Source organism: Pipistrellus hanaki (assembly GCF_964339955.1).
Source record: "Pipistrellus hanaki genome assembly, chromosome: X".
NCBI classification, from domain to species: domain Eukaryota; kingdom Metazoa; phylum Chordata; class Mammalia; order Chiroptera; family Vespertilionidae; genus Pipistrellus; species Pipistrellus hanaki.
This window is the reverse complement of record NC_140524.1, coordinates 17,769,492-17,841,580: the sequence shown is the minus strand read 5'-3', so window position 1 is coordinate 17,841,580 and position 72,089 is coordinate 17,769,492.

Here is a 72,089-nt window from a genome sequence, read left to right as displayed (position 1 = left end):
AATGGGGCCTACTGGCCAAAGTGAGGGACTGGGAGCAGGAGGTTGGCTGCTGGCCCCAAGAAGGAGCCAGCTCTTAGCCCCCTTGAAAAAGGGCCCACATCTGCCACCACCCATCCCCAGTTCCTCATCCCAGCCAGGGGCCCAGCCCCCATCAGATGATAAAAGCCTGCCAGCCGTGGTGGGAAGGAACCTTGGGAGGTTAGCCAGTCAATGGAGGTTGTCTGTGGGAGGGCATGTCATAGAGTTTGGTCATTCCAGTTGTTCCAGACATTCTGATTCTTCAGTCTTAAATTATATATATATATATATATTTTTTTTTCAAAAGAGGCAGACATAGTGAGAGGGAAATAGAAATATCAGTGATGCCAGAGAATCATTGATTGGCTGCCTCCTACATGCCTCCTACTGGGGATTGAGCCCACAACACAGGCATGAACCTTTGACAAGAAACAAATCTGGGAACCTTTAGTCCACTGAGTCAAACTGGCTATGGATGTTTTGATTTTTGAACAAATCACTTCTCAAACAGCCTTCTGAAACAAATTAAGTTCGAAAATTGAGGTTCTATTCTATTGAAGTTTTTATTTTATTACAATTTCCATCGATTTTACTTAATGTGTTTTTCTGCCCCAGGATCCCATGCAGGATACCATATTAAATTTTAGTCATCATGTCATGCCTCATTGTGATCATCATGGTTGTACAGTTTTCTAGATTACTTGTTTTAAATAACCTTAATCTTTTGGTGTTTGTTTTTTAGATTAAATCCTCAGATGTTATTGGTGCTAAAGTTGAAAGTTTGCACCCATTTACCAAGCTCTTTCTATTTCCTCCAGCCCCCAGCTGCTGGAAAACACTTTTCTATTTTGTGTTGCAACACATTTGACTCTTTCTATTTTGAATATTCCACATAAGTGATACGATGCAGTATGGGGGATGTGTATGTGTGTCTGCATAACATTGTCTTTATCCACTCATCTATTGATGAACACTTACATTGCTTACCCTGGCTATTATGAATAATACAGCCCATTGCCTATTATTTTGGATGCTTTACCTAAAACCCCAAAGAACTAAGTACCCATTTTTAAGGATCAATAAAGACATGAATTATCACATTTCCTCAAAACATTTGGCTCTTCCAGGCAACTTTCCCAGGTTGCATGTGGGGAACATATTTTTACTGGATATACTTCACTGGTTTTATATTTATAAAACCGTGTTAAACCATATAAAAACATATTTTTACCTGATACACATCACTACCATCTTCATATATATTTATTTTTCTTCTGTAGAACCTTAAACCAAGTCAGCACCAACAATCCTATGAAACACTCCATGACAGTGCTGAATTAATCTCCTGGCTTTGTCACAGGGGTGTCATGGAAGTTTATCTCTAGAAAGCTCAGGGAGGATTCTGTGTGTGTGTGTGTGTGTGTGTGTGTGTGTGTGTGTGTGTGTGTGAGGGGGGGGGGGAACAGCAGAAACTTTTGCAAAGCAGTGTCTACAATGGGAAAAGTGTGCTGGAGACACTCTTATGAGACAAAACTTGCAAAATTGCAGAATCCTCTGTTCAGCTTGGATGGAGCGAGTTTTCAGGGAAGAGCAGACAGCCTTGATTTTTCATCAGCCCTGCCCTATGAGGCCCCTGAGTCTCAGTGTCCCTAGGTAATCACTACAAGCACCTCTGGGAGAATGCTGCCCTAAAGTTTTGCCAGCTGCCAGACAGTCCAGTTTCTCCCCGAATGAATAGGGGTTTCCAGAAACTGACCCAGAACTGGTATCTAGGGTTTATTTATCTTCTACAATTGAAACTTTGTAGCCTGGAGCAGAGTCAAGCCTTCTGCTTGCTCCATGGTGGCAGCCTTTTCTATTAGGGTTTATACATCTTCTGTAATTAAAACTTTGTAGCCTTATGCGGAGGCCTGGGCCTGCCAGGGTGTGCGGAAAGCTTGACTTCCTCTATCGCCAGTGGCAACCCTAGCTTTCCGCTCTGTGGCTGCCGACATTTCTGTTTAGATTTATGTATATTTTATCATTGAAACTTTATAGCCCTGAGCAGAGGCTTAGGCCGGCAAGGGCAGGGGGAAAGTTTGGCTTCCTCCATTGCTTAGGAAACCCAAGCCTCCCTCCTGTTCTCTGTAGCCATAGCAATGTGTAAGGTTTGAGGCGCAGGAAACTGGCCACCAAGGAGTTTTAAAGTAAAGTTTATTCCCCAGTAATGAGCGGGACTCATTATGGAGGTAGAGGACTCAGAATTGAAGGAGTTGGGAAGGGGGGATGAACAGCCAGGCTGCCACCTGGACATGGAGGATCAGCAGCAAGTGGCTGGTCTGGGGGTCTTTTTAAGGGGAGGAACAGGAGAGGGTTGGACCCAGGGCAGAACAGGAAGGGGTGGGCTCCAGGACACTTTGGCATGTGCTGATTGATGGCTCAATATCTTGGAGATGTCTCTGTGACAGATGCCAGTAATGTCATAACTCCGCCCACCAGTTGGGAAAAGGGAGAACCTTATACAATGTTGGTTGGGTTTATTTGAATATTCGCTCCTGATTGGCTTTGGGCGTGGCTTATGGGCATGGCTTGTTGGTGTAGCAGAGTGATGGTTAATTTGTTTATTATTCTTTTAGTAGATACAATGTCCTATTTATTATTTTTAACAAATTTTAGACTTTCTTCCCCTCTTAGAAGTCATTAGATTTCCCACTATGCTTTTGTATTCAAGGTTTATATCATTCTATTTGCCCTGTTTTCTTTCATCTTGACAAGTCATCAGAGTTTAATATTAAGGAAGGACTGAGGAAACCTGCAACCTCTGAGGAAGGAGCCCAAGCCCCTTCTGATCCTACTGTTAGGTCAGAGCAGCACCAGACTGGGCCCCTAATGTAAATCTTGAAATCCTTTAAAGCGACTTGTTGCAGGTCAGTAGAGGAAGGAGTCCAGGTGCCTCTTAGGTTTCAAAATGGGGCCTCTGAAAAGGAACAGAAGGGACCTTTGACCACAGATATAGTGATCTTCAGTCCCACTCCACCTCTAATATCAACCTCAAAAAGTTTGAGGCAAGATCCCTGGATGTGTTATCTCTGTTGGAAGTACAGAGGAACCAGATGGAAAGCTTCCTCTGCAAGGTGTGGCTTCAAGTCCACAGGTGAGGGTTCTCATCCAGCCAGGCTTCTAGTTGAGGATTCTGAGGAGAGACTGAGGGACCTCTCTGAGGGATAGTGCCACAGCCCAGCTCTACCCGTGATGATTGCTCTGCGAAGTCCCAAGCAATTTCCAGATGTGTGGTATATCTGGACCCCCATCTTGGGAACCTGAGAGATATAAGCCATTTTCTGAAGTGTATGACCTCAGTTCCACAGAGGGAGGAGTCCTGAGCATCTCCTTGCACCAAGGTGATAATTGAAAAGGCGTACATAGAGGATCTCTCACAGCAGACAGAAAGACCTCACAGAAACCTACATCTACTATTAGTCCTGAAAGGATCAGTGCATGAACATAAGGTAAAGAGAACCCTCTGCATTCCCTTAACTTATTTTTCTGGCATTTCAGTGAGATGGTAACATTGACCTGAGGTTACCATCCTCAAATAAACAAGTGAGAAGGGACTATCAGCAGTCAATATGATGACTTTGAGTAGCACAGTACACACAGGACTTCACAGAACTGAGCGTTTCTCTGCTATCTGCCCTGGGAAGGGGAGGAAAAAAATATATATATATAGAATATTGAGGATGCCTAATATAACATTTTTTAAATTGTGAATTTAATTTGAATTTCTCTATTGGCTAATGATGTGGAGGAATTTTTCATGTGTTTGTTCAACATCCATATGTCAGGTTTGTTGAATTATATGTTGATTAGAGGCCTGGGGCTTGAAATCTTGCATGGGTGGGACCCCCCTGGGATGGGTAGAAAAGGTAAAGGAGAATGAAAGTGACAAATTCCCAGTTGTAAAATAAGTAAGTCATGGGTATATAATGTACAGCACAGGGAATCTATATATATAAAAACACAGTGACCGTTACAGCAGAATGACTAGGATGACCAGAACAATCAGTGGCTATGACATACATTGCAGCAGGCAGCCAGCCTGATCCAGGGCAGATTACCCCTAACACCCTGATCAAGGTGGGGCCAGTTGACCAACCATCTTGGATGGCATAAATTTGGGGTCTGGGGACCTGGAGGTGCCACAGCAGTCCCAGCAGGCCACGCAAAGCACCTAGGTGTCTGGCCCCAGTCGTAACAGCTGCAGGAATAGGGACCACAGGGCACAGGGGACTGTGGCTCACAGGAGCCAGGAGGTGCAAGGCCTGACCTGGGCACTTACCCCACTCACGTGGCCCAGCAATGCCAGCAGGTGGGCCATAGTATGCAGCAAGGTACTGGGCTGCCAACTGGGGGAGAGGAGGGGACTGTGAGCCAGGAGGGTAGGCCCTGTACCAAACAGAGCCCCGAGTGGTGTGGGCAGGAATGGAGCTGGAAACCCTGGTTGAGTGGGTAGGGCTGCATCTCTGTGCCTTTTCGGCCTTGGTCTTGAAATTCTGTGGGAAACCAGTGTACTGTCTACCAGAGTGTCAGAGGTCAGCCCTACTTCAAGAGAGAGGACGTGGTGGAACATGGCAAGGTCACAGGAGGGATGGGAAATGTTGTTGCCATCTTCCGGAAACACAGCTGACAATGTCTTCAGGAACTATGAACAGATAACCTCTGGGCTCGGTTCTACAGAAGAGGAAGCTTAGACTCAAAGAAGGGAGCCTTCCACAACACCTCACCCACTTCTCATACTTAACCCTATGCAGCATTGTTTTCATTGAAAGTAGAGGATCCAAAATGGTTTTAGATCGTTGCTATTTTAGGCAGGAAATAATTTAGCACAGGGAATTGCTCCTTGGAAATCATCAGAAAGCTGGAGGAGTGGGTATTAGGCTGGCCCTCCAGGAAAGAATCCCTGACCAGCAGGAGGAGCTGCCCCCTCAATCACAACTAAATTCTAGGACACTCTGACACAAGTTTGACCTGGGGATTGGGAAACTGCTGCCCCTGCAAGTGCCCTCCAGCTCTCACAAAACAGGTCACTGGGTACTGCCTCTGCCACAATTGCCTGTGCACAGCCTCAGCCTGGATTCCACTGCAGAAAACCTCCAAATATTTGCAAACATGATCACCAGCAGCAAACAGCCCAAAAAGTGCGAAGATGCCTCTATCCCACTTCTGTCTTCAAAAATTGTACAAGCACATCCGCAATCATCAGAAATTAATTCACATCCAGATACCTATCTGCAAAGGAGTTTGGGCAATTTCAGACTTTTATTTAGGAGTGAGATCTTAACAACATTGCTCATATGCCTGGTATTGTTAAAAATGGGTCCCGGCTGGTTGAGCATTGATCTATATACCAGGAGGTAACAATGTGATCCCTGGTCAGGTTTTGGGCTGGATCCTCAGTAGGGCATCAATGATTCTTTCTCATCACTGGTGTTTCTACCTATGTCTCCCTCTCCCTCTGAAATCTATAAATGTTTATTAAATGGGGTCATGCTGTATATGTGTTATGAGTTTTTCACTTCATAGACCACTAATGTCTTTCCTGTTAAAACCACACTTATAGAACGTCATTTACTTATCATTCATTTTAATTGATCTCTGAGAGAAGAAGGCAGAGAGAGAGAATCATTACTCCATTGTTTCCTGCACTCTCTGGGCTGGGTATTGAATCTGCAACCCTGACTTGCAATCAATCCACCACTTTCTAGTGTATGGGATGATTCTATGCTGGTACCCTGTTTCAAAATTCCAGCCTCCAGAACTGTGAGAAAAATACATTTCTGTCTTTTACATCACACAAATTTATGATATTTTGTTATGGCTGTCTGAGCTGACTAATCCTATATAATAGAAGTCCAATAACTAAATTGCAGAATGACTGGAATGACCAGAACAACTCCAGCTGGTCCCGATCCTGATAGGCCCCCATCAGGGTGGGCCGACTGGACCACACCAGTGCACAAATTCATGCGTTGGGCCTCTAGTATAGTTAATTATAGTTAATTAAAGTTAATTATAGTTAATTATAAAAACCCAGTGACCAGAATGGCAGTATGACCAGAATGACTGGTGGCTATGATGTGTACTGCAGCACCCAACCAGCCATATCTGGACCCTGATCAGTATCCCAGCCCAGCCCTGATCTGCCCACAACATCCAGATCAGGGGCGGGGCCAGCTGCCAACCACCCTTGGCCCCTCTCCTGAGCAACCCTGCCCATGGCCCCTCTTCTGGCTGGCCATGCCCCCAATTGTGCCCTACCCCAATTGGTGTGGGGCCAGTCAGCCAACCACCCGGGCCCCAATCTGCCAGGCCTGATGGGCTCCCATTGGGGCTGGCCAGCCACTCATCACCTGTGCATGAATTTGTGTGCACTGGGCCTTTAGTATCATAATAATTTTGTATGGTGACAGATGATTACTAGATTTATAATGGTTATTTGTGGTAGGTACTATGAGGATCTACAATATCATCCCATATAATAAAAGCCTAATATGCTAAGTGCCCAACCAGTCAGCTGTTCAACCAATCAAAATGTAATATACTAATGATTTGCTATGGCCACTCAACTGTTTTTTATGATGTGCACTGACAACCAGGGAGGAGATGCTCCAACCAATTGGTTAGCTGGCTGCTGGGTTCTGGCCTATTGGGACTGAGCAAAATGGGCTGGACATGCCCTGGAACCCTCCTGCAGTCCCTCCCCAGCTGGCAAACCACCTGCATCCCTCCCCAGCCTGATCATGCACCAGTGGTGTCTCTCAGCCTGGCCTGTACCCTCTCACAATCTGGGACCCTTCAGGGAATGTTGGAGAGCCGTTTTGGCCTGATCCCGCTGGTTCAAGGGACCCCACTGGTGCACGAATTTGTGCACTGGGGCTCTAGTAAGGTATATAAAACATTGAATCACTATGCTGTACAACTGAAATTAATATAATGTTGTATGTCAACTATACATAAACAAAATATGCATATTATTGTCTTTCTCAGACCATCTCACTCTCAGATTTTATTTATCAGGTCCTTTTACTCTCTTTCTTCTTCTCTAACTTTGAGGAATTTCCTCTCATTTCATTTTCCAAGTTTAAGTCCCATACCTAATTTTGTCTTGTTCTTCTCTTTGTCTCCTCTCCCTCTACTCCCATTCTCCTGCTTTTCAACTGTTTACATCACTGGCACCTTCTTCTCTTTCAAAACTTATGTTCAACTATCTTTTTTTTTTCTCTCCAAAATAATACAAAATATCCTCTAATTCATCCACTAACTCACAGGGGCAAACTTATGAAAAGATAAACTGTATTTTTTTAATTCTACTTTCACAGTGCATACCTTCTCATCACCCTTTGGAAATCTTACTCCTATCCACATAACTCTACTTAAACTGCTCTAGAGAAGTCAGCAAACATTTTCTAATTTTCAAATATAACATTATTTACTCTCTCCTCACTTATCTGGATTTGTTTGGGACTTTTTTTTGCTTTAGCTTTGTCTATTCCTTTTTCTATTAGTTCTTGCACTGCCTTTTAATTACACATTTTCTTTTCCTCTTTACAAATTATGCAACTTATGATACAAAACAGCATACATATGTAAACTGTATTATATATAATTTATGCATAAGTATATAGTCTATAAATATATCATATTTTATAAAATATACAACTCTCAGAGGTTTCATGTGAGACTACAATGTGTGTATAATTCATACATGGCATATAAAGTTAACATTTAATAAATTAACAATATATTCTTTATGCTATATGATTTATACATATGCATGTATATATGCATGTGTAAATACTTAATCCACAAAACTATATTGATGCATACTTTTTTTCCTCTCTCAATTTTACAGATAGAAAAACTGAGTCACAGAGAGGATGGCTCGCTTGCCCAAGATCACAGAGTTGGTTAATGTCTGAGGTAGGATTCAAACTGGTGTATTCTGTGTAAAGAGCTTGTAACTAATCTATTATACAATGTCTTTCAGTTTCCAGATAGAGAATATATTTTTAAAAAGTAGATATTCTTCTATTTCAGTCAGAGACAATGAATTCCAAACTGAAGCCAACTTCTTCTGGAGTAACACAGGCCTTCACTACAGCCCTATTTATGCTGAGACTCTCATGAATATTACAGGTTTAAATCTCATTAAAGTACAAATGTTGATGTTATTTGATAGCTTGTTTTCCTTCCTTCTGATCAGATTATCACTGGCTGTGATAACTTTTCCCACACATACCCTTTTTTCTTTCTTGATAATACCACACTAATTCAAGCCCAGGTTTCCTTTAGCCTCATCTACATCAGCCTCATATGTGGGCTCTTCTTGCTTTAATCCATTTTACATAACTACCATTATTATCTTTCCAAGAAGCATTCCAATTGTGTCATCCCCTTCCTCAAAAACATTTAATGGCTTCATATTGCCTATGAAAGTAAAAACAAATCACTTAACAGATGTTAAAGATCCTTTGGAGTATGGCTCATAGCTACCTTACTTTTCCCTAACATTATGATTCAGCTGTTGGAAGTATTCTTTGTCCTTTGTACTCTCTTCATGCAATTTCCATTTTCTCCTTTCAAGATCCTGCCTAACTGAAAACTTCTGTCAAATACCTGTCTCATCATAGAAAGTGATCAATTTTGGAGATTTTTACTGTGTCTTGAGCACTTATAATAGAATCTGGCACATAGTATATTTTTAAAATGTAAATGAACGGTTATTGAATTATTTACACATAGTGATTGCTGTAAAGGAAGCAGCATTAACTAAGAAGAATTAATTCTAGTGAAAGTATTAATGATCAATCAATATTTTAAGTGATAGCTATACTTAACTCAAATATTTAAGCTTTTTATAGGAAATCATATATACTAGTCTGGATATTTCTTGGTGACATTACTTAATAGAGAAAAACAAACAATAGTATTAAAGTTTTTTTTTTTTTTTATCAACAAATATGTCAAGGTACATAGAGCTTTTTTTCCTGTACACACAACCAAATTGGATTATCTGATGCTTTTTTAGCAAATGAAATCTCAGAATTGTCTTAGGCTGAAGAACATCAGTTCATATAATTCTAGCAGTCTATTGTTGGTCAAAGCTACTCAGTGTTATCACTAAAGATCACAGTAAAGCTTATTTTATTCTAATTCTGACTGAAAAAAGAGACATGTCTTGTGTAATGGCCTCCAATTACCAACAATACTTAAAAACCTCACTTCTTACAAGCAATACATTTTCTATTGTTTTAATAGTTTATAAACAAATGTACATATATAATTTTCATAAATGCATTATCTGCGATTATATTCCCATATACTGTGTGCAATCATTTTTGTTCTTATATTTTTATTATTAAATTTTATTAAATGTATTGGGGTAAAATTATGTATAAATTTCAAGTGTACAATTCTACAATTTTATACATTATCTGCATATTCCATTGTATTTTCACCACCCAATTTCAAGTCTCCTTCTATCACCATTTATTTTACACCTTTACTCATCCTTTCCTCGGTTTGTGTCTACGGAGCATTTTGTTTTTTTGTTTGTTATGTCCTGTTTTATATCCCACATATGAGTAAAAGCATATGGTTTTGTATTTTTCCATGTAACTTATTTCACTTAGCATGATATTCACAAGATCTATCCATGTTTCTCTCTCATCAATATTTTTATCTCTCTCTCTCCCTTACTCTCTCTCTCTCTAAAAATCAATAAAAACACATCTAAACAAGTCATATAGAAAAGTAGGAAAGTGTTAACTTTGCTTGAAAATGGATAATTAGATTTTGTGATTATTTCACAATGTATACATATACCAAAATATTGGGTTGTACACTTTAAATACATGTAATATTATTTGACCACTAGAGGCCTGGTGCATGAAATTCATGCACTGGGAGGATGCCCCTCAGCCCAGCCTGCACCTTCTCCAATCTGGGACCATTGGGGGATGTCTGACTGCCAGTTTAGGCCCAAATGGGCAGTTGGATATACCTCTCACAATCCGGGACTGCTGGCTCCCAACCAGTCGCCTCCCTGCCAGCCTGATTGCCCCTAATCTCTTCTGCCTGCCAATCTGAGCACTCCCTAGCCACTCCCCTGCCAGCCTGACTAATACCTAACTGCTCCCCTGCCAGCCCGTTCAACTTCAACTGCCCTCCCCTATAAGCCTGGTCCCTCCCAACTGGCATCCCCTGCTGGCCTGATCACCCCCAACTGCCCTCCGCTGCAGGCCTGATATTGCCCCCAACTGCCATCCTTTGCTGGCCAATTTTGTTCTGATTGGTCGGTTTCTATGCCAGTCAGCCTCAAAAGCTCCACCTGCTAAGCAGCCATTGGATCCTCACAGTTGACCCTGATTTGGTTCTGATTGGTCAGTATCTATGCCAGTCATCATCTCCCGGCCTATCTCCAGGTCTGATCATAGAGACTGGGCTGAGCAGCAGCAGCCCCAGGCTGCTGGCAGCAGCTGAACTGCTGACCTCTGGGAGAGAGAGAGGGGTTTGGCTGCTGGTGAGGGAGAGAGGTCTGCTTCTCTCTCCCAGCCTTGCCAGCAGCCACTGGCACTGCTTATCAGCCCTACCTCTTTCTTTCTCTGAGAGGTCAGCAGTTCAGCCCGCTTGCCTGCTACGTGCGCAGCCTGGAGAATGGTCAAGCCTCCCGGTTGTTGTGGATGTGATGGACCCAGGGTTTTTATATATTAGGATGGTACCTTAAAAAAATAGCATAAGAATTCATTACAATCCACCTCTGAAGTTTGAGTGATAAATAAAACAGTTCATGGTTAATTTAATTTATTTTAGACTTGTTTAAGCAATTGTGGTACTGTAATCCTGAGACCAGTTATAAAGGTGAATATTCCATTGAATATATTGTTCCACAGCCCACCATTATGTACTGTGAGAAGTAAAATAAGTGCCTTGGTCACTATCAAAGATGTGTGGAATTCAGAAAGGATAAGGAGTGGCATGTGAGACCTTGTAGTCTGGCTTTAATATATACAGAGCAATATGTGCCCCATTTATACTTTTGTGATCTATGAGGCAAGATATTCCAAGAGATATTTAGCCCAAATAAGCCAAACTTGGATAGGAATTGTTTGTATTGACTAGACCAGATGGTCAGACCATTGGCTATAGCCCAAAGAGCTATAAAAACGTACCCATGAGACCAATTGTTGTCCAAGACATCCAGTGGTAAGATGACTGCCGAAAGTTCAGCCAACTGAACTGACCCTTGGGTCCTGTCCTTTACCAAAAATACACTGATTAAGGCATAAAAAGCAGAAGCTCTCAAATAAGTTCTTTTAATTTTGTTAGTGATAAAATCATTGCTTAAGTGAATGGGCTTCTTTAGATATGGGCCCTGTAGATACCAATATGCCTCCACGTATCCAAGAGTTCTAAGAGAAAGATAAACTTTTCTTGTACTTTGGCATCTGGGAAGAGAATGGGCATATGAGAACTTACCCTATCCAGTAGATAGGGTATGCAGAGTAATCATCCTGTAGCAATGAGGCCCAATAGCCATGCTGAGCTTTCAGAATGTTGCCTCCATGATTCAGGTATAGGACCTGAGATTGCCTTTACTTTTAACAAAGTCCAGTATATGGCCATCAATAGCCATACTAATGGCATACAACATTGGGCTGTAGAGGGCAGTTTCTTGAACCAGAAGACCATTGGCAACTAATGGCCATCATGAATCGTCCAGGGACTCCAAGAGGTATGAGAGAAAGTTGTTAAAGATTCTACAATAAAGGAGTTTCTAAAAAGCCGTATCAGGACTGATTGTTCTAGAGTAATTTAGACAGATTTTAGAGCCCTATGTTACAAGGAGTCTTATTCAAGGTAAGCCAGCCTGCAAGTAACATATCTAATGGAATTAAATAAAATTTATTAGGAATGTCGCTTCCATAATCCAAAAAAACTGCAAAAGATAGTGGGCTTCTTTTTACAATGTGGGTACTAAGGAGGTTAAAAGCTGTTTCCTGGCATACTCAGGATTAGAGCAGCCCTCAGATTAACAAATCATTGTCAGAAATTTAACTTAGGCAGTGGGGCCTTTTTTTGTGCGTAGGGGTACTAGATATTCCCTTTGTGAGCTCATTTGTTTTTAGGCCCTGCATATGTGTATCATATGAATCTCCTCAATGGAGGATGTCATCAGTGTGACGTCATACCTGTGCACCTGGAAAAATCTAGATGTGGTGAAGATACTGGCTGCAAAGAAATGTGAGATAACAGGACTGGATAGGTACCCTACTGAGTACCCAGGTAAAAGTGTATTATGTCTCTTTAAATGTGTGGGTTAACTGTAGCTATTGTATGTTGAAATAGGTACTGAGTAGAACATGTCAGTCAAATACTTTGTTATGAATGCTATTTATTTACCATTTTCTTATTGCGTAGAATCAGCAATTTCAAAAATATTACATATGGATTCCTAATGAGTGTGACCATCACATTCATCATCTGAAAATTCACACTGGGGCACCAATCATGGTTTTCAGATTTATGAGGAAGTCTAAATTGGCTGGTAAATTCAGAAGAAGTAGGGATAATTATACCTTCTCAAACTAGGTCTTATATAATGGATGTCTAACAGTGAAGGTCCTGTTTTCATTTAAATTGGGTCCTTTTTCAACAAGAGTGAAAGGTGTTATTTGATACATAGGTACGAAGGTCACAGGGTAACATTTTCTCAAGCTGGTTATAAGGGCAAAAGATTTATTTTACTACTCATTGAATCAGATTGTCATTATGCACTACAAAATATTTTAGGATAACAAGTGCTTTGGCTATTGGAAATTGAGGCAATACAATAGTTCTAATAGTTAAGTTTAGACTTATTTGTTTCTATTTTTATGATCAGAAATTCTTTATTAGTTTGTCCAAATATTGGCTGTCCAGGGAAGAGAATGGAATGAGGCTTAAAGCTGTCAAAAGTCTAACATCTAAAATGGAAATCAGATTCATTATTACACACTGCCAACCTCACATAACACCCTGTTTCCCATCTCCCCTACCTTTCTTCCTTGCCAGTATGATAAAGTGTTAAGGAAAAAAATTATCTTCAGTCTTCACCTTGTCCTTATTCTCAGTGTCTGGCTATCTATGGAATGGCTGTTCTTGCGCCCAAACTTGTATAATTCTATGTCCCTCCCTTTTCACATACCTGCCCCCTCCTTTGCTCCTGCCCCATTACAGAGATACAAATACATTTCCTTTATACATATGCTAGTATTTATTCAAGGACGCCAATTAGGTTTTGATACACACATAATGATCAATTCTTAAGAATTTTCTCTAGAGAGGCAACACCTACTTAAAGGTCTTCCTCTTCAGCTAAAACCTGGGCATCACTTATGGTAGTACTCCCTCTTCATCAACATCTCCTCCTCCTTCTCCTTCTTCATCTACTTGTCCTTGTCCTTCTCCTCCTTCTCCTTCTCCTTCTCCTTCTCCTTCTCCTTCTCCTTCTCCTTCTCCTTCTCCTTCTCCTTCTCCTTCTCCTTCTTCTTCTCCTTCTCCTCCTTCTCCTTCTTCATCATCATCATCTTCTCCTTCTCCTTCTCCATCTACTACTTCTTCTTCTTCTTCTTCCCCTTCCTCTACTTCTCCTCCTCCGACTTCTTCCTCTTCTCCTTCTCCTTCTTCATCTTCATCATCTTCTTCTTCATCATCATCTCCTTCTCCTGATCCTTCTCTTTCATCATCTCTATCATCTCCATCATCTTCATAGTCTCCATCATCTTCATCTTCATCATCTTCTTCTTCATAAATTTCTCCTTCTCTGTCTTCATCTTCTCCTTCTTCATCATCGTCTTCTTCATCATCGTCTTCTTCATCATCGTCTTCTTCATCATCGTCATAATCTTCTCCTTCTCCTTCTTCTTCATCTTCTTCTCCTCCATCTTCTTCTCCTCCATCTTCTTCTCCTTCATCTTCATCATCTGCTTCTTCATCATAATCTTCTTCTCCTTCTTCTTCTTCTTGTTCTTCATCTCCTCCTTCTTCCCCTTCTTCTTCTTCTCCTTCTTCTTCTTCTTCTTCTTCTTCTTCTTCTTCTTCTTCTTCTTCTCCTTCTTCTTCTTCTTCTTCTTCTTCTTCTTCTTCTTCTTCTTCTTCTTCTTCTTCTTCTTCTCCATCTCCTCCTTCTCCTTCTCCTTCTCCTTCATCATTAATTTCCTCATCGTTCTCATCCTCATTGTCCCCTTCATTCTCGTCATCCTCACTTGGCTGATCTATTTTGGGTCTCTTACCTTTCCTGTAGTAAAATACAAATACCTGCCTCTTTCTTTTTCTCTCATTTTGTTCGTTCGATTGAAGGACTGGATTTTCATTTCCCAATATATTCATTATCTAGTGGGGAAACAAAAGAAACCCATGAAGAAATTGGTTTGGGGAAAGAAATTGGGAAATGAGTGGAAAGTGAGATTATAATAGAATGGCAGTGGATTGATTGAGGAGGTGTTTGTGCTACACAAGGGCAGGGTCAGAGTCTGTGGTGGGGAATCAATAGGGAAGAAGAGGAGTCATATGAATAGGGTATTCTCACCTTATCCTTGTCTTTGCCATCAACTTCAGAAACTGATACCGTTTTATCTTCACTACTTGAAGATTGTTGGCCCATCCTTGCGGTTGGAGTCTGTAATACAGTATCTAAACTAAGCTTTGGCTTTGTTGTAGAGACTGTGCCCTAATTCAGGGCTCCTGACCTCTATATATACTCTCCAGGACAATGAGGAGCCACACCCTTCAACTCTAATTGGCCAAGTTAGTGGTTGCCACGGTGTAGCCTGACATCACAAAGCCTCAGCTTGACCATCCATGGGGTGGGTGGGGGGGAAGAGGATGCAGAGGACTCAGATGCTCTAGATAGAGAAAGGGGAGTTTCCTCAATATCGCCTAAAATATTTCCCAAACTGACCTCTTACTTCTTCATTTCCTCTAGTTCAATTATTGTCCAGCACATGGCAGGGAGAGGGTGTTTCAAGCCATTTCTCATACCCCCCTCTATCCATTCAGTGGTAATTCTACTCCTCCCCAGCTATTATCATTACCTAGTATTTTGTATGTTGTTTTAATAGGTGTTTTATTTTAGAATAGTTTTAGATTTACAGAGAAATCTTGATGATAATACCCATATTCGCCATATCCAATTTTCCATATTATTAACCTGTCAACCGGGGAGTTCCCTTTTTAATTAAGCAACCTGTAATGGGCGCATACTCTTTCACTACTCTTTCACTAGGACGTGTCAGTAGTGAAAGAGTACGCACCCATTACATAAAAAAATAATAATAATATGAAATTAGGCCCGGAGGACGTAATTTCATATTATTATTATTTTTTTATTTATACTTAATTAAAATAAATGGTATATATATGTTTTCATTTATTTATATATAAAGCACAAAGGAAAATGAAAAATTACAAAAAAATAGAAAAGAATACCAACAAAAAATGGAAACATAGAATTAAAAAATTATAAATTTTACAAACAATTATAAAGTTTACAAAAAATATATACCATCCCTCTCAGGGCACAACATATATTTCCAGGATGTATTCATACGTCCTACCCGTCCCCGATGTTGTTTACGTTTGACCTATTTATAGGTCCTGCTCAGTTAACAGGTTAATAGCTTACATTGGTATGGTGTGATTTTTACATGTGGTGAACTATCAGTGAAAAGGTTACATTCAAACCTCAGGTCTCAAAAATCTCCAATATCGAACAATTTGTTTCTAGACCAAGTTGTTCAAGGAAAAAAATGCATTAGTTGTTGAATAAAACTTCAGTTCTTGTCTTTATAACTCTTTCATGCTAATACCTCTACATGACACAAAGCATCTCTAGTGCAACAAACAAAGAAAAGAATATTTTTGTTGCTGGCAACCTCAATGGTTAACACAATTTTAAAACATAAGGAAGCCATCAAGAATGCTAATTTAGTCAAGTTTGTGAAAGTGCTCACTAAACAACAATATCAAACAATTGGACGCTTAGAATAATTGTTGTTGATTTGGATAAATGAAAAGCTGTTAGCCAGTGATAGCATTTAGGAAGCAATGATATGTTAAAAGGTGAAGATGGTGCCTTCTGACTTTTTGGAGGATACCCCAGAAAGCAATGCTAAATGTGATTCATTTATGGCTATCAGGAGGTAGTTCCATAAATTTAAGAAAATAAGCATTTCTTTTTAGATTAAACAGTACTTTAAATTTGTACTACATATATAAAAAAAAGTTAAAACATGGAGTTATTTGTGTGTCTGGGATTGATTCATTCAATTTACATTTATATATAACTGAAGAAATTATTTGGATTTCTTCTCTTATATTCTGACTAGCAGCCTGGTGCATGAAACCAGTACATGGGTGGTTTCCCTAGGCCTGGCTTGCAATCAGGGCCAATTGTGGCCTGGCATATCTGGGTTTGATGGTCAGGGGAGGGCCTGGAGGAGGGATGTGGCACAGGAGCTTAGCCACCAGTCCTGGGAATGGAGCTGGCCTTTGGCCACATCCATTGCCACCCACCTAAATTTTCCCTTCTCAGCCTGGGGCCAGGAGGCCCTGGTGCAGTAAGGAAAGAAAGTGATAGTGGCTGAGCCAGACGTGGAAGGAACAGATGCCTATGCCACTGAGAGTGCCCCACCATCAATGGTTCCCTGCCTACCCTCCTCCTCCTTCCCTTACTGTTGAGCTGTCACCTCAAAAGACAAGTGGCAGGCCTATTGGGGCTGCTGGTCGGGATTTGGGACCAGGATCAGGAGGTTGGCTGCCAGCCCCAAGGAGGGAGCAAACAGTTGGATTCCTGGGAGAGGGGCCACGTCCTCCACAACCCATCCCCAGTTCCCTGTCCCAGCCAGGGGGCCTGCCCCCATCAGGTGATTGAAGCCTGCCAGCTGTGGGGAGGAATTGTGGAAGATTAGCAGGCCAGTGGAGATTGTCTGTGGGAGTGCACTGACCACCAGGGGGCAGCCCGTGCATTGAGGGTCTGCCTCCTGGTGGTCAGTGAACTTCATAAAGATCCCTCATTCCAGTCTTTCCAGACATTCTGATTCTTCAATCTTAAAGGTCGCTTAGACTTCAATACATATAGAATAATTTCAAAAGAGGAAGGCACAGTGAGAGGGAGATAGAAACATCAGCGATGCCAGACAATCACTGATTGGCTGTCTTCTGCACTCCCCCTTCTGGGGATCAAGTCCACAGCCCAGGCATGTACCTTTGACAAGAAACAAACCTGGGAACCTTGAGTCCACTGAGTCGAACTGGCTATGGATGATTCGTTTTTTGAACAAATCACTTCTAAAACAGCCTTTTGAAACAAATTAAATTCAGGAAGTGAAGTTCTACAGTATTGAGGTCTTAATTTTATTATGATTTCTATCATTTTTGTTTAATGTGCTTTTTTTCTGCCCCAAGATTCCTTCCAGGATACCATATTGAATTTTAGTTAGTCATCATGTCATGCCTCATTGGGATATGCGTGGTTGTAAAGTATTCTAGAATTCTTGTTTTAGACAACCTTAATTTTTTGTTTGTTTGTTTGTGTTTTACATTAAATAATCAGATGTTATTGATGTTATAAGTGAAGATTTGCACCCTTTACCAAGCTGTGCCTTTTCCTAGACCCCTCAGCTCCTGGAAAACACTTTTCCACTCTGTGTTCTCTGTGTTGCAATGAGTTTGACTTTTTACTTTTTAATAATTCACACATAAGTGATATGACCCAGTGTGAGGGTTATGTATGTGTGTGTGCATAACATCTTCTTTATCCATTCATCTATTAATAAATACTTACATTACTTACCTTGGCTATTGTGAATAATCCAGCACATTGCCTACTATTTTGGATATCTTATTTAAAACCCCAAAGAACTATATACCCATTTCTATGTTTCAATAAAAACATGAATTATCACACTTCCCTCCAACATTTGGCTCTTTCAGGCAACTTTCCCAGGTTGCATGTGGGGTACATATTTTTACTGGATACACTTTACTAGTTTTCTACACTACCATCTTCATATTTATGTATTTTTCTTCTGCAGAACCTCAAACCAAGTCATTACCTTCAATATTATGGAACACTCCATTACAGTGGTGAATTAATCCCCTGGTATTGTCACAGGGGTGCCATGGATGTTTCTCTCTAGAAACCTGAGAGTCAGGATTGTGTGTGTGTGTGTGTGTGTGTGTGTGTGTGTGTGTGTGTGTGTGTGTAAGATGATAACTGCATTTCTCCATGAGAGACTGACTACCCAATGGACTTGTATATTGAACAGACTATCCAACCAAACTCTATATAGAAAGGGGACAAACATCTGCTTAAGAAAACACAAATGTTCACAAGGTAAAAGTCATTCCCTTAAGCACAGTGTCAGTCACATCTTATTTTGGAACTGGACACATGATTCAATCTGAGACTAACAAATAGTTCCAGGTTGAGACACATGATTGAGGACAGCTTTCAGGATGCTTCATGTCACTCTATGGTAATTTTTTAAAACTGACTTATGAGGGTCAAATCTTTAATAGATGCTTGGTAAGTCTCACTAATGCAGTACAAAGAATAGCAGTTGCAAGCACAAGCTTGCCACCAGGCAATGGCTCAAAAATGTATGCCTACCAGCATAAAGCAGTCAGTTAGGCAGCCAAAGCAAATAAGAAATTGTAGTATGGACAGTACCTTTATGTCCTCCTCACATGGCCATTCGTTGTGATCACTCCACAGACACAGGAAGGATCCTACACCTAAAATTTCTTCAGGATGCCAAGACTGATGACCCAGGCACCAGGAGAGTATGAAAAAGTTTGTTACTCACATAATGAGGCTTATGGGAAGGCTCTCAAGCAGATTCAAGAATGTATGCATACAAATGAAACTAATGTAAAATAATATTGATTGTTACCTGTAATTTAAAATCATTATAAAGAAGGGAAAGATGGGGGAGAGACAGAGAGAGAAAGAGAGGGGGAGAGAGAGATAGGAGACTTGGCTTTTGTTATAGTAAAAGGATAAATCAAGAATGGCTATTCCATATAGGTTAGGGTTTGCATATTCTGAACCTCCTGCTGGCCCTACAGAAAAGTGTACCTGAGCTTTCTTATCAGATATAGGTCAGTAGGAAAGAGGAAGTGGTGGGACTCTTTTATAGAATAATGTTTTGTAAATGCAAGATATTCTAGCACAATTTAGTAATCTCATATCCCATATAGCCAACCTTCTCCCATTGTTTTTGCTTATAATGATTTTCATAGATAAACATTTATGAAATTATGATCAATTATGTTTTTAAAGTAGCTTAGAATTATTTTCATTCAGCATAGAAACTGGGTAGAAAGAGAAAAGACTGCTAGCATAAACAAGCCTGACACTCTGCCTACAAGAGTACAGACTTAGTTATACTATTTGCTGAATTATGTGGGGTTACTTACATTTTTCCTATTCCAGATGATCACTATATCATACAAATATTTTCATAATTATAATAATAGAAACTAACATTTATTGACCACTGACTGTATATAGAAATTATAAAAATATCCATGTCCCTATTTAATCTTCATCACATCCCTATGAATGTAAGTGAGAGAACAATATTTTCTGGCAGCTTTGCTAGGACTCCTGTGATTATCTCCATTCCAATACAGAAAAAAGAAAAGAGTATGGTATAGGGCACATTGCAACTTTTGTTGGCTAGACTCATTATAGAGAGGTATGCATTGCTCCTGCTCACATTTAATTGGAAAAAAAACTCACATAGCCACATATGCAGGCACACTCACCCCAGACAGGTATAATCTAAAGGTTATTAGTGCTAACACCATTAAGAATGATTGTAACACTTGTTGTGTGGCTTATTTGATTATAACATTATCCTGTGCACTATAAGGTTGAGGGTTCTATTCAAGGTCAGAACAAGTGCCTCAGTTATGGTTTTGATCCTGGGTCAGACTGCATAAGGAATTCAACTGATCAATATTTATCTCTCACATCGATGTTTCTCTATTTCTCTCTCTTCCCCTGGCTCTTTCTCTCTCTCTCTCTTTTTTTTAATCAATAAACACACATTCTCGTGTCAGGATTAAGCAAAAATATTTTGGTCCATATTTGAATTTCCTTCTGGAATTTCTCTTCAGTTCCATTGAAATATGTGTCTATCCTCAATCAATAACGTTTTGTCTTGATTACTGTAGCACTATCGCAAACAGTGTAATTCTTTCAATTGTATTTTAGTTTTAAAAATTGGTTTAGAAACCTAACAAAATAAGTACAAGGTCTATGTGAGGAAGACTATAATATTGTAATTAATGAAATCAAATAAATCTCCCATGTGCATGAAAGACTCAATGTTGTTAAGAAAATTACTCTCCTCAACTTGATCAATATAGATTACATGCAATCATAATAAAAATATCAGCAGGTTATTTTCTGGATATCAACAAACTGAATAAGAAGTTTATGTAGAGAAGCAATGTTTATGTGGAGAGAATATAGATTTTGTTTATCTATTCACCCATTCAGGGATATTTGACTGTTTCCCCTATTGTCAAATATGTATGGAGCTATAACAGAAAATCATGTACAGATTTGTGTCTAAACATGAGTTTTCATTTCTGGCAGGCATTTGATTGATGAGTCCAATGATAAATATATATGCATATAAGAAAGTACTATCATTTCCCGCAGTGAGTGCTCAGTTTTATATACATAGTGGCAATGCATGAGTGTTCATATTGTACCTCATCTTTGCTAGCACTTACTTCAGTATTATTGTTTAAATCTGGTATCAAAAGTAAGTTGCACTGTAGAATGAATTTAATTGACATTTTTTTAAATTTAATCAATCTATATTGTTCAGATTATTACAATTGTTCCTCTTTTTACCACCCATAGCTCCCCTCTACCTGGTTCCCACCCCACCCTCTGCACTTACTTCACCCCCCCCCACTGTCCTCATCCATAGGTGTACACTTTTTGCCCAGTCTCTTCCCGCATCTCCCACACCCGTTACCCCTGAGAAGTATCCGTTCACTCGCTTTCTATGTTCCTGATCCTATTATATTCACCAGTTTATTCTGTTCGTCAGATTTTTTATTCACTTGATTTTTAGATTCACTTGTTGCTAGACATGTATTTGTTGTTCATAATTTTTATCTTTACCATTTCTTCTTCCTCCTCTTCTTAAAGAACATTTCATATAACACTGGTTTGCTGGTGATGAACTCCTTTCGCTTTCTTTCATCTGTGAAGCTCTTATCTGGCCTCCAATTCTGAATGATAGCTTTGCTGGGTATAGTAATCTTGGTTGTAGGTTTTGCTATTCATCACTTTGAATATTTCTTGCCACTCCAGTCTGGCCTGCATAGTTTCTGTTGAAAAATCAGCTGATAATCCTATGGGTGCTTTCTCGTAGGTAATTAACTGTTTTTCTCTTGCTGCTTTTAATATTCTCTCTTTATCTTTTGCTCTTGGCATTTAATTATACTGTGTCTTGGTGTGGTCCTCTTTGGATTCCTTTTGTTTGGGGTTCTGTACACTTCCTGAACTGTTAAGTCTATTTCTTTCACTCATTATTTCTTGAAATATGTTTTCAGTAGCTTGTTCTCTATCTTCTTCTGGGGACCCCCATAATTCTGATGTTGGTACACTTGAGGTTGCCCCAGAGGCTCCCTACACTATCCTCAAATTTGTGGATTCTTTTTGCTTTTTGCTTTTCCAGCTGAGTGTTTTGTGTTTTTTGTTTCTTTGTATTTCAAATACTTGACTTGATTCTTGTGATCTTCTAGTCTGCTCTTAGGTCTCTGTATAATTTTTTTTATTTCAGTCAGTGTATGTTAAATTTCTAGTTTGTCCTTTTTTATATCCTCAAGGGTCTTGCTAAATTTATCAGCCTTTTCTCGGAAATTCTTGAAAAACCTTACAACTGTGGTTTTGAATTCCAGTTGTTAGTTTTCCTCCATTTATTGCATTTGTAATTTGTTTGTCTGCACATTTTTGTTGCTTCCCTGAGTTGGTAGAGTAGCTTTGTGTGCTAGGTGTCATCTAGGACACAGTGGCTCAGCCTCCCCAGTTACCTGATGTGGACACTATTGTTGCACCCCATTTTGGACTGTGTTCTCAGCCTTGTTGCAGTTAAGTTTTGATTGTTTTGGTAGTACTGGGAGAAATTGACCTCCAGGCGAATTGGCTATGGTGATCAGCTTTGTCTATGCTGAGAGAACTGTGCTGGAGACACTCTTATGAGACAAAACTTGCAAAATTTCAAAAACCTCTGTTCAGCTTGAATGGAGTGGGCTTTCAGGGCAGAGCTGACAGCCTTGGTTTCCCATCAGCCCTGCCCCTATGAGGCCCCTGAGTCTCAGTGTCTTTATGTATCACTGAAATCACCTCTGGGAGAATGCCACCCTCAAGTTTTGCCAGCTGCCAGACAGTCCAGTTTCTCCCCAAATGAATAGGGGTTCCTAGAAACTGGCCCTGGACTGGAGTTCAACACAGTCAAGAGTTTCCTTCTCCCTCCCACTTTAGAAAACCATCCAAACACTCAGCCTCCCATGCATTCAGCAGTCAGTCCACTCTGTGTACACACCTCTGGACCTCTGCAGCTCAAAAGACTCAGTGTGCTTTCTCTTTCTCCGACAGTCCAGATTTCCCCTTAATGAGAATGGTTTCCCAGTATCTTGCCTGAGACTGGAGTTCAGTGCAGTGGAGAGCTTCTTTCTCCTTCACAATTTAGAAAGCCAGCCACCCATGCACACAGCAGCCATCCTCTCCATGCATGCAATTCTCAGTATCTCTGCTTCCTACAGCTCTTCTGAGTCTCAATGTTCTTTCCTCTTTTCTTCCAGTTGTAGAATTTCCACTCAGCCTGCTTTCCTGTGTTTCTGGATGGAGTCCGTTTTGTCTTTTAGTTGTAGTTTTGATATTGTTGTGTGAAGTAGCAGTTTAGGTGTTTACCTATGTTCCCATCTTGGTTTCTCCTTAATTGACTTTTCTCTAATTATTAATTGTGTAGAAAAATTATTTCAAGGAATTATTAACATGCATATGTTAATTTTAGTGATATATGTTCTTCACATTTTTAAAATTGTCTAGCTCCATTTTTGAAACATTTGTGAGAATTCTTTGTATTTTACATACAGATCTTTAGTTAATTTGCAAAGATTTTTCTCTAGTCCAGAACTTTAACTTGTCTGTTCTTAATTATATCTTCCTCAGAGAAATATTTTAAGGAATATATTAGAACCTAGAGGCCCGTTGCACAAAATTCGTGCATAAGGGGGTGTCCCTCAGCTCAGCCTGCACCCTCTCCAATCTGGGATCCCCAGTAGGATCAGGCCAAAATGGGCAGTCTGACACCCCTCTCATAATCCAGGACTTGGGGCTCACAATTGCTCAACTGCCTGCCTTCCTAATTGCCCCTAACTGCTTCTGCCTGCCAGTCTGATCACCCAGTAACCACTCCCCTGTCAACCTGATTGATGCCTAACTGCTCCCTTGCCAGCTTGTTTGCCCCTAACTGCCCTCCACTGGAGGCCTGGTCCCCAACAACTGCTGTCCCCTGCAGACCTGGGTCCCTCCCAACTGCCCTTCCCTGTAGGCCTGGTCGCCCCCAACTTCCTTCCTCTGCCAGCCTGGTCACCCCTAACTGCCCTTCCCTGCAGGCCTGGTTCCTCCAAACTGCTGTCCCTTGTAGGCCTGGTCCCTCCAAACTGCCCTCCCTTGCTGAACAACTTATGGTGGCCATCTGTGTCCACATGGGGGCAGCAACTTTGACCACATGGGGGCAGCTATCTTGTGTGTTGGAGTGATGGTCAATCTGCATATTACTCTTTTATTAGATTGGATAGAGGCCTGATACATGGGTGGGGGCTAGCTGGTTTGCTCTGAAGGGTGTACCGGGTCAGGGTGGGGTTCCCTTGCAGCATGGGGTGGCCTGGCAAGGGGCTTGTGGTGGTTTGTAGGCCTGCCATGTCCCCTGGCAACCCAAGCAGAGGCCCTGGTATCTAGGGTTTATTTATCTTCTACAATTGAAACTTTGTAGCCTGGAGCAGAGTCAAGCCTTCTGCTTGCTCCATGGTGGCAGCCTTTTCTATTAGGGTTTATACATCTTCTGTAATTAAAACTTTGTAGCCTTATGCGGAGGCCTGGGCCTGCCAGGGTGTGCGGAAAGCTTGACTTCCTCTATAGCCAGTGGCAACCCTAGCCTCCCGCTCTTTCCAGCTATGTGGCTGCCGACATTTCTGTCTAGTTTTATGTATATTCTATCATTGAAACTTTTTAGCCCTGAGTGGAGGCTTAGGCCGGCAAGGGCAGGGGGAAAGTTTGGCTTCCTCCATTGCTTAGGAAACCCAAGCCTCCCTCCTGTTCTCTGTGGCCATAGCAATGTGTAAGGTTTGAGGCGCAGGAAACTGGCCACCAAGGAGTTTTAAAGTAAAGTTTATTCCCCAGTAATGAGCAGGACTCATTACGGAGATAGAGGACTCAGAATTGAAGGAGTTGGGAGGGGGGGATGGACCCAGCCGGGCTGCCACCTGGACATGTAGGATCAGCAGCAAGTGGCTGGTCTGGGGGTCTTTTTAAGGGGAGGAACAGGAGAGGGTTGGACCCAGGGCAGAACAGGAAGGGGTGGGCTCCAGGACACTTTGACACGTGCTGATTGATGGCTCAATGTCTTGGAGATGTCTCTGTGACAGATGCCAGTAATGTCATAACTCCGCCCACCAGTTGGGAGGAGGGAGAATCTTACATTCCAGACTCTTTGATTATATTTAAAAAATTGTAAGTCTGGGCAGGATTCAGGGGCTTTGCAGATTCTTGCATTGGCTTTGGGCTTCCTCCCCTGTCTCCCCGGTCTCTTGGTGATAGAGGGCGGCGAAATCGTCTAACTCCTTCTTGCTGACCAGGGGACGAAGAGAGTCGGGCGTGTCAGAGGCCAGGGTCAGGCAGAGGTGGGTTGAAGGGCAGCCGAGTGTAGGGATGGCGCAGGAGCTGGTTTACAGTCACCTGAGACATTTCAGAGATCCAGGAGTGGATGAATTTGAGGAGGCAGGGAGCCCCCAACGTGACAGGGAGGAAGGTGGCCTGGCAGGCCCGGGGGTGGGATGAAGGGAGCAACCAGGCGAGCTCTGACTCTCCATACAAGGTTAGTTGGGGAACTATCGGTTGCTGGTCTGGTAGCATATCTGCAGGGGCAAGCTGGGTTCTGGAGTTTTGGGTTCCCAGAGGGGTATGCCAGCCAGGGGAGGCTGACACTCACCGTGTCCTTGGGTTCCTGGAGGAGTCATTAGTGGGATGGCAGCCAGCAAAGATCTTTGGAGAGACACACATAAAAAGCAGTGCGAGACATTGGGCAGGGTGCGGGTCTCATTAAGGAATAGTAAAGTGTGCTGGATAAGTTGGAGCCAAGAAGACAGTACTTCTACCCGGGGGGAATCAGGCAGCTTCCCTTTAAGGGACTGTTCAGCCTGTAGGATGCTATTGGAGACCTGGATTTGGGCCTCCTGGGCCATGACATACTCCCAGGAGATATAGATGGTCCCTGAAGGGGTCGAGATCCAACCACTCCAATACAGTTTTCCCATAACGCTCGCAACCCATCGCTGGTTCCAGGGGTCCCAGACCCTGATGTTGAAGGTCCCGTCCTTCCAAAAAAGGGGCCAGACCTGACCTCATTGTAGGCATCATGGATGACACAACCTGACCAGCGGGAACCCCCATAGGTCTTGACATGTCGATTACACCTGTCTGGGTTCCACTGGTCATAAGGAAAGCAGGCATATGGTCGGCCACTGTTGGACATGGAGGTTGACAGCAATCAGGATCTCTGCCTGGCATCCAACCAGAGGACAGTCCTGAGATCCTACATTTATAGAAGTGATGGTGCTCCGGGGTCCTCTTGAGTCTGGAGAGGTGATGCCATGATGGATCGCCAAGTAGTTTGACTGCGGTGGGGGGAACTGAGTCCCTGGGCTGGAGGGGTGGTCCTCGGAAGGCTTGGTCAGCTGGTTCTGGCCTGGGCAGAAACCTGTCAGCATGTTCCCGGAGCAGCTGCCTGGGGTGAGGCAGCTGCACACGTGGAGCAGGAAGAGAGGCACTTGGGGCATCTGAAAACCTTGTGGCAGAAGTGCTTTGCTGTGGTTTGGGTGGAGGCAGCAGGAAAGAGAGTGGCTGGGTTCAGGGCTGTGTACTGGATTAGGGAACCATCAGGACTCTGGAGGAACAGGAGATGGAGTTCCTGCATGTGAGAGGGGGCAAGGAGAGATCAGGGTCGGTGTGAGCAAGGAGAGATCAGGGTCGGTGTGACAGAAGATCCTGTGGTCTATGATGGAGAATACCTGTAAGGGTAGCTGGAGGCAGATCTTCTGGACCTCCTTGATGAGAACAGCAGCTGCAGCCAGAGCCCATAGGCAGGGCTGCAGTCCCCAAACCATAGGATCAAGCTGTCAGTGCAGGTAGGCTATGGGGGTGAAGGCTGGCCCTAGGGGCTGGGTGAGGACACCAATGATGGAAAAATGTTACCAGTGGAGGCCAGCTGTATGACTTTGAGACTTATAGTGCTGGGAAGGTCTCTGGGTAAGGCCTGGCCAAACAGATGACTGTCTCTGAATCCCTGAGGCAGGATTGTCCAGGTGAGTGGGTCCTGTAAAAATTCTTGTAAACAGTTAACTTTAGAACTCCTTTCCTTTTTTCCCATTACTGTATGCTATTGAAGACATTTAGAAAAAGCAGGAGGAGGGAACAGGTGCTGAGGACAGAGCATTTTTGCCAGTTCATACCCAGGAAAGAGATCATGGCTGAAACGATGGCCAGGAAAAAGAGAGTGCAAAGACAGGTATCCCACGCCATATCCACCAGGAAGGAGACCTGCATACCCTTACTGTCAGTTCCAGCGCAGGGCAATGGCGGAGCAACCCCAGTGGTGGAGCGGCAGCTATGCTTGGCACAGAAGTGCCCGGGCTACGAAGCCTCGGGGTGCGGCGGGAAGGGGACCTGCGAGGCTGCAGGGCAGCCGCGGTGGGGAGGGGAAGGGGTCCGGGGTGGCTGGGTCCAAAGCAGAAAGGACAGAACAGAAGTTGGAATATAAGAGGCAGAGGCAGGAAGCTGAGAGCCTGGCACCTGCAACCCTGGGAGACTTCCTGGCTGAATTTACTGAGGTCAGGAGAGGATGTTTAAGTCCTATGTCACATTACAGAAGTAGCCAGATTCGTGAAGTACCCTAAGGTACCAGATTTTGGTTGCCCTATTTGAAACCTAAGGTCAGGTCAATAGCAGAGGCCAAGGACCAGCGTCCCAACGGAGTCAAAGCTATGGACCTGGGACCCAAGGGATGGCAGGAGGCGTACCTCCCAACCCCCCTGGGGTCCGGATCAGGCCAAAAGGCCGAAGAGCCAAGGGAGGGGGAGAACGTCTTCTCCCCAAAACCATGATTGAGCCACCCTACGAGGCCCGGAGGGCCATCTCTGACATGGCCGCAGTTTACAGGCAGAGACGCAGGAAAAATGATAACCCTAGGAATCAATAGGGTCAGGCTTACCCGCTGACTTTGAGGCTGCTGAAGTGGAGAGAAGCCTGAGGGTTCCTGAGCCACGGGGGGTACCCCAGACCAGGAAATATCCTACAGAGTACTCACCTTGTGCCCCGGTTTCGCACCAAGATGTAAGGTTTGAGGCGCAGGAAACTGGCCACCAAGGAGTTTTAAAGTAAAGTTTATTCCCCAGTAATGAGCGGGACTCATTACGGAGGTAGAGGACTCAGAATTGAACGAGTTGGGAGGGGGGGATGGACCCAGCCGGGCTGCCACCTGGACATGTAGGATCAGCAGCAAGTGGCTGGTCTGGGGGTCTTTTTAAGGGGAGGAACAGGAGAGGGTTGGACCCAGGGCAGAACAGGAAGGGGTGGGCTCCAGGACACTTTGGCACGTGCTGATTGATGGCTCAATGTCTTGGAGATGTCTCTGTGACAGATGCCAGTAATGTCATAACTCCGCCCACCAGTTGGGAGGAGGGAGAACCTTATACAATGTTGGTTGGGTTTATTTGAATATTCGCTCCTGATTGGCTTTGGGCGTGGCTTATGGGCATGGCTTGTTGGTGTAGCAGAGTGATGGTTAATTTGTTTATTACTCTTTTAGTAGATACAATGTCCTATTTATTATTTTTAACAAATTTTAGACTTTCTTCCCTTCTTAGGAGTCATTAGATTTCCCACTATGCTTTTGTATTTAAGGTTTATATCATTCTATTTGCCCTGTTTTCTTTTATCTTGACAAGTCATCAGAGTTTAATATTAAGGAAGGACTGAGGAAACCTGCAACCTCTGAGGAAGGAGCCCAAGCCCCTTCTGATCCTACTGTTAGGTCAGAGCAGCACCAGACTGGCCCCAAATGTAAATCTTGAAATCCTTTAAAGGGACTTGTTGCAGGTCAGTGGAGGAAGAAGTCCAGGGTCCTCTTAGGTTTCAAAATGGGGCCTCTGAAAAGGAACAGAAGGGACCTTTGACCACAGATATAGTGATCTTCAGTCCCACTCCACCTCTAATATCAACCTCAAAAAGTCTGAGGCAAGAACCCTGGATGTGTTATCTCTGTTGGAAGTACAGAGGAACCAGATGGAAAGCTTCCTCTGCAAGGTGTGGCTTCAAGTCCACAGGTGAGGGTTCTCATCCAGCCAGGCTTCAAGTTGAGGATTCTGAGGAGATACTGAGGGACCTCTCTGAGGTATAGTGCCATAGCCCAGCCCTACCCCTGATAATTGCTCTGGGAAGTCCCAAGCAATTTCCAGATGTGTGGTATATCTGGACCCCCATCTTGGGAACCTGAGAGAGATAAGCCATTTTCTGAAGTGTATGACCTCAGATCCACAGAGGGAGGAGTCCTGAGCATCTCCTTGCACCAAGGTGATAATTGAAAAGGCATACATAGAGGATCTCTCACAGCAGACAAAAAGACCTCACAGAAACCTACATCTACTATTAGTCCTGAGAGGATCAGTGCATGAACATAAGGTAAAGAGAACCCTCTGCATTCCTTTAACTTATTTTTCTGGCATTTCAGTGAGATGTAACATTGACCTGAGGTTACCATTCTCAAATAAACAAGTGAGAGGGGACTATCAGCAGTCAATATGATGATTTTGAGGAGAACAGGACTTCACAGAACTGAGAGTTTCTCTGCTATCTTCCCTCGGAAGGAAAAAAAAAAAAAAAATATATATATATATATATATATATATATATATATATATATATATAATATTGAGGATACCTAATATAACATTTTTTAAATCGTGAATTTAATTTGAATTTCTCTATTGGCTAATGATGTGGAGGGATTTTTCATGTGTTGGTTCAACATCCATATGTCAGCTTTGTTCAATTATGTATTGACTAGAGGCCTCGTGCATGTAATCTTGCATGGGTGGGACCTCTCTGGATAGTGTGCAGGGTTTGGGGCAAAACCCTAAGTCCAATGATGCCTGCAGCTCCTACCTATCACTGCTGCTCATCCAATCTCCATTGCTACTGCTGAAGGCTTGTACCCAATCAGTCAAGATCTGGAGAGGCTAGTGCTGCTGCATCTGGTGCCCTCCTGAGGGGAGTAGCCTTTGGGATCAGGCTGAAACAGGCTCTCCCATATTCCCTGAGAGGCCCCGGGGGCCTACAGGTTAGGCCAAGGGACCCCACCAGTGCATGATCAGGCAGGACATGGACCGCAGGAGGGCTCTAGGAGTGTCTGGTCCCAATTGCCCAGTTTTGATCAGCCAGACCCCAGCAGCAAGCTAACCTACTATTTGGAGCATCTGCTCCATTGTGGTCAGTGCATGCCATAGTAAGTGGTTGAGTGGCATTAGCATAGCATTAGTATAATATATTCACTTTGATTGGTTGAATAGTAGACTGGTCATCAGATGACGGACACTTAGCATATCATGCTTTTATTATATACAAGTGGCCTGGTACTTGAAATTTGTGTAAAAGGGAATTAATTAGATGAAATATTTAAATATTGCTATTAAATAGTAGTGTCAGAGATGAAAGAAAATTAGTAAAATATATATGAAAATCTTCCTCCTGTCAGAGTCCTGGGCATGCCAGAGTTCCCAAAATGAAGTCCCTGCCCACCCACTCACATCTTGAAATCGTACATGACTCAGATCCGCCTGGCCCCACCCCCATTGGGTGAGATCCAGACCCAACTGACCCCACCCTGTCAAGCCCCACCGGGGAGGAGGTGCAACCTCAGGTCTCCTGGCCTGGCACCAGGCAGGGGGCATAGGCTCAGGTCCCCATCAAGTACCACTGGGTCATGGACACAGTCTGAGGTCTCCCAACCCAGATCCCCTGCACTGGCTAGAAGATGGAGGGTGTGGTCTCTGATCTTCCAGCCTGGGGAAAAAGACATGGCTTGAGGTTCCCTGTCAATCCCCACCAGGCATGGGGTGCAGCCTGAGGTCCCCTGGCCTATTTTCAGGGCAGGGGCCTGCCTTGAGGTCCCCATCAAACCCTGCTGGGCAGAGAGCACAGCCTGAGATTCTCCATCAAGCATCGCTGAGCAGGTGGAGTGGCCTAAAGTCCCCCAGACTGGGGTGAAAGGCATGGCCTGTGGTCCCCTGCCTAGCCCCACTGAGTGGGGGGCACGGACTGAGGCCGCCTATCCAGCCACACTGGGTGAGGGGCATGGACAGACATCCCCAGTCAAAACCTAATGGGCAAGGGGCACAGTCTATTGTCCCCTACCCTGGCCTGGCACCATGCAGTCTCAGGTCCCTGCTGATCACTCATTATGGATTACTACAGGAACCCCACCTCTGCTGTGGGCACAGCCATCTTTTGACGATGTGAGGATAAATTTGCATATTGCATCTTTATTATATAGAAATGTGCTTTGCTCATTTGAAAAATTAGGTTGTTTTTCTAATTTTTCCCTTTGATGACTATATTTTTATATACTATCCTGTTTCCCTGAAAATAAGACAGTGTCTTATATTAATTTTTGCTCCCAAAGATGTGCTAGGTCTTATTTTCAGGGGATGTCTTATTTTTCCATGAAGAAGAATACGGTACACATTTATTGTTAAATGAAAATAAAGGAAATTTATTACCTGTATATGGTGCAGCAGTATGGTAGTTGTCAACACAAACCAGACAAACTGTGAACCCCACAGTATCAAGAATTTACTCATTTATTCAATGACAATCATGTCATCATCTTCTGGAACATCATCATAACAACCCAATTCCTGAGTTTCCTGGTGAATTTCTTGTGACTCCATTTCTTTTAGAATCAGTGGACCAAATCTCTCATGTTTAGCAATAGCATTGTCTTTAAATGAATACTTCTTATCAAGGTAGCCTGCTTTTAGTGCATTTGCAATGCAACTGTCAGTGATTTTCTCCCATGAATTCTTCACCCAAGTCACAACTTCTTGCAGTTTAGGTTTCACAAAGTTTCCACGCTGATTTCTCTCCATTCTATTTTCAATGTAGTCATTAATTTCCATGCACAAATTGTCTTTTAATGACTTCTAATTGCAATATCAAGAGTCTGGAGATAGGCCATCATTCCTGCGGGAATCATTATCTGATCTATTTTTCTTTTGTGAAGAAATGTCTTCATGTCTTTAGTGTGGTGAGTGCTGGCTGCATCCCAGACTAGCAGACCTCTTTGGCTCCCTCGAATAACAAGTGGCAGCATTAAATCGACCCACTTCCTTATAACTGCTTGTGTGGCCCAGGCTTTTTTAGTTTCAAGAATAAAAATGCCCAAAACACGTTCAATCTTTTCCCTCTTGCCCTTAGAAATAATTAAAGGTGGAATTTTAGTGCCATCCAGACGAATTACCAAAATACACGAAACAGGTACACTTTCGTAAGCAGTGGAGGGAGTGTACACTAAGGAGGCACCCCACTGTTCAATTGTTGTTTGAGATGATTGGCCCATAAGCACTGCAGTTTCATCCATAGCAATCATGTTGGAAAGATTGTATTTAGAGAAGTCAGCATCATCAATAAAGGACTTGAATGCAAGTGCTCGCTTAATAACTTGAGTATCTTCCAACCTAAACAATGTTGTAGATCTTCTTAAAGACAGTTCACTTTGCTGAAGGAAATTATCCAGCCAGTGTTGTGATGCTTTGAAGTCTTCGGGGGCTATGTCAAACTGTGGTGCCATTGCAAGGGCAAATTCTTGAATCTGAGCCCTATTCACAACCAAAGCCTTTGCTCTCCTGTCAACAACCCATTCACAGATCAGGTCTTCCAGCTCGGAAAATAATGGTTGCTGACCTGATCCACACTTGTGCTTTTTAGCATTTCCCTTGTCCACTTGTTCAATGAGGTTACCATACTCTGCTCACCATTTTCGGACCAATAGGATACTGAAAATCTTCTCTTTGCAGAAAACAGTAAGATTTTGGCCCCAAGAGTCTTCCACGATTCCTTTCTTGTACTCCACGGAGTAGCTTTTTCTTTTTGTGCTCATTTCTAGGCGTAAAAAAAAGGAATTGGGGTATCAAGTTGGAGGGAGGGCTATCACTTAAAATGACACAGGGGGGATCAGAGTGGGGATCAAAATGGCACAGGAGAATCAGAGGGGGGATTACCATTTTAGTAACCCCTTTTGATCCTCCTGGGTCATTTTAAGTGATCCCCCCCACCCCTATGCCACTGAACACCTTCACCAGACATCCCCTCTACCCCTTTATCAGACATTTACTCCCTGGAGCCTGCCTGGGGACTGTCACTGTGCTTGCTGGGGCCTGGATCTGGGCTGGAGCAGGGTCTGTCACTGACTGAGAACCTTCAGTCATCATGAGGGCAGCCATGAGCATCAGGTAGTGTCACCAGAGACAGACCAGCACTCACCACCTTCGCCATGCCCCATCCCCTCTCATCCTCCTTTTCTTCTACAGGCATCTGCGAAAGTCTCCTCCTCTCTCCCACCCTGCGCTCACCACTCACTCTGACCTCTGCTCTGCCTCCACACAGCAGTGATGTCAGGACTCCAGGTAAAGTCACTGGTTGCTAGACACCAGTTGGGGAGGCCCTAGCGACCAGTTTATGGTAAATTAATTTTCATTCTGAGCAGAGCCTAGGGGGCCCTTATTTTCTGGGGATTCCTTATATTTCACTCAGAAGGAAACCTGTAAGTCGGTTTTATTTTCGAAGTATGTTTTATTTTCGGGGAAACATGGTAGATACAGGAGTTTGTTGTTTTTGTTGTTGTTGTTGTTGGATATTTGATTTGCAAATATTTCATCCAGTCTGTTTCATTAGTACACATTTGTAAAAATGTTCAACATCATATGTCATTAGTGAATTTCAAGTTAAAACAGCATTGAGGTACTACTACATAGTTATTCAAATTGAGAAAATTCAAAACAATAAACATCAGATGCTGATGAAGATATATAGCAAAGGAACTCTCAGTAATTGCTGGTGAGAAGGCAAATTAATATAGCTACTTTTGTAGATAGTTCAGCAGTTTCTTCCAAAACTAAGCATAATCAAATATAGAAAAAGGAAAACTTTACCACTGAGATAAGAATCTTTAACCTAAACAATAGCCTGAATATATAAATGTCCATTATCTGTGCATTGCATTTTAATTTGGGGGCAAAAATGAGTTTAAGGTTTATTTTAATGGTTGTGTGGAAATAAAATTTTACTTTAGAGTAATTATTTATGTATGATGATTTCCAACAGTCATTTTATCTTTTGTTTTCTGATAGCTCTGTACCTCCTTTGGTTCTTTTCTTTTGTGTTTCTATTTGTTGTTTTTGTTTGGTAGTATTCCATACTCTTTTCTCTCCTTTCTCTTTCTTTAAGGTATATATCCTGGTTTGGGGATTTTTGTGTGTGGTTATCTTTAGGTTTATAAAAATTAAACTTGAAAATGTACTGTAGGCTTTTTTTTTTTTTTTTTTTTTTTTTTTTTGTGTGTGTGTGTGTGTGTGTGTGTGTGTGTGCGCGCATCCATTCTTCATTCTCTTTTGCCAGTTCAGAGCATTGTTATATTTTGGTTGTCACAAAGTATCCCTGTTTATGCTGTGTTTTGGTGATCTTAAAGTGTTGTGACCTTATGATCTTTGTTTCAAGTAGAATAACTCCCTTCAGTATTTCCTGAAATAGAAATTTTCTAGTGATAAAATTCCTCAGCTTTTGTATGTCTTGGAATATCTTTTTTTTTTCTTTCATATTTAAAGGATAATTTTGCTGGATATATTATTTTTGGCTGGTGATTTTTTTCTTTCAGACATTAGAATATTTGGTTCTGCCCTAGCCAGTTTGGCCCAGTGGATGGAGTGTCGGCCTGCAGACTGAAGGGTCCCAGGTTCGATTCTGGCCAAGGGCATATGCCTGGGTTGCGGGCTCAATATCCAATGGGGGCGTGCAGGGTGCAGTCAATCAATGATTCTTTCTCATCATTAATGTTTCTATCTCTCTCTTCCTCTTTCTTCCTCTCTGAAATAAATAAATAAATAAATGTATTTTTTTTTAAAAAGAATATTTGGTTCTGCTCTCTTCCACCTTGTAGAGTTTCTACTGAGAAATTGGATAAAATTCTGATGGGTATTCCTTTGTAGCTCACTTCCTTCTTTTCATAGGCTTGATAATTTTTTCTTTGTTGTTAATTTTTGACAACTTTAATACCAAGTGTCTTGGGGAGGGCCTATTTTAATTGAGGTAATTAGGTTTGGGAAGTTCTCATCCACTATTTGTTTGATAGGCTCTCCATTTCCTATTCCTTCTCTTGATCCTCTGGAATACCTATAACTCTAATAATGCTTTTTCTGATGGAGTCAGATAGTTCTTATATTGTTCTTTTATTTTTCTTTCTGCTCAGGTCTCTCTCTTTTTCCCTTTCCATCATTTCTAGATTCCTATCTTTGATATTACTAATTCTTTCTTCCACTTCATTGGTTCTGTTTTCTATGCTCTCTAGTTCACTCTTAATCTTATTAAATGCATGCTTCATTTCCAGGATTTCTGGTTATTTTTAAAAGTTTCAATATCTTTAATAAAGTACTCATTTCTTTCATTTGTTTTCTGAGGGCTTTTACTAGCCTGACAGTATTTTGTTGCATCTTGTTGAAAATTTTCAGAACTGCAATCTTGAAATGTCTTCCATTTATATTACACTAGAGGCCCAGTGCATAAAATTTGTGCATGGGGAGGGGAGGAGGGTCTCCTCAGCTCAGCCTCCACCCTCTCCAATACAGAACCTCTCTAGGGATATCTGACTGCAGTTTAGGCCCGATCCTGGGAATCGGGCCTAAACTGGCACTTGAGCATTCCTCTCACAATCCTGGACTGCTGGCTCCTAACTGCTCACCTTCCTGCCTGCCGACCTGATCACCCCAACTATACCCCCCCACCCCCGCCAGCCTGGTTGCCCTACACAGCCTGCTGCTCAGTCATTTGGTCTCCCCTCACTAACCCCCTTTCTGGCCTGGTGGCCCCATACAGCCTGTTTGGTTGTCCATTCGGTTGTGACAGTCACTTAGGCTTTTATATAGATAGATATCTCCATGTATTCTAGTTTGCTTTCTAGGGATTTTTCATTTTCTTTCTGGTCATCCTCCTTGGATATTCATGATATTTACTGTTCTCCTTTGCCTACTCCTTTATGTCCCTATATTTATGGCTGATAGAAGCTTTGTCTGAAGAGGTTTTTCCACTATTTTCTGTAGATGGCACTAAATCATAAGATTTTTACCTCTCTGATCTCCCATTCTTGAACTTTGTTGGCTTCTGTAAGACAGTACTGCTGTGCTGCTTGGGTTTGGGTTTTTTTTTTTTGCCCTCCTTATAATGGTGATCACATCCCAAGTACCCCTCTTGGGGATCAGTTACAAAGGGAAACAGCAATAGCTCTTGGTTTACAGATAATATGTTCCTAGACCCAACTCCAAGGGCAACAAGAGGTGATTTTTGTAAGTTCACACAGTGGCAAGACTCTGTGTTTCCATTTCTTTGTCTGAAACACCACTGCTAGCTGATAGTGGAAAGCTGCATGGGAGAACCTTGTGCTCTGTCAGGCATCTGCTGACTCAGACAATATTTCCTTCCTCAATGCTTGTGTGTGGGTTGCTCCCACCACCTCCACACTTCTCTGTTCCTCTGGGTTTTCTCCCCTCTCCCAGCTGAGCCATGAGCTCCTGACTACAGGATTGCATTTGTAGGCCTTTTGCACTTTCCTCCCTTCTTGTCTCTCTGTTTATTGGCGGTTTCCCACCCTTAACTGTTTCAATGAGCAGGTTTCTCAGGCATGCATCTGTGTTGAGAAGTAATTTCTTTGTTGAATTATATTTTGTTAACTTATTAAAATTTCAAGGGGACAGGACAAAGTGTGCTCTCACACCAACATTATTCTGATGTCCCTTCACAATATTAATTTAAATAATATTTTCTAAATATGTATTTCATGTAGAGAAATATACTTTTCTATATTCTTTGTTTTGAAATAAAGATAAACAAAACATATTTGTTATTTGATATTGTCAGTTATAGAGAACAAAAGGAAGCACTGTGCTTTTCTTCTTTAGTGGTAGGGCAAAAAAGGGGTTGAAGAAAGTGGGCTAGAGAAATAAAGCTTTTTCAAGAAATAAGATTTTTGAGTTTATTATAAATATTTATCCAGATCAGCTGCATATGGAGATAATTTAATGAAAGTCAGTGGAGATTTCAATAACGAGCTCCATATAAAATACTAGTAATAATGTGGAAATTAAAATAATTTAAATAGTATTTTCTTAAGAAATTGTAAAAAATAAGAATCAAACACTCATTTTTATGAGTGAGCTATAAATTTAAAAGATGGTATATTTTCCTCTAGGCACTAATAAGCTTTAAAATGAATAAGGTAAAAAAAACATAAAATAAAATGAATAAGAATGTGAGGCTGATTTGTTCATATCTGGCTTCAATGCTTAGTAAAACTTAAAGGGAACTACTGGTTTATTTCATGCAGGCAGGCAACAAATTTTCAAAATTTAAGATCTTGTGGAAAACAATATTATAGCATTTAGGTTAAGAGTGAGACTTTCAGATTCAAATCTTGCCTCAATTATTTAAGAGTTCTTTGACTTAACACAAGTCATTTAACTTATCCTTTCTCAAATTTATCATCTGTAAATCAGGGATGTAGATATGTTTTATAAGGTGTAAGTAAGTTAATATGCAAAAAGTACTTAGCACCTGGAATCTGATAAATGAAATAGTAGCAACACTCCCTCCACCTCACAATCACACTACCACCCTCATATGTTTATTCTTGAATATCTCATTCTAAAATGGTCACAAATATTGAACGTTAGGAGTGACAAATGTGATATGAGTAAATAAGATTGTCTCTGACCCAGTTACTATTATATTAAATTCACCGTCAAAGAAAGGCTCAGGAATCTAAGTTATTTTCTCACAATCACAAACTTAGAAAATAACAGTCAGATTCTGAAACTGCATATGATATCCAAACTTAAGCTCCATACATCCCAGCATATTTTCTGCCTCCATCATCCCTTTCAGTTAATGGGAGCCTTATTCCTAAAACCATTTTTTATCATGATCTAAATACCAATCAGGAGTAATATACAGAGAGAAGAGAAACAGGCTTGAGATTAATGGAAGTATATTTTCATCTTTCTCCTCTTCCTTTGCTGTTTCCTGTTCCCAACACTCTAATTACTAACATACATGGGACATCTTTCCTAGTTTCATTATGGTTGTTAGCAGTTGTCCTATAGTCATGGGATACCTCCCAGATGTATCTTCTCTCCCTGAAGTGTTGACTTACATTTGTATCTGACATTGTATCCTGTTTAATGCTGTAATTAGTGTTACAAATCATGTTATCGTCTCTAGTGGTAATAGTAGCAGTAGCAGCAGCAGCAGCAGCAGCTAAAATCAAAGCATTGTACAACTGACAATTCTCTTTTCAGATGCTGAAATGCCATCTGTTTCCGAATTCAGACTCTCTTGTCTCTATGATAGTACTCACAACTGCAGAGAGGCTTTGTTTCAAATATATACACTGATATACTGTATAAAAATCAATAAAACACAGATAGAAATACAGATAATCATCATTTAAAGAATAAGGGGGAAAGTTTTATATTTATGGAAGGAGAACACATAATTGGGAATCTTGAACCTAGATTCTCATCTTGGTTCAGTCATGTACTAGGTATATGATCAAAGATGATCTTTTATCCCTTATAATGTAAAATGGTTTCTCCTAATGTAATTAGTTTTTTAATTAAAAATGGAAATCCCAATATCAGCCTTAAAATCCTAAAATTTTTTGTAAGGATCCACCAGATGAATTATAAAGAATTATACACATGTGAAGAATGACATATGATTGTTGTAAAGGTATTTATTGATGTTCTCTAAGAATGTTTTGAGAATAGAAGAAGAGTTTTCTTCTTATTATCAGTCCATGTAATGCTTTCTTCCAGGAAATTATCATGCACGTAAAAATTATATCTTTAAATCCTAAGTGGAAGTTAGGAAGAAACAGGCAACTTTGAGAACCTGGAATAAGATTGATTTTAAATCAGTACTTGCTTCCTCTCCAAAGAGAGCTTAATGCTATATTATTATTATTCAGAATAGATATTTTAATCTTTACCTGAGGATATGTTTGTATTGATTTGTTAAAGAGAGAGGAAAGGATAAAGAGAAAGAGAAACATCAATATGAGAGAGAAACATTGATTGGTTGCCTTCTGTATACTTCCTGACTGGAAAAAAAGTCCCCCAGGAGAATATGTAGTTTCTCTGGGTAATTAAAATGAAAGTTGCCAAATAGAGGAGAAAACAATAATTTTGGAGCTAATACAAAATGAAACTAAATTAGACTGCTTTAGTAGGCAGAAACATAAGGTGATAGAGCAACCATTTTCAAATAGGCAAAATGTGATTTTGGCTGGCCTTTTATTATGTTAATTATTCTTTGCTGACATATAAGGTGCATTGTCCTTTAATAAAACTCTCTAGAGTATAGTTTTCCTTGTCTAATCCATCATGGAAATCTTAAGTGTTTTATTATTAATACGTGTTTATTTTCACTCACAATATGAATAAAAAATTTTGATGTATTTAAGGCAAATTTCTGAATGTTTGAGAGTGGAGCAGAATTTTCTTTTTAATTTTATAAAAGAACATCTGCATTATAAAAAATAAAATGACAAAACATTAATAGCATTGGCAAACATCACAGAGATCAAAATCTCTGTCTTATCAGAAGTGTATCCTGTTGCAATTCAGTTCTTCCCCCATCTTTTGCATCTGTCTTAGGTTGTTTCAGATCAGTGCATTCTTATAAGTTATCACCTATTTTTTCTAAACACTCTCGATAGTCTTCAACTTCAATTTAGTGAGGCAATCAACCACAAAAGATGTATATTGGTGTGGAAAGACTAGATGAATTAGACTTGCTGATGACAGATGATTTATGTCCACTAACTATCACAGTTGCTTTAACTATGAGTTGTCAAAAACAATTAAGATAAAATTTTACTGGACTCTTTTCCTATCACAAAGACTCTTTAATACCTGCTATTAATGTTTGTCTAGAAACATTATAATTATGATCCCAAATAAATTAGATCACAAGGATATTCCATAAAATATTATTGGAATGTAAAATTTTAGTCTAAAAAGTAGTTCATATTTTTAAAAATAATTCTTGTTCTTTTATTTGACTTATCAAAAACCAAATTTTCTCTAGTAAAACTTTCAGATTGGTTTAAATTACAGGTGGAAATATAAAGCCCAGATATAATAGTAAAAATAAAACAAAGCAAAACCACAAAATGTAATGGACTAGCAACAACCATAAAAACAACCCTGTTTCCCTTCACCTAAACTTCTAGTTGAAGTTTAATTTTAAAAACTGTTTAATTTTCCCTTTTCCTTTATAAGAAATTTAATTTTTGGCATTCTCCAAAGTTTTGTCTCCTGCATTGTCCTCTCCTACTTTTTTTTTTTTTTTTTTTTTTTTACTCTCATACAGTTCTGCATCATCAACTACAATTCATACAATGTGGCTCCAAATCCTTCTATACTGACCAGTCCTCTTTCCTGATCTCCAGGCTCATTTTTACCATTCTGTTTGGATGGTTAGTATTTTGATCCAAGCAGGTAAAAAAGTAGAGTCTTGATTGTATAAAGTATGAGTGGAATTTAAATGAGCTGTTTCAAACAGATACTTCATATGAGGTTGTTACTACTTGTGCTGTTTACAGAGCTAACCAAGAACAAAGTAGACAAACCCAGGTTTCTGCCTGGTACACAGAGAATAGCATTTGAAAGGTCTAATAATATATAATACTAAAGGCCTGGTGCACAAAATTTGTGCATGGGGGATGTCCTTCAGCCCAGCCTGCACCCTCTCCAATCTGGGACTCCTCCCCTGGAGAGATGTCTGACTGCCCATTTAGGGCAGTGGGACATCCCTCTAATAATCCAGAACTGCTGGCTCCCAACTGCTCACCTGCCTGCCTTCCTGATTGCCTCTAACCACTTCTGCCTGCCAGCCTGATCACCCCCTAACCACTGCCCTGCCAGCCTGATTGATGTCTAACTGCTCCCTTGCCAGCCTGTTTGCCCCCAACATTCCTTCTCTGCCGGTCTGGTCACCCCCAACTGCCCTCCCCTGGAGGCTTGATAGCCCCCAACTGCCCTCCCTTGCAGGCCTGGCACCTCCCAACTGTCCTTCCCTGCTGGCCATCTTGTGGTGGCCATCTTGTGTCCACATGGAGACAAGATCTTTGACCACATGGGGGCAGTTATCTTGATCTTGTATGTTGGAGTGATGGTCAATCTGCATATTACTCTTTTATTAGATGGGGTAGAGGCCTGGTGCATGGGTGGGGACCAGCTGGTTTGCCCTGAAGAGTGTCCCGGATCAAGGTGGGGGTTCCCTTGGGGTGTAGGTTGGCCTGAGCGAGGGGCCAGTTGTGGTTTGCAGGCCAGCCATGCTCCCCAGTGACCCAAGTGGAGGCCCTGGTATCTGGGATATATTTATCGTCTACAATTGAAACTTTGTAGCCTAAAGCGAAGCTAAGCCTTCTGCTTGCTCTGTGGCTGCCACCATTTCTGTTTGGATTTGTTTACTTTCTATAATTTGTTTACTTTCTATAATTTGTTTACTTTCTATAATTGAAATTGTAGCCTGGAGTGGAGGCCTGGGCCAGCCAGGGTGTGTGGAAAGCTTGGATTGATATTTCAGTTCTGGATGGTGGATGACAAATGGTGGTGATGCAAGTCAGATCATTTCTGTTTTGATCCTGGGCAACCTGCAGTGATGCACAGTTGCTGTCTGCTAGTATGGCAAGGCATTGTCAGCATCTTCCATATCTGGACTCTCTCTCTTCTGTCTTCATGCCTGGAGCAGTCCTGTCAATTCCTCTCTGTTGCAGGAATTCACATGGTCTCAGAGTTATTTTCTGAAAAATACAAACATATTCTTGACTAAAATTTAATAAAGAAATCTTTTTTTATAAATTTGACTTGGGATCCTTTTCCATTTTTTGCCCAAACATTATTCTTCTGGTTTGTTTTGACACCATGTGCATTTTTCATGGGTGTTTTGCTGTTAGCATTACAAATGAAAGTTAATTTTCTAAAGTAAAAATTTTCTAGATGTAATTTACTTACAGGATGTTTTTCCTTACATGACATTCTTATACTATTCCCCATTTTTTAATTTAAATATTAGGAGGCTTTTTGAAATTTTATAATGTTGTCTTGATAGCTTTAAAATTTTAATTTTTGCGATAAAATATGGCTGCTTTAGGTTCATTACATGTTATGCAATTTTACCATGAGATGAGCTACCAATAAAAAATTTTGTTAACACTTTAGGAACAGCTTTTTGTACAGTATAATCAATTTTTCTAGAATATTCGCTTATTTCAATTAGCAAATTTAAATTACTCTGAAAACTTGGCTACTATTCTACTGTCAAACTCAGCATTCTAACAACAATCTTATTTTACCCTGTATATATTAGTGGAAAGGATTATTTGCCTTCTCAAGTAGGCCCTGAGCATTCCTGGTACTAGGCTGGATTTAGATATCAAAAACTCACTTTCCCACACCATGGGTACAAGACAACTCAAACAACTCTTGTTGCAGTGAGAGGACAGCTACTGTTGGCCAAGTTTATGTCTGTTGCTTGGGTCCTGATTTGAACTGTGCATGGGAAGTGAAGCAGCCATGGGGGCAGGAGACCCCCCTCAGAAGGGGTTAAGGTTCAGGCCCCTGCAAAGTTGGGGGATAAGGGTCTGCACCTCACCTCTGTTGACCCCCAATTGCCCCTCTTCGACTGTGTCTGTCTTAGGTTGTTCCTTCCCTGAGGAATTTTACCCATCTCTGGCTTACCAGCCATCCTCCAGGGCCAAGCAGGGTGATGTGAGGTTCACTTCTGTCTCCTTGGTATTCTATGCCCCCATAGCCTCCATGTCCAGCACCTGCCTTGGGATCCCCTCACCTGCTGATGAGGCCCTGGCACTGATCACATATCTTGGAGAACCCAGGTTTCTTCTCCAGGAAGGGCCCAACTCACCCCACTGGGCAAGAGACAGATCCATGGTGCCAGCCACCATGAGGCTTCAACCTCAGCATGAACTGAAAGTTCAGGCAATAGCTGTGGGCAATTGGATTGTGAGATGAGGGTCACTCTTGGCCAAAAGGACAAGAGGGGTCAATATAGAATGCTCAGGTGCCTTCCCAGGGGGCCCTCTACCAGTGGAAGGGATTAAATACTTTCATGTCCTTTTTAAATTGCTGCCAGACATTTAAAGGATTGGTTTGTAAGTTTGTTTGGGATAATTGTACATTATGTTGTTGTAATTCTAAAATATCAAGAGATGTGTTACCTTTGTCTCCAAGCACCAAAAATATGATTTTTTGTTGATTCCCAAGGGTGCGAGGTACTATTTTAGGTAATGGGGGTACACAAATCTGGGGAAAATTATAATGACATTGTAGAATAATATCATGTAAGGATATTCTTTGCCCTAGGCCATGGAAATTCCATTTCAAACTGGCTGCCAATTTCTTTTTGTATAGAAAAGGTCTACATTTTTTGCACCTCTCCCAGGAGCAAGTAGTGATAGTCTCTTCCTTTGGTGTCCACTCAAGCCAGAAACCTCTCTTTAATTTTACACACAAAGGAGCAATAGTTTATGTGTCATATAAACGGGAAGCTGAGTAGCCAGGTGCAAGCAGGGCAATTCCTGTGTGATTATACTTCCTTGCCCCACACATGGTCCTCCTGGATGACCAAGGTGTTTGGTATTATTGGTGATTACATTAGGTGGAGGATCAGCCCATGTAAGGGCTCCCACCCATGAAGAGTCAAGAACATAAGTCCAAGGCCCGGAGCGGCCGGCCCCGGAGCAGCCAGGCGCAGAGCAGCCAGGTCGGGTGCGGCCAGGCCCGGAGCAGCCGGGTCGGGTGCGGCCAGGCCCAGAGCAGCAGCTGCCAGGCTGGGAGCGGCCAGGTCCGGAGCTGCCGAGCCTGGAGCAGCCGGGCCCAGAGCAGCTGGGTTGGGTGCGGCCAGGCCTGGAGAAGTAGCAGCCAAGTCCAGAGCAACTAGGTCGGGAGCGGCAGTGACCAGACCCGGAGCAGCTGGTTGTGGAACAAACCAGAGAAACAGAGGCCAGGCCTGGAGCAGCCAGGCCCGGAACAGCTCGCTCCTCGCCTGCCCCTGCCCCACGGCTGCCTCTCAGACATGGCTGGAAACTTTTGCGGGAACTTGAGGGTCTGCTGAATCAAGTGATGAAGGCTTAGATCTGGATGTGTTGAGTTAGTATAGCGCTGGGGTGTTGATCTGTGAGTGCCTTGGGTGGGGCCTGGATGAGGCTGGTTGACCTATTTGGAAATGTCTTTTGTGTGAAGTGTATCATTGGGCATGTGGAGGTATTATTGATATGAGAAAATGCTAAGTAACTGATTTACTATCTGAAAAGGGATTTACTATCAGGGAAAGGGAGGGAGGAAGAGACTGAACATAAACTGTGCACCTATGGATGAGGACAATGGGGGACGGGGAGGGGGCAGAGGGTGATGTGGGAACCTGGTGGAGGGGGGAAGAAATGAAGAACCTTTGTAATAATATGAACAATAAAGATTGATTTAAAAAAAAAAAAAAAGAACATAAGTCCAAAATACTTCCCCATTTGCCCCAGGTAATATTACCATACAGCTGATGACTGTTAGCTTGGCAGGAAAGACATTCTCAGGCATTCTTGGGGTTCTGGTTACCTCACAATTTATTTATTTTTTTATTATTATTATTACTAGGTGTCCAGTGTACAAATTTGTGCACCTTGAAAGGAACTGTGGACCGTGAAGCTGCGGTGGGCACAGATTGGGTCTTGGCCTATCCTCCATGCCCCCATCCAGTCCCTCCCACCATGGTCCAGTATCCTGTCTGCCAGCAGGCCCACCCCCACTGCCACCACTTCCATGTGCTGATGGTGACAATCCCACTTGCACCTGCTGACAGTGCAGAGCAATTTGGGCCAGCACCATCATCAGGTGAGAGTGGGGCCAGTGCCATCAGTGGGTGCGAGCAGTGGCTGCTGCCCCAATCACCCACCAGGAGAAGGGGGTGATAGAGAACCCCTAAGGGCAATCGGGGCCGGCAGCCACTGCTAGCAGCCACTAACAGCACCAAGTGATCAGGGCCTGAGCTGGGTGCTGGTGCAAATGGTGGCTCCAGTGCCAGCTGCATGTGCAAGCAGGGCTAGTGCTGGCAGCACGTGCGAGCACCGGGCAGGATTGCAGCAAACAGGAGAAAAGAATTTTCAGTAACCATCAGAGGCTCACCCCAATGGCAGCGACCGTACCCTGCCTTGGTCAAGCACCACCACTCACCTGCTCCACTATCCTGCCATGGCTGACACCCACCATGTTCCACGCTCTGCTGCCTGCTACCCATGCCCACCATGTTCTGTGTGCACCCCTTGGTGGTCAGTGCATGTCATAGCGACCAGTTGTTCAGTTGTTTGGTAGTTCTGCCATTCTATTTGCATATTAGCCATTTATTATATAGGATTATTATTATTATTTTACATATGTACCCTTATCCCCCCCATTATTCCCTACTCCCCACTTCTGCCCCACCCCCCTGTTATCTGAGTCCATTGATTAGGCTCATATGCATGCACACAAGTCCCTTGGTTGGTCTCTCCCCCTTACTCCAACCAACCCCCTCCTTCCCTGAGGTTTGATGTTCTGATCCATGTTTCTCAGTCTCTGGATCTATTGTTCATCAGTCTATGTATGTCATTCATTATATTGCACAAATGAGTGAGATCATGTGATATTTATCTTTCTCTGCCTGGATTATTTCATTTAACATAATGCTTTCCAGCTCCATCCATGTTGTTGCAAATGGTAGAAACTCCGTTTTTCCTGCAGCGTAGTATTCCATTGTGTATATGTACCACAGGTTTTTTTTTTGTTTGTTTTTTATATATTTTATTGATTTTTTTACAGAGAGTAAGAGAGAGGGATAGAGAGTTAGAAACACTGATGAGAGAGAATCATTGATCATCTGCCTCTTGCACACCCCCTACCGGGATGTGCCCGCAACCAAAGTACATGCCCTTGACCGGAATCGAACCCTTAAGTCCACAGGCTGAAGCTCTATCCACTGAGCCAAACCGGTTTCGGCTGTACCACAGTTTTTTTAATCCATTCATCTGCTGATGGGCATTTAGGCTGTTTCCAAATCTTAGCTATGGTGTATTGTGCTGCTATGAAAATATGGGTGCATATATCCTTTTTGATTCATGTTTCTAGTTTCTTGGAATATGTTCCTAGAAGTGGGATCAATGGGTCAAATGGGAGTTCCATTTTAGTTATTTAAGGAAACTCCGTTCTGTTCTCCACAGTGGCTGCACCAGTATGCATTCCCACCAGCAGTGCACGAGGGTTCCTTTTCTTCACATCCTCACCAGCACTTGTCTTTTGTTGATTTGTTGATGATAGCCATTCTGACAGGTGTGAGATGGTACCACATTGTTGTTTTGATTTGCATCTCTCAGATGATTAGTGACTTTGAGCAGGGTTTCATATGTCTCTTGGCCTTCCTTCTGTCATTTTTTTAAAAAAGTTTCTATTTAGGTCCCTTGCCCATTTTTTTATTGGATCATTTATCTTCCTTTTACTAAGCTGTATGAGTTTTCTGTAAATGTTGGCAATTAAACCCTTATTGTTGATATCATTGGCAAATATGTTCTCCCATGCAGTGGGTTTTCTTATTGTTTTATTGCTGTGCAAGAGCTTTTTATTTTGATGTAGTCCCATTTGTTTATTTTTTCTTTTGCTTCCATTGCTCTAGGAGCAGTATCAGTGAAAAAGTTCTTTCATGGTATGTCTGACTGTGAATTCCTCTAGTATTTGTATGGTTTCCCATCTTATGTTTAAATCCTTGATCCATTTTGAGTTTATTTTTGTGTATGGTGTAAGTTGGTGGTCTAGTTTCATTTTTTTTTTTTTTTGCCTGTATCTGACTAATTTTCCCAACACCATTTGTTGAACAGACTGTATTGACTCCATTGTATGTTCATGCCTCCTTTGTCAAATATTAATTTAGCATAGTGGTTTGGGTAGATATCTAGATTCTCTATTCTATATTTAAAAATGATGAAAAACTGTGATCCCCACCCATCTTCTCTAGTTCTTTCTCCTCTTCATGAATGACAAAAGTTAGATTTCTCCAATGCTTTGTTAATTTCTCTTTGCTCTCTACACTTATAACCTTTGTGATTTTAGTTTTGTTATATTTAATTATCCTCAATAGGTATTATTTTCCAAATTTACATCTGTGCCTTTTATATCCCTTCTTGAACTTCACACTCATATATGAAACTGCCTACTTAACATGTATTTTTATCCAAACTGAACTCTGGTTTCTCCCCAAGAACTGCTTCTTCACCAAGTAGATGATATTCACCCAGTTGCTCAGGTCAAATCCTTGATTTCTTTCCTCACCATTACACTCATCCAGAGCACCAGCAAATCATGTGGACTCCACCATTAAGACATATCCCAATGAATATTGCCCCAAATTACAAATTTATCCAAAAGTTATCACTCCTATAATCATTTCTACTGCTACCCCACTAGTTGGAGCCATTATTATATTTTCCTATAACTATTGTAATAGCCCAAACTGGTTGATTTGTGTAAATTCAGTTTTTGCAGTGGAGCAGTTACAGGGATGACAACTTTAAAGCTAGTATTATAACTTCACCAAGGTGAAATGGAGGCCAAGTACATTGGAAGTGAAAAGGCCAAGGAACTAAGAAGCCAAGGATTATCTATGTCAACTTTGAAGTTGCCAAATTGATGACAATATATGGCTAGAAAGCAACAAGGGGATTTAGATGCTAAAATCTATATGAATATGGGGGAAATCTTTATCCCAAGTATTTTCAATTACTTTGTAATTCCAGTATAATTATAGTTTCTTCTTTCTCATAAACCTCATAATTCTCACCAGTTCATGGGTTCTTTGTATAGTCTTTCACATTTAGTTCCTGTTAATGACTTCATTCCCTATATTGTTTTTCAGTTTGAATTGCTAAGAACAAGAAACAAATTGGCTCAACCCATTCCTGTTTGTGTGGTCATTTTTTTTCCTGTATGTGGCAGACCACATCCTAATTAATCTTTGGTTCATGTTCCTGCCTATTATCTGATTAACTATAACCAAATAGCATATAAGTGATGAGAGGGCAAATATACAGGTATCATGACTACCTGAGAGTGTAACTTAAGTAGAAATTGGGTTGGTTGGTTTCATTGTATACTAAGGTTTTGAAGGCATTTTGGACATGGCACACATTATTGAAATTTCCGTGTCATTGTATCAGACACTGAGGCACTAAAACAGCAGAAACGAAGAAGACAGTATGAGGAATTCATTTTACAAATTACTTGGATAAGTGCACTGTCCTTACAACAGAACAAAACAAAATAAAAACAAGTAGAACATACATGACTTACGTTGGTGCTTGATTCATTCTAGATATTAAAAATGTGTTTTATTTCATTTCATTCATTGATCCAATTTTATTAAGCAGTCACTCTCTGCTGTGTAAGGGTATGCAATGAGTGTGAGGTCCATATAAGAAAAATTAGCAAATTCTATGAGGATGCCTCTGATACCAATACCCTACTTGTTACCCCAAAACTCTGGAAACCTTAAATAGCTCCTAACTCATCAAGAATAATCTGCAATGCTCTATAAGTGATTCTCTCATTACTTCACTTTCCCTTAATATAAAAAAAGAGAGATAAAATACTTCAGAGAAAATTAGAATGGCTAAGTCAGGAAGCAGTTCTTTGAAGATAAAAGTAGTTGCTGAGTATTAAAGTGCTAAATAAGTATCCAACAGTTGTCTAGTCAATGCATTCTACAATACTGTGCCATGAATTGAGGGCACACCATAATGCTTTAGAATTACAAAAGGTCTTTGTTGAAAGTTCAAGTGACACAATAAAATGCTTGATGGCTTTGAATTTCTAATAAAGTATTACTCTGTTATCAAGTATATATCATTTAAGAAATAAGACACATATTCAGGATAAAAAATGGGATTTAATTAGACAGATTGAATGAAGTAACGAGCCCCATCATGGTGCACATTCCAATTTTCAGAATGTGTGTGAGCTAAAAGCTTTCTACTGCTTTGTTTTATCTTGAGTTATAAATACTAGAACAAATGAGTTTGAAAGTGTAGTCTATAGCACATCAACAATGCCACAAGAATTGGCCAAATTAGTTAAGATGAAGGTTGAAAGTAGGTATAAGAATATTAATTTGGAGATGTTCTAGAAATACTTCTTGTACGGCTTGTGGTCTGGTCAGGGATTGGGAAAATAGACTGAGGAATTATATGAGGTTGCAGGTTGTTTGCTTATTTATTGATTTTCATGTTTACTATTTATTCATTATAGTAAATGTTCTGGGACAAGTTGTGTCCCCTCAAAAAAAAAAAAAAAAAAGGTATGTCTTAATCCTAAGTACCTGTGAATGCCACTATATTTGAAAGTAAAAGTATCTGCTGATGTAATTAGTTGAAATGAGGTCATACTAGAGTAGAATGGGCCTCTAACCCAATATGACTAGTGTCCATATGAGAAAATGACCATGTGAAGACACAGGAAGAATGCCATGTGATGTGAGATTGGAGTTCTGTAGCTCTAAGCCAAAGAATGAGAAGTATTGCCAACAAATCACCAGAAACTGGGAAAGAGGCATGCAATAGATTCTTCCTCGGAATTCTCAGAAGGTATCAACCCTATCAACAACTCAATTTCAAACTAGCCTTCACACTTGTGAAAAAAAATAATTATGTTGTGGTACCTTGTTATAGCAGCCCTAGGAAATGTATTGATGTATCCTTAATACATTAAGGATAAGAAAATATCCAATTAAATATATGCATATACATTTATTTTTCTTTCAAACAACTGTGTCCTCATTAGCTGTGTGGTGTAGGGCAGAAATTGGGAAACTTTTTCTGTAAAGGGTTAATATTTCAGGTTGTAGGCCATAATGTCTTAGGTGCAATTACTCAACACTGCTATTAGAGTACAAAAGTAGTCACAGAGAGTAACATATGCTTGTGGCTGTGTCCCAACAAATTTTTTTAATGGACTTTGAAATTTGAATTTTGGATAATTTTAACTGTAATTAAATATTCTTCTTCTTTTGGTTTTATTCAACCATTTAATAATGTAAAAACATTTTTAGTCTGGGGGTTGTATGTGGCCTGTGGGCAATAGTTTGCAACTTCTAGTGTAGGGAAAAGAAGATAGATAAAATTTTTAGTTAGATAGACTTGGTTCTACCACTTCCTCGCTATCTAATTTTTCATTATACTTTAATTCTCCAAGTTTTGGGTTCTGCCTTTGTAAACTAGATGTAATTATGATTTCCACAAATAAGTTTTAAAAGAATAGATTAGCTTTAAGCAGGGTGGTTTCATGGGCACATGGTCTGTGAGACTGCCCAGAGCACTGCACTTATTAGGTTCTGAATTTCTTTCAATCATTTCTTTTAATCTCATCACCTTTAGATTCTTAATAATTTTGAACAGGTGTCATATTTTCATTTTACATTGAACCCCAAAAATTTTGTAGCACAGACTAGGAGCTCAAAGGAATAGTTATTTTTACTCCTATCATTGTAATGTACATATAAGTGTAAATTAATAAAGATCTAAACTCTGTCTTTAGTTAAGGAGTCATGGCTTCTTTGGGAGAGGACAAAGATATTTTCTCACAAGACAGAAGCAGTGATTGCTTCACTTGGAACAGATGAGCAGACTGACATGGAAAATAAAGACATAGCTCCCTAACCTTATAACATGACAAATTAGTGGCCAGGAGGAAATGTTCTAGAGACTTCAAGTTGTATGGGGGGCCTAACTCTTCTCTTGTGATGAAGATTAGTGCTATGAAGTAACTTTGTAAATGTGCTGGTTCTGTAGGGGTATGTGCACAGAACATTAAACAAATCCTTGCAGTTGGGTTTTGCGGCAGCCTCTATTACGAGCAGTGACATCTGAGTATTTATCCAAACACTTGTTTAAATAGAAATGCAAGAAAATGTGCACTGCAGTGTCAGCTGAGCAGTGTAAATCTTACATTTGTAGAAATCTGGGATTCTGAGGCTGTCTTGCCAACGCAGCACAAACTATTAATTTCTTTATACATTGTAAGTGACTAAATTAGAAAACTCAGAGCTCCAAAAAAATTAGATGATCACCAACATTTTACTCCAATTTTCAGAACTGCAGCTCAGGTAAAGACAAGCACTATGTGGTTCATAAATAAAGAAGGCACACCATTTTGTTTCTTTATACCTGGGAGGACACCCTTATTAGTGAGAAAGTTTCCAGCATGTTTGGGTTTATGTCAAACAGCCTTTTGAAATAATGTGGCTGATACAAGAATTCCAATTCCAATCTCATAAACCAAAACCAGATTTCCCCAGCTACTGTGAGCTTTGGCTTTAATCATGAGGGCATATGTGGTAGGAATTGATGGGTGACCCATCCAAAAAGTTCCTACCAATGACCATTCTGCTAATTCCATACACCCATTCTGAGAAGTGGCTTTAGCTATTGAAGAGATATACTTGTTCAGAATTAGTTAAGTAAACAACACTATAATAAAATGAATTATAGTGTTTACTAAGCAGTTTATTTTATACAGCAATAACAATCATGTACAGACTTACTGCAGTATGAAACTGATGTGAACTCCCCACATTAATGTATTGGTGAAGCCCTGAGTTAATTATGTGTAAAATGTGTTTATCTTAAACTTAGATATCTGCTTTTTCTTGTTCTCTGGGTGGCTGAGCTGACCCTGAGCCACTTCTTCATTTCTTGCTGATTCCCACTGAGCTACTCAGCTCCCTGTATCAGTACATATTCAAGGGTAAGCGTCACATACCTAGCCAAGAAAGCAGATGAGAAATACAAACCTTATTAGCCAACATGTTCAGGAATTTCTGCTCTACTCCTCTTCTGACAGCCTATGATTGTTGTTTGAGCTACTATATTGTTCATTAGCACCTCCAATATACACTGTACAAGGATTGGGAGAAAAGGTGAAAATCAAATTAGTCAATTTGGCTTCTTATTAGTAGTTCTGGCAAAATACTTGGATGAGTGTTTCCAACTAATGGATAAAATGAGAAGAAATCATCCATGTTATTCCTATTCCTGATTCCCAAGTGAGTAGAAGGCTGGTTTATTTCCTCTTTCCTAAACAGTGTTCTGAGGGTTTGAATGACTTGTAAATATCCCTGCCTTAGACTGTGTCTATGGTGGGAAGCTAATCAATCAGTTGTCTGGGATCAGATAGATTTTCTAGATAAGTTTAAAATACCTAGTAAATAGATTTAACTGATCCCCCATCCCACTTAAATAATTTTTTTTAACTTTGTTTTTTGTCTTCTTTTTTTTATATTAAAATGGCATGGCTTTTGGTAGTAGGGTGGGGATGAAAATAAAAAGGTAAATCATTAAGTAAATAAACACAGTAATTTTAGATAGTAGTAAGAGCTAGGAAGAAAATAAGATAAGATTAAGAGTCCATGACTGGATAAGGACATAATGCTATTTTTAAAAAGGTGGTCAGAGAAGGTCACTTGAGATATTTAATCAGAGATCTGAGTGATAAGGAGACACTTTATGAAGTGATAGTACTTCCAAGCAGAGAAATGGCAAGTATAAAAGTTCTGAAGCTGCATGAAGACCTATAAACAAAATTAAACTTATGTGAATGAAACAGTAAACAAGAGGAAGATTGGTAATAGAATAGAGGTCTAGACAGAAATCAGAGACTACAAGGTCCTGAAGGCTCTGATAAGAATTTTGGGTTTGATTCTAAGTGTAGTAGGGATCAATTTTACATTTTAAGCAGGGAAGTGGCATGGTTTCATTTATGTTTTATCCTGTCTACTGTGTTTACAATAGATAGTGAAGCATCCATCTTATATAAAAAACTATTTAAAATTTTAACCCTTCTGTAAATGCTTGCTTGCTTAATAATAAGGAAAATAAGACTACTCCCATTTCAGAGAGGCTATTAAACCTTCCCCAGACAAAGTTATCAGTGCTGGCATCAGGCCAAGCTTTTGGTTGAGGTCTCAAAGCCCCAGCACATAGGACTCTTTAAGAACTTGCAAAGGGACCAGAAACACCCATATTTGGGAGACAAAGATAAAAACATATAAATAGGAAAATTTCCTGTGTGTCTGGGCCCAGAATTTGAAAGACATTTTCCTCTGGGCCCTCGTGTAATAATAATAATAATAAATGTAACTCCATCTCTCTAAGTGTTGCTTGGTTATTCCCAGGTTTCTGTAACATTAATGGTTCCCTGATCAAGAAATAACTATGCTTGGCCCTTCAGCTTCTGGAGAGCTGCCCTCAGCTTCTGGCTTGGGGCCCGGGGGAGCTGGATAGGCCCCTGGGAGGCACCACTCTACTGATTTAGCAGAATTGAACCAGGGGACTCCCGGTGCTCCCAGACCTCAGCCCAGGACCCGGCTGGTATCTGGAGAGAGTGACAGACACTTCTGGACCTGCCACAGAATCAGTAGATAGGGGCCCTTATCAGTCAGGCCCACTTGGAGTGATTGGAAGGGGGAGCTTCATCACCTTCCAGGAAGTTGACTTCCTTAGGCAAATTAATCAGGAGGAATCAGGTAGACTGTTTAAACTCTGGGTAAATATCTGGTAGAAGTAAAAAACTCAGACTGTATATAAATGTAGGACTCCAGAGGTGAGTGAATTCAGATTCAATTAAGGAATTATGAGTTCATTCTGCTGTTTGTTTGTGTGGGACTAGCCAATTTGCTACCGAGAAGGGGGATTGGACACAGTCTTAACTTTTCCAGTAGGTTCTCACCAAGACTTGGTTGAGAATTCTGTTCTGGGTCATGGGTGCTGGAAGTGCTCCCACACCCATCTGGGGAGTTGGGCATTGTTTCATTTATCTGCTCAGCTCCAGTCTGGGCTAGTCAGAGAGTGTATGAATGTTTGTCAGTCTTGGCATAATTATCTGCTCAGACTTTGGGCCTTCTGGCTGTACACCAGAGAGTATTTGTTATCTCTTTCTATTGTTTAATGTGTTTAAAGATAGGGTGGACTCGCTGTGATGAAATGCAAGTCTCTAGCAGCTGAGAGATTTATTTTTCTCAGAGTCTTTTGCTCTCCCTCAGAGAAGGAATAAGCCCACTTAGCTAATAAAAATGTATGTCTATCGGTTGCTCTTTCCTGAGTTGTGAATTTGCTGTATTAAATTGAAATTTTGAAATTCTGGAGTAGATTTAAAGGTATAAATTTGTGAAATTTCAAAGAACAAAGAACTTTTATTTATATTTATAGCTTTTCTTATTTCTTTTGGTAGTCGGAGACTTCCAGGGGCAGGGCTTATAGCTCCACAGGGCGGAGAGATTTACAGGCCCTGTCCACGCCTATGACATCATAGTCCAACGTGGTCCACTTGAGGCAAAACTAAGGCTGAAGATATTATTAACTATCTATAGACCTCGTTAACCCTGGTTGTGTGTCTTGTGCAGTCTGTTGTTCTCATGGTTGTGTGTTTTATTTGACTTGCCATTTTCAGTTACTATTTATTAGAATCCTCATAGAGTACATAACCTGGTCTTTCCCTTCCTCCCTCAGCCTGATTCTCATAGCATCTGTAACTGGATTAAATATCTTTTCTTTCAGGAGGCCATCCAAGCTTTCAGTCAGCAAGAAATCTCCCTACATTTATCCTCATCCACTTATCCTCATCCACTATCTTTCCAGGCCGACTAAGAGTCATTTTCCCACAGGTTGGGCCCCAACCTCTGGGAGAGAGGACTACTACAGCAATAGTCTGTAGTTTTCTCTGAAACTCCCACTGTTTCTATTTCTCCACTCTCCAGGAATTATCTTCCTCTGACTCACAATAAGAAAGGGAGACAATCAGGTGAACTAAGGGACAGGGGGCTGGTTGAAGAGATCAAGAGTAGTAAAGGAGGAGGATTTAAGCTCCTATAGGGCAGTGGTTCTCAATCTTTCTAATGCCTCCACCCTTTAATAAAGTTCCTCATCTTGTGGTGACCCCCGACCATAAAATTATTTTTGTTGCTACTTCATAACTGTAATTTTGCTACTGTTATGAAATGTAATGTAAATATCTGTGTTTTCCGATGGTCTCAGGTGATCCTGCTAGCAATTCGACCCACAGGTTGAGAACCACTGCTGTAGAGCCTATGACAGACAGTAACCTGACACCTGAGCTATTGCCCAGTAAATTATAAATATTTTACAAAAATTAATTTAAAAAAATATAGGAACTCAGAACAACTCAGAGCAGCTGTGCCCTTGCTGCTCTGACACTTGGCCTTGGTGGCAGGAGCTAGAAGATGTACGGGTCCCAGCAGGAGCCAGTGCTCCCAACACTAGGTGTCAGGACAGGATTTTGGAGGTAAATGCTCTGTTGGGGAGATCATGTTGACTCCTCGCACTTTGAATACTTGGAACCAGATACCCAAAGAGCAGCGGGGAGCAAGAGGCTTGGGAGAGAAGCAAGAACAGGCAAAAGAAGGTAGAGGGCCTTACTACCCAAGCCACTGCCACAGGAGCACTTTGCAATATGCAAAGCTCTTTCTAAGTGCAACTCTGGATGTTTTAGACTGGTAGTTTATGGCAGGGCCCTTTAACTAGTAAACAGGGTTAACAAAAAGGGCAAAGGAAAGACATTCTCCCTGGACCAGGGAGCCTTCAGAACTTTGAGATTCTCTAGGAGAGGAGAAATCTGACTGAGGGACTGGCCAAGACCCCGTTGGGTTAGGAGGACTGGATGCTGCATATTGAACTTATAGACTGCTGTTTGCTAGGCAGAGGTCCAGGCCCCGTTGAGTAGGAGTTAAGCTTTATGTGTACAGCAAAACAACTTTCTACTGTGCCAGAATACATTTTAGGGAAATTGGACAGACTGTGTTTATGGTTAGAAAGAACCACGCACAGCCCTGACAGTGGCCTGTAGAAAACTGTATAATAGACTTAGATGATGCCTGGGTCTTCATGGACATGGCTCCAGAGAGACAAGAACAATTTTGCTTTGTGTGGGAAGGTCAAGAATAGACTTTAGTGATCTCCCTAAGATATTTGTATAGCCCTACCATGTGCCATATATGGTAACAGAAGATTTGGCTACCTAAGGTGGCCACAGAGCCAATATTGTACTTCATTGTGTTAATAATATTGCATTAACCTTACAGATTTGAATGCAGTTGCCAAAAGGGCAGGTGCTCAAATGGGCAAGGAAAATATCCACCTGGTTTTGGTCTCTATTGAAAGACAGTTGGCAGCCTGTTTACTGCCTTGCAGGCCTGTGTGACCATGCCCATGTCAGCGGTGGCACAAACCTCAACTTTAGGAAACTGGGAAGGCCTGTGTGGAACAGAGGTAAGTACAATCCCTCTGCTACAGAAATTACAGACCCTGTGAGGTCCTGTGACATGCGAGACTCTTTGAAGGAATAAAACTCCTTTAGTTCATTCTGAGTGGGTGTGTCATCTTTCCCAGAGACCATATGTAATTTAAAGGACAAGTCAAGTAGGGGGAACCTTACTTACAAGGACAGCTGTAACTGTCTACTTAAATATAGACACATTTTTAAATTTTTCTTGCCATTTGGAGATAGTTCTATTACTCTAAAGCACATGTGTCAAACACAAGGCCCGCGGGCCAAATCCAGCCCGCCAGGCCTTGCAATGTGGCCCGCACCGCGCTGTCATCACTGCACTCCGCTGTCAGTTTATGACATTGTCAGTTTATGACTGTTCAGTAAACCATTCGGCCCACGATTTAGGCTGGATTTTAGATTTTGGCCCCTTCTCTGATTGAGTTCGACACCCCTACTCTAAAGAGTCCATGTAAAGGACTGACAAGGAAAATCAGAAGATCTTAAAGCAGGAAAATATATTTTCTCTTTATATAATTCCTCTGAAATTTAGCAATGCTTAATAAATCATGGCAATACATTTCTTTGCATAACTTCAATAAGATGGGTTTCCAATAGTGGTTTTATTAATCGAAAACTTTGGAGTATCATGTTTTAAAGAGCTCTGTTTGAACTCTGAAGATTTGAAGCCAATAAGAGTGACACAGAAAAAGCTTGGTATCCTGCTTGGGAACCCTAAAAATAGCTGGCACTAAAGCTTCAGGCCCATGGCCTACCATGGCTGGCAATTGGTCAGAGTAGAAGGGAAGCAATAAGGGTTCCTCTGCATCCCTGTGGAACCTCGATGCACTCTAGGCCACAAAGAGTAGGAGGTCTGCTGAAATGGGCCTTGAAGCCTAGGGCGTGGTCCCAGGTGGAGTTGCTGCAGGTGAGGAATTCACCTAATTCATCAGATACTAGAGGCAGGCCTGACAGCAGCTGGATAGCTTGGCTTCCTGGCCCTATGGAACACACTAAGGTTCAATCATGACTCCCTTTCTGGTGTCATGATTGAATCTTAGTATGTCCCAAACATTCATGGTGTCAAAACAAGCCAAAGGAAAATTGTTTGGGCAAAAAGTGAAAAAAGATCCCAAGTCAAATTTATAGAAAATATTCCTTTATTAACTTTTGGTCAAGAATATGTTTGTCTATTTTCAGGAAACAACTCCAAGACCATGTGAATTCCTGAAACAGAGAGAAATTGACAGGACTGATCTAGCCATGAAGACAGAAGAGAAACAGTCCAGATATGGAATTCATTGACATTGCCTTGCCATACTAGCAGTCAGCAGCTGTGTGTCACTGAAGGTTGCCCAGAACCAAACCAGAGATGGTCAGACCTGCATCACCACCATTTGTCCACCATCCAGAACTGAAATATCATTGCTAACATGTACACATAAAGAACTGTTTGACATTGAAATTGGGACTCAAAAGAACTGTTGGCCCAGAAAGAAACTCACCTCAGACTGATTCATTTGCCTATCAGCATAACCATTATGGCTTCTCATTTTCGGTTCTTTTAAGTATATTTCTAGTATCACATGACCTCACTCATCTAGAGGAAATAATGAACAACATAAACTGATGAACAAAAACAGACCTGGAGACAGGGGAAGCATTGATCAGACTATCAAACCTCAGAGGGAAGGTAGGGGAGGATGGGGGTAAGGGGGAGAGATCAATCAAAGTACTTGTATGCATGCATATAAGCCTAACCAGTGGGTATGGGGGCATGCGTGGGGTGGAGTTTGGGAAGGGAATGAGGGGTGAAGACAAATATGTGATACCTTAATCAATAAAGAAATTTTTTAAAAAAGATTCAATCATGAAATTCAAGCAAAAGTAGTCAATTACCATTCTTGTGTTCATGCAAACAATCAGGCCAAATTGAATACAATAGATAAATTGTTCTTGATCTGGTTCTTTTGATAAACATAGATGTAATTATGAGGAGAAAAATTCTATTTCAATAGAGCTAATTAAAACTGAAATGTTTTATTTCCCTTCCACCAGACCATTTGTTACAGTTTGTCTCCTTCTGTGCCCAGGCCTCATCATCCCTCTGATATACAGCAAGGATATCTTGGCTCTGAAAGAAAAATCTGTCCCCCTTCAGCATGGAAGTAGTCAGAGGACCCCACTGATGTCCATTTTCCCTGAAAGAATTCAGAGCCAGGATCCTTGAGGTAATATATAGTAGGCAGTTAGATAGTCATGAGCAGAGTAAGGACAATGGTCAAACTAGTGCTACCAGATGTAACTAAGTCTTTCCACTTCTAGGTATGTAAGACAAAGGGCATAGCCAAAGAGGTACTCACTCAAAGTCTCAGCCCCTAGAAAAGGCCAGTAGCCTATTTTTCCAAAAGACTTGACCCCTTTGCATTTGGGGGACCTACTTGCCTCCGGGCAGTAGCAGCCACAGCTATGATTATTGAAAAAGCAAATAAGTTAACCCTAGGGCAGGAACTAATCCTAACTGCCACATGAGGTCAAGGCTTTACTCCAGAACACACTGAAGTACTGGATGTCAAACACTCCAATCACCCAGTTTCAGGCTCTCTGGTGAACAAAAGAAAAATCAGTAACAATTTATACTGATAGCAGGTATGCATTTACAACAGTGCATGTACATAGTGCTATTTACAAGGTAAGAGGACTCCACAGAAGCAAGAGGGAACGGGGCCACAGATGAAGTGTCCTGGGAAGCTGCCTGAAAACCAGTTGGGGCTTCTACAGATTCTAGTGACTCTTTCATACCCTGACCTACCCAATCTAAAAAAGCTGAAATCCATAACCAAATTTTACTCAAGTTCTTACAAGCTTTACAGTCTACCCAGGAAGCATCTGAGATGCTCTGCCTGTATCAACTTCTGATCCAGTTCATCTCTTCCACCCTGTTGACTCTGTTTGGGTAAAGAAATTTGCCACCAAGGACTGACTCCTACCTGGAAAGGACCAACTCCACAGCAATCAAGGTCAACGGAATCCCAATTTTGGCTTCTGTAAATGCTTGCTTGTTTAAATAATAAGGAAAATAAGACTACTCTCATTTCAGAGAGGCCACGAAACCTTCCCCATATGAAGTTGTCAGTGCTGGCATCAGGCTAAGCCTTTGGTTGAGGTCTCAAAACCCCATATTTGGGAGACAACAAAGGTAAAAGCAAACAAACAAACAAACAAACAAAAAAACAAACAAACAAAAAAAACAAACATAGAGAAACTTCCTGTGTGACAGGGCCCAGAATTTGAGAGACATTTTCCTCTGGGCCCTCGTGTAATAATAATAATAAAATATGTAACTCCATCTCTCTAAGTGTTGCTTGGTTCTTCTCAGGTTTTCTGTAACAATAGTAGGGCAGGTAAGAGTTGAAGTTGGAGGACCAGTTAGGAGGCTATAAAATAAGCCAGGTGATAGATAAATAAGAAACTTGAACTAAGTTGGTTATGATGGAGATGATGATAAATAGGATTTGAAATCAAATTTTAGGGTAGAACTTGCTGATGGATTAGATTTTAAGAGGGAGTAGGAATGAGGGAAGCAAGAGAAGTCAAGGATACTTCTTTAGTTAATGTCCTGAGAAACTGTGACTTTGGACAAGAAACAATGCTTCTGAACCTATTTCTTCATCTGTAATATAAGAATTATCACAACTATATCTGATAGTCATTCTTGCATTGCATACTTTACTAATATTAATAGTTGAAGATCTACATGCCAGGCATTTTTCTGTTGCTTTACAATTTTATCTTCAGTTGGCTTCACAAGGATTCTAGAAGATTATTAAAAAACACTAGAGGCCCAATGCATGAAATTCATGCAAGAGTAGGCCTTCCTTTCCCCAGCTGCTGGCACTGGTTTCCTTCTGGCACCCAGGACCCGGCTTCCCTCACAGCCCTGGCTTTATCCAGAAGAACATCCAGTCTAACTAGCATATTATGCTTTTATTATTATAGATTATTTTCATTTTATGCACAAGAAAACTGATGTGCAAAAATTTGATGATTTGTTATCACATGGCAAGTAAGCGACAAATGCAGGGAATTAAATCCTTTTTTGTTTCAAAGCTTATATTCTTTGTTGTTAAGTGTGACCCAAAAAAATGAGACAGTGGACTAAATTTTGGAGACATAACTCTATCTTAAGGACCCAAACTGTTATAATTGGGAATCTGAACAGAAAGTAAACTCTCAATGTTATTGAAAGCAGGAAGCCCAGAGGTTCTTTTATAAATTCCCTGAAGCTCCTCCTAGGAGATGAAATGGGAGAAGGGAATTCTGTTAAAGTTTGCCCAGGGTTGTCAACATTTATTCCCAGTTTAATTTTAAATGGAATGTTATTAAACTGGTGGGATGATGTTAGCAGTTTAGTTTGGAAATGCAGAATGCCTTGAATGAACTAACCCAATACGCCCACTCTCTATGCATTGTCAGGATAGTACGGATATTAAGAAAATGGATTTTTTAAATGTGAGAACAGAAAATTAAAACAGAGTTTAAACAATGCTAAATATGAGAATTATATTCCTTTCAATAGAGAAGTTTCTCTATGTATAAACCTTTATGTGGAACTTAAGGGACATAAAATTAAGTGTGTGGAAATGTTCAACCAACCAAGCTGAACTTTATTTGCAAAGAACCTGAGGTCTAACACTTTTAGGTTGTCCCAATATTCATCCAACAGAGGTTCTTTGGCACATATCATACATCCTTTTTTTACACCAAATTTTCCACCTTCTAGAAGAAAAAGGGAAGTACTGTTTGTATGTACCTAAGTCTGGTGCTACAAAAAATTAGGAGACTATGAAAGCCCTTAAGAAATTACATCATGCTTCCCTCTGTCCTCAGGCCAGCATTCAAACCATCCCAGAAAACAATCTGTCTCCCTATTATCCTAAAAATGACAAGAGGCAGGGACTTTCCTAGGCAATATCAGCCTTTGTTGTTCATGCATATTTTCACTTGCACAAATACCTGTGCCCTGTAATTACTTTCTGTTCTGCTGTGCACTGGTGTGATGCAAGACAAAGCCAATTGCATTTCATAGATTGGCAATGGGCTATTGACCCCAGTTTTCATCTTCTTATTTTTTTGATAGTAAAAGACTATAGGTTGTCAGATTCAACTGCTTGATTCAGCTTTCAAAAAAAGAAAGACAAGCAAAATGAAAGGATGCTTTTCCTCAAAGTAACAACCCAACAATGCGTGTTAGAAGTTGCCTTAGTGGATATATTAAATCTATCAGGGCATTTGTTGCAGCAATTTGTTCTTTTTTGTAGCACCTATACGATTGTCAGCTGATTTCTCAACAGAAACCATGCAGGCCAGACAGGAATGGCAAGAAATATTCAAGGTGATGAATAGTAAGAACCTACAGCCAAAGATAATCTACCCAGCAAAGCTATCACTCAGAATCAAAGGCCAGATAAAGAGCTTCACTAATAAAAAAAAAAGCTAAAGGAGTTCATCACCGCCAAACCAGAATTATATGAATTGCTGAAGAGGGTTCTTTCGGAAGAGAAAGTAAATAAAGATTAAAATTATGAACAACAAATACATAACTATCAACAAGTGAATCTAAAAACCAAGGAAATTTTAAAAAAAATCTGATGAACAATATTAACTGTTGAATATAATAGAATCAGAAGTATGGAAGGGGAGTGAACTGATGATTCTTGGGGAAAAGGGGAGAGGAAGATGTGGGAAGAGACTGAACATAAACTGTGCACCTTTGGATGAGGACAATGGGGGGTGGGAAAAGGCAGAGGGAGGGATGGGAACCTGGTGGAGGAGAGCAATGGTGGGGTGGGGGAAGGAACATTTGTAATAATATGAACAATAAAATTTTATTTAAAAAATATAAAAACATAAAAAAGTAGGACTTCAGGCCTGCTGGTGTGGCTCAGTGGTTGAGCATCAACTTATGAGCCAGGAAGTCACAGTTTAATTCTAGGTCATGTCTCATGCCTGAGTTTTAGGCTCAATCCCCAGTTGGGGATGTGTAGGAGGTAGTCAATGATTCTCTCTCATCATTGATGCTTCTAACTCTCTCACCTTTTCTCTTCTTCTCTTAAATCAATAAAAATATTTTTTAAAAGTAGGACTTTGGAAAGACAGAAAATTTATACATTATACATTATGTTTTGAAAGTATATTTTAACCAGAGGCAGTGCTTTTGCAAAGCTTCCTCACACTTAAACATCTATCTCTCCTTCTCCTCAAACAAATCCAAATCATCACTTTCTGCACTATACAAAGTTCAGAATCAATGGAATAAGAAAGACATCAGAGATTCTAGTATATGCCCTTCCTGAGATAGATTGCTGCTGGGATAATGAGAGAAGGCCCATAGATATCCAGGATTTTTATCCTACCTGGTAGAAACAAGACCCTTTTCCCCTGGCGTCCAAGGAATTCATGGTGGGAGCCCAAACTCCCACCCTCTTACCCAATATTAACAAGTTATCTCTGACACTGAGGTGGTATAAGAGAAGGAAGAGTGGAGGCCATGTAGAGAGCAGCATTGAGACACCTTTTTATTTCCAAGGTAGTGTGGTGTCAATGAAGGGCTAGTGTCAGTGGGGGCCATGAGGAAAGACTAAACTTCCAACTTCATCTGGAAATAACAAAGCACCCTTCCTTCTGGGTTGTAATCAGAAGCCAGATAGAGTCACACCTCATCTGGAAATAATTATATGTAAACTGACTTCCCCCATTTGGCACAGTGTCAGAGGAGGATTGCCAAAGCAAAAGATTTAAACAAGATCCAGGGTCTTATAGCAAAATACACCAGTTGTCCAGAATACAATTTTTAAAAATCACTCTCACCATATTAAGACCTAGGAAAATCTGAACTTGAATGAGAAGAAAGACAGCAATTTTGAAATGACACAAATGTTGGAGTTAACTAAATAAGATTTTTAAAGTAGATATCATACAAATGCTTTAACAAGCAGTTATGAATGTGCTTGGAACAAATGGAAAATATCACATCTCACCAAAATAAAAGAAGTACAGAGAAGAAACAAATAAAATTTTTAGAACAGAAAATATATTTTAATTTGGAGCAGTTTTTATTTTCATGCAATAGAAATGTACATTACCAAACAATATACTCACCTGTATTGAACTACTTTATTACATAATGAGTATTTCATATACTTGTGAAAATTGTAAAACATCTTGTTTAATCTTGTTTTTCATAAAACTGATGGATTAGGGCTTGGAATAACATTCCTGGGAATATTAGGAAATATAATTCCTCTCAAATTTCCCGAAATACATGGTTTTATTAAAACCACTTATTTTTAACCTACCTCTCTAACTGTAAAAGCATAACAGATCTTGTGTTGACAATACTCAGCATGTGGCTTAAAAGAACATAATTAGGAAAGATACACAGCATTTGAAAAATCATAGTTTGGGAGTTTGTTTCCTATCCTCAAGGTACTATAAAATCCTGTGGTGGATCTGAGTTGTATAAGTTTTGTTTTGTGCTATTTTTGAATTTTTAATAAGATGTAATGCTTAAATATATGCATCCATTTTAACACCGTATATTCCTAGAAACAGTAGGAAAGAGAAATGCCTCACTGAGGACACTGAATAAAATAAGTCATGTAGTGACACTAAATGTTCCATAAAAGCAAAGCCAAGAAAAACTTTCATAATGTTTAAAATTAAAAAGCATGCCTTGAGTTCGATGTTCCTTGTGGAGTTTTATTCCCCCATCAGTTTTTGTGGCTCTCCACATTCAAGTATGTTAGTAGCATGCATGTTTCCTTCATTTTGTGGTAATTGGAATATGATTCCCTAAAACTGACTTGAGATCTCATTCTTGTCTTTCACTTTTGTAGGCCTTGTTCCATTAATCAGCATAAACATATTATCACACACACACCCCCGAACTAAATATTAACTCAGATTATAAAAATTTTTTTGGTGTGGTTGCCAAAAGCAGACAATTTACCAGAGAGATATTTCTTAGTAAACACCCGTAAGGGAAGGAATGAGGCAGGATAAAAAAGCCGAAAGAGAACAGCAGGGATGTGATTAAAAAAAAAAAAAAAAGTCTAGTTCAGGTCCTCCATGGAGAAAACTTCTTGAATATGAATGTTACCTTTTAGGTATCTTTATGTTAAATAAATGATCCAGTCTTTTATACTCTTCTATCCTTTAGTCAATAGTTGTGGGTCACACTCAGGAAATGTAACTTTCCAGGCTAGAGGGCATCCTTACAGCAGATGGAAAAATGTGTGACCAGTTAAATAAAGAGAATCCTATATAATGAAAGTGTAGTATGTAAATTGTCCCCTCAACCTGGATTTCAGCCAGGGGGCAGGGCTGACCAGGGAAAGGGAGGAAGGCCCTGGCCAGTTACTGGCAGCCACTAGGGACCCTACTAGTGCATCAATTTCATGTACTGGGCCTCTAGTTTGAACATAACACCACAACATTTACTGCAGTCCATTCCATATACCATTGAAATATATTCGTTTGTCATATAAAGTTTACTCCATCTGGGCACAGCTTCTCTAGCAAAATTTCTGGGGAAGTTTAAAGAACCAACTTACTGAAATAAATTCTGAGGTGTAGCTGAATACACACACACACACACACACACACACACACACACACATATGTTTATAATAGCCTAGTGCTTTCATGACCAGATTGACGACCAGTCACTTCTGGATCCCACCCCTACAGCCCACAGGATCCTATCACAGCAAGGCTTGTGGCCCAGTGGGTAGGGTGAGGAAGGCGGAGAGAGCAGGATCTGCCAGCTGCAGCATGCCAGCAGTCCCACCTCTGCACGTGAACTGCAGAGGAAACACCTTTTCTGACTCTCATTGGCTAAGCTCCTTGTACACCACTCACTGTCCTCTTGGTAAGTTGGGTGATCTAGGGTTTTCTCACCTCACTCCTGGGGGAAAAATGAAGGTCTGCTGCTGGAGAGGCTAAGAAAAGTCATATCGTGCCCTCGCTGGTTTGGTTCAGAGGATAGAACCTCAGCCTGTCAACCACAGGGTATGGGCTTGATTCTGGTCAAGGGCATGTACCTAGGTAGCAGGCTCCTCCCTGGCCAGGGTCCAGGTCAGGGCTCATGCAGGAGGAAACCAAAGTGTTCCTCTGTTATTGATGTTTCTCTCTTTCCTTTTCTCTTCCATGCTCTCTAAAAATCAATGGGAAAATATTTTCAGGTGAAGAAAGAAAGCGAGAAAGAAAGGAAAGGAAGAAAGAAAGAAAGAAAGAAAGAAAGAAAGAAAGAAAGAAAGAAAGAAAGAAAGAAAGAAAGAAAGAGTCATATCCTATGAAAAAGACATCTTGAAAATGCCTTTTGTCATTTTTTTTTTTTTTTTTTTTTGGTGAAAGGACTGGTCCATGTTGATGTAAACACCTTGGTGGCTGTGGCGGTGGCCAGCAGTGGTAGCAGCAGCAGGGTGATGGACATTCCCTGAGGGCTCCCAAATTGGAGAGGGTGCAATTTGGGCTGAGGGACCCTTCTCCCGTGCATGAATTTCATGGGCCAGGCTTCTAATATATGCAAATTGTCCCCTTGACCAGGCATTTAACCAATAGGCAGGCCTGCCAACCACCCATGTCTCCTCCCCCTGGCCAGGTTGGCCAGACCCCACCCATGCACAAATTCATGCACTGGGCCTCTAAAATATATCTATATATCTATATATCTACATATCTATATATCTATATATCTATATATCTATATATCTATATATCTATCTATCTATCTATCTATCTATCTATCTATATATATATATATATATTGAGTGGCCAGATTATTATGTGTTCAGAGATCATAATAGTCTGGCCACTCAGTGTATATTCCCCATAAATCCTTATCCTTCTCTATCATCTACACTAATAAAAGAGAAACATGCAAATTAACCATCACTGTTCTATGCCAAGCCACACCCACCAGCCAATCAGGAGCGAGTATGCAAATTAACCCCATCAAGATGGCAGCCAGTCATGGAGCTGTGGCAAACAGGAGGCTTGCATTTCCCTTGGCGATGTAGGAAGCCAAGCTTCCCACCTGCCCTGGCTGGCCCTGGCCTCCACTCAAGGCTACAAAGTTTCAATGATAGAAGATAAATAAACCCTAGATACTTGCTTCCAGCTGGCTCTGGCCTCTGCTCAAGGAGGCACTGAAAAAAAAGAAAAGAAAAAAAAGAAAGGGCTGGGACCTTTGGTCACTAGGGGGTGATCAGACCAGGATAGGAGAGTGGGGGCCATTGGGGGTAAGCAGACCAGCAAGGGGGGGAGCAGTTGTGGGTGAGCAGGCTATCAGTGGGGTCAGTTGGAGGTGATCAGGACAGCGGGGGTGGGCATTTTTGAGTGAGCAGGCCAGTAGGGGGGCAGTTGGGGATGAGCAGCCTGGCAGACAGAGTGGTTAGGGAAAATCAGTCAGTCAGGCAGGCAGGTGAGTGGCTGGAGCCAGCAGTCCAGAATTTTTTAGGCCCAATCCCTGTAAACCGGCAGTAGGACATCCTTCAAGGGGTCTCAGATTGGAGAGAGTGCAGGCCAGGCTGAGGAACATTCCCCCCACCCCAGTGCATGAATTTCGTGCACTGGGCTACTAATATATTCTATGTTTTTCTTAACTCCAGTGATTACTTCTGTTGGTTTGGGTGACTTTTTTTAGTCATGTAATCTAGTCCTTCATCTTAAAATAATCTAAGCCCCAGTTTCCAATTTGTTATCAGTTCTGTGGTTGCTATTTTTGCCCATTTATAGTTATGCCTGAGCATGAGAGTACCAAGAGATGCCTTAAGTACATAATCTATATACCACACAGACTTTACCCTGGTCCATTATGTAACAGCAATCCTACTTGCTCATGATGATCAGGATCAATTATTTGTGCTAACATGGGAACCTTTTCCTGTACTTGCTTGTCTACTAACAGAAGGAATATAAAATGAACAGGCAGTGGCTGTAAACTTTAATTGTGCATTAATCTTACTGTTTCTTATAGTTCAATTCTTATAAAAAGGCATCTACAACCACATAAACCTAAAGTGGAGGCAATGGGAAACACATTTCCAAAATTCAACTTTGGGAATGATGGTGAATTTTATGGACAACTCTTAATCTCCACCCTTTAGTTCCATCTATACTATTGAGGACACATCCTACTATCTTGTTTGTAATTTTAAAAAATAACACAAATTATGAAGAATAGCACCCCATCCACAAGGAGCATGATGTCCAAGCTGGTGCCTCACCAATATTCTTTGCTTAATCCCAACTTATTGAGGTAGGATTGACATAGAAAAAACAATATATACTTAATTTATACAAGTTGAAGAATTTGGATATAAGTCTACAACCATCACCACAATCTATGCCAAAAGTTTTACATTGTTATTATTATTATTATTTTCATTATTGTTATTTTATGATGAGATCACTTAAACCTACTCACTTAGAAAATAATTAAAATGTACAATAGAGTATTGACTATAGGCATTGTGTTGTGTAATAGATCTCTGGGACTTATGCATTTTACATGTCTAAAACTTGGTGTCTTCTGACTAAAACCTTCATTCCTGCTTCTTTATATGCCTACTAATTGTTATTGTATGCTAGACATGTGATTTTTACCACATAGATATGTTGTGTTTTGTTGTCCCTTTTTGAAGATTGTTTCTGTTCCTTCAGGCAGTAAAATTATTGAGTGATCACCTTCGCCTTGTGAAAGCTACATTTTAAGCTTTCTTGGTTGATCTGTGAAAATCCAGATTTTTACCAAGTCATTCTAACCTTTTTTATTTTTTAATAATATTGTCATTGATTTTTTAGAGAAAGAGGAAGGAGAGACAGAGAAACAAGGATGTGAGAGCTGAGAGCAAAACATCTATATCTGCTACCTCCTGCAGGCCCTCTACCAGGAATTGAGCCTGCAACTCCGCATGTACCCTGATCAGGAATCAAACCAGCAACCTTTTGGTAAATGTGATGACACCCAACCAACTGACCCAAACAGGCCAAGAGTCATTCAAAACGTTTTAGACTCAAACTCTGAATTTTGTCACTCCTATAGCAAGTGATCACTGAAATCTTTGCTTAGGTTTTTCAACCTTCCAACTGTAGTTTTCCCATTGGGCTCTTTGGACTTTGTATTATGCAATCTCAGTTCATGGTTCAACCAAACATTTGAAAGCAGTTCATATGCATTTTTTTTTCTTTCTTTCTGGGATATCCCTCTTTAGTTTCTGTTAACTCTGCCAATTAAATCCTCCCACTTCTGACACTTTAAGCCAGTAAGATGGTGATTTTCAGTTTTAGTTCTTGCATCCTTTTATGAAGAGGAATGCCATAGGAAAAAAGGCCTATAATCATTCATCTTACCCAGTGCACTCTCTTATTTCAAAAGACAATTCCCCTCTAGTTTCTTTATGATTTCAGTCTTGCCATAATGTCTTCAAATTGTTATATTGATATTTAAAAAAATAAGTCTTTAGTTTATAAATATCTGTGGAAAGATTATTCTGATTCAAACTAGTCTGCAATTATCAGAACCAGAACTATATATATATATATATATATATATATATATATATATATATATATGTATATATATGAAAATTACCAGAAGACTCATTTCTTAAAATTTCTATGTAAAAAGCCTAACTAATAGTAAAAGTCATTTGGTTATTGGTATATATAGTACACTGTAATCAACATGAACAATATTTCTAAAATATATAGATTTATTTTGCAATGATATTTTCAGTGACTTATTTATATATATATATATATATCAGGCAGAATTATTGTGAAAAAATAAATAAAAAGTTAAATTAAACATCTAAATTATACACTTGATCATAGTTTTAAATTGCACAAAACTGATTCGCATATATTTTCATTTAAAATGTTTAATATAAGTTGAACATTGCACCTCTGTGTAGTCTCAACTCTATTAGTTATTTTCTCTTCATAAATGTCAATGCATCATTTTATCAAGTGTATTTCTGCTGAACCTGCATTTTATTGAAAATCTTACTCTTTCCTTTCTTAAATCCTTGTTGGTGAAATTCAAAAAGTTCTTTATTTTTTTTTGAATCTTATATTCACCAAAATGGGGCATATATACCTAGTGAGATTTATGATTTTTTTTTATAGGGGGGAGGTTTTCATAAGAATGATGGGCAGGAGCTTTGAGATTCTTGTTACAGCTTTGTTGGTTTGGAAAAACTCTTGTAAATCATCAGCTGTGTTTTCCTCTATCATATGAAAGTCAGATAAGCAACATTCTTAATATTCTGAGGAATCACTTGGGAGCCATAAAACTTAAGAGAAAACTTATTTCCACACAGCCATTACAATAAACTTTAAACTCATTTTTGCCCCGAAATTAAAATTCAATGCACAGATAATGGACATTTATATATTCAGGCTATTGTTTTTGTTAAAGATTATTATCTCAGTGGTAAATTTATCTAATTCTATTTTTCATAAGTATTAAGAGATCACTAATCAATTTTTTATTATGCTTAGTTTTGGAAGAAATGCCTGAATAATCTATAAAAGTAGCTATATTAATTTGCCTTCTCAACAGCAATTACTGAGATTTCCTTGGCTATACAACCTCAACAGCATCTGATGTTTAGAGTGTTTTGAATTTTCACAATTTGAATGACAGTGTAGTGGTACCTCAATGTTGTTTTAACTTGAAATTCCCTAATGACAGATGATATTGAACATATTCACAAATGTGTACTAAAGTTTCAGACTGTAAGAAAACATTTGTAAATCAAATATCCAACAAAAAAACTGTACCTAGCATATAAAAATAGTCATCAAAATAGAAAAATTAGAAAATCAAACAACCTAATTTTTCAAATGAGCAAAACACATCAAAACATAATTCAGTAAAGCTGACATATGGATGTTGAATAAACACATAAAAAATTCCTCCACATCATTAGGCAATAGAGAAATTCAAAATAAATTCAAGATTCAAACAAAAAATGATATATTGGGCATCCTCAATATTTAAAAAAATATATTTACTTCCCAGGGGAGATAGCAGAGAAACGTTGAGTTCTGTGAAGTCTTGTGTGTACTAGTAAGAGAGGTCCCCTCTGTACTCCTCAAGATCATCATATTGATTCTTAATAGTCCCCTCTCACTTGTTTATCTGAGGATGGTAACCTCAAGTCAATGCAACCATCTCACTGAAATGCCAGAAAAATAAGTTAAGGGAATGCAGATGGTTCTCTTTACCTTATGTTCACGCATAGATCCTCTCAGGATTGATACTATTGTAGATGTAATTTCTGTGAGGTCTGTCTGCTGTGAGAGATCCTCTATGTATGTCTTTTCAATTATCACCTTGGCGCAAGGAGATGCTCAGGACTCCTCCCTCTGTGGAACTGAGGTCATACACTTCAGAAAATGCCTCATCTCTCTCAGGTTCCCAAGATGGGGGTCCAGATATACCACACAGCTGGAAATTGCTTGGGACTTCCCAGAGCAATCATCAGGGGTAGGGCTGGGCTGTGGCACTATCCCTCAGAGAGGTCCCTCAGTCTCTCCTCAGAATCCTCAACTAGAAGCCTGACTGGATGAGAACCCTCACCTGTGGACTTGAAGCCACACCTTGCAGAGGAAGCTTTCCATCTGGTTCCTCTGTACTTCCAACAGAGATAACACATCCAGGGATCTTGCCTCAGACTTTTTGAGGTTAATATCAGAGGTGGAGTGGGACTGAAGATCACTATATCTGTGGTCAAAGGTCCCTTCTGTTCCTTTTCAGAGGCCCCATTTTGAAACCTAAGAGGAACCTGGACTCCTTCCTCTACTGACCTGCAACAAGTCCCTTTAAAGGATTTCAAGATTTACATTCGGGGCCCAGTCTGGTGCTGCTCTGACCTAACAGTAGGATCAGAAGGGGCTTGGGCTCCTTCATCTGAGGTTGCAGGTTTCTTCAGTCCTTCCTTAATATTTAACTCTGATGACTTGTCAAGATAAGAGAAAACAGGGCAAATGGATAGATATAAACCTTGAATACAAAAGCATAGTGGGAGATCTAATGACTTCTAATAAGGGAAGACAGTCTAAAATTTGTTAAAAATAATAAATAGGACATTGTATCTACTAAAAGAGTAATAAACAAATTAACCATCACTCCACTACACCAACAAGCCATGGCGACAAGCCAATCAGGAGCAAATATCCAAATAAACCCAACCAAGATGGCTACGGCCATAGAGAGCAGGAGGGAGGCTTGGGTTTCCACAGCAATGAAGGAAGCCAAGCTTTTCACCTGCTCTTGCTGTCCTAGGCCTCCACTCAAGACTAAAAAGTTTCAATGATAAAATATACATAAAACTAAACAGAAATGGCTGCCACCATGGAGCAAGCAGAAGGCTTGGCTCTGCTGCAGGCTACAAAGTTTCAATTGTAGAAGATAAATAAACCCTAGATACCAGGGCCTCCACGTGGATCGCCAGCGGTTGTGGCTGGCCTGCAAACCACCACAGGCCCCTTGCCCAGGTTGCCCCACACCCCTAGGGATCCCCCACCATGATCCAGAACACCCTTCAGGGCAAACCAGCCAGCCGCCACCCATGCACCAGGCCTCTATCGTATCTAATTAAAGAGTAATATGCAGATTTACCATCACTCCAACACACAAGATGGCTTCCCCCATGTGGACAAAGATCCTGCCCCTATGTGGACACAAGATGGCCAGCAGAAGGGCAGTTGGGAGGGACCCAGACCTTCAGGGGACAGCAGTTGGGGTTGGGGGCAGGCCTGCAGGGGAAGGGAGTTAGGGCCAAACAGGTTGGCAGGGGAGCAGTTAGGCATCAATCAGGCTGACAGGGTAGTGGTTAGCAGGTGATCAGACTGGCAGGCAGAAGCAGTTAGTGGCAATTAGGAAGGCAGGCAGTTGAACAGTTGTGAGCCAGAAGTCC